The sequence below is a fragment of the Rosa chinensis genome, chromosome 7 (assembly GCF_002994745.2).
Source record: "Rosa chinensis cultivar Old Blush chromosome 7, RchiOBHm-V2, whole genome shotgun sequence".
In the NCBI taxonomy this organism is placed as follows: domain Eukaryota; kingdom Viridiplantae; phylum Streptophyta; class Magnoliopsida; order Rosales; family Rosaceae; genus Rosa; species Rosa chinensis.
Window position 1 is genome coordinate 18,911,177 of NC_037094.1, and position 60,948 is coordinate 18,972,124.

The 60,948-nt window shown below is 37.2% G+C and overlaps 4 protein-coding genes and 1 non-coding gene across 20 annotated transcripts; all 5 read left to right on the plus strand.

The window, feature by feature from the left end:
• Window positions 1-16,818: 16,818 nt before the first annotated feature.
• Window positions 16,819-20,247, plus strand: LOC112180715 (methylsterol monooxygenase 1-1). The gene is made up of 5 exons (XM_024319276.2): window positions 16,819-17,422; window positions 17,758-18,080; window positions 19,209-19,356; window positions 19,445-19,477; window positions 19,851-20,247. The coding sequence occupies exons 1-5, from the start codon at window positions 17,093-17,095 to the stop codon at window positions 19,923-19,925; spliced, it is 909 nt and encodes a 302-aa protein (XP_024175044.1). The 5' UTR covers window positions 16,819-17,092; the 3' UTR covers window positions 19,926-20,247.
• Window positions 20,248-20,995: 748 nt separating this feature from the next.
• On the plus strand, window positions 20,996-21,068 carry TRNAK-CUU. The gene has a single exon. It is a non-coding gene; the product is annotated as a tRNA-Lys (tRNA).
• Window positions 21,069-31,859: 10,791 nt separating this feature from the next.
• LOC112178722 lies at window positions 31,860-36,757 on the plus strand. 3 transcript variants are annotated; one of them, XM_024316917.2, is made up of 3 exons: window positions 31,861-34,666; window positions 35,284-35,339; window positions 35,974-36,757. In XM_024316917.2, the coding sequence occupies exons 1-2, from the start codon at window positions 32,371-32,373 to the stop codon at window positions 35,292-35,294; spliced, it is 2,307 nt and encodes a 768-aa protein (XP_024172685.1). In that variant the 5' UTR covers window positions 31,861-32,370; the 3' UTR covers window positions 35,295-35,339; window positions 35,974-36,757. The 3 variants fall into 3 exon arrangements, with proteins under 3 accessions (XP_024172684.1, XP_024172685.1, XP_024172686.1); XM_024316918.2 differs by having other exon boundaries at window positions 35,977-36,757; XM_024316916.2 differs by lacking the exons at window positions 35,284-35,339; window positions 35,974-36,757 and having other exon boundaries at window positions 31,860-35,084.
• Window positions 36,758-41,363: 4,606 nt separating this feature from the next.
• On the plus strand, window positions 41,364-48,140 carry LOC112178999 (deoxyribodipyrimidine photo-lyase). 14 transcript variants are annotated; one of them, XM_040511249.1, is made up of 18 exons: window positions 41,364-41,814; window positions 41,970-42,310; window positions 42,391-42,631; window positions 42,824-42,981; window positions 43,074-43,110; window positions 43,234-43,292; window positions 43,581-43,662; window positions 43,750-43,821; window positions 44,007-44,815; window positions 44,918-45,155; window positions 45,267-45,374; window positions 45,454-45,651; window positions 45,762-45,866; window positions 46,412-46,472; window positions 46,549-46,739; window positions 46,831-46,902; window positions 47,670-47,807; window positions 47,939-48,140. In XM_040511249.1, exons 1-9 carry the CDS (start codon window positions 41,503-41,505, stop codon window positions 44,148-44,150), a joined length of 1,446 nt encoding a protein of 481 aa, XP_040367183.1. In that variant the 5' UTR covers window positions 41,364-41,502; the 3' UTR covers window positions 44,151-44,815; window positions 44,918-45,155; window positions 45,267-45,374; window positions 45,454-45,651; window positions 45,762-45,866; window positions 46,412-46,472; window positions 46,549-46,739; window positions 46,831-46,902; window positions 47,670-47,807; window positions 47,939-48,140. The 14 variants fall into 14 exon arrangements, with proteins under 14 accessions (XP_040367183.1, XP_040367177.1, XP_040367180.1 ...); XM_040511243.1 differs by having other exon boundaries at window positions 45,281-45,374; XM_040511246.1 differs by having other exon boundaries at window positions 45,281-45,374; window positions 45,481-45,651.
• A 2,386-nt stretch (window positions 48,141-50,526) lies between these two features.
• Window positions 50,527-55,510, plus strand: LOC112176178. The gene is made up of 3 exons (XM_024313995.2): window positions 50,527-51,855; window positions 52,012-52,118; window positions 52,412-55,510. Exon 3 carries the CDS (start codon window positions 52,415-52,417, stop codon window positions 53,738-53,740), a length of 1,326 nt encoding a protein of 441 aa, XP_024169763.1. The 5' UTR covers window positions 50,527-51,855; window positions 52,012-52,118; window positions 52,412-52,414; the 3' UTR covers window positions 53,741-55,510.
• Window positions 55,511-60,948: the final 5,438 nt, after the last annotated feature.

Genomic DNA, 60,948 nt, shown 5'->3' on the forward strand with positions numbered 1-60,948 from the left:
ATATGCTGCATCTCCATCTTCTACCATATTTACAGTGGCTTCAGATACCTCTTCATTAGCATTCACCGTTGCCCTAGATGGTTCCCCGTGCCATACCCAATCTTTGTAACTCTCATCTATACCATTAAAATGTAGATGATCTTTTATGACCCTAGCCGAAAACATCCCATCTATGCTCCCACATTTTTCACAGGGACAACTGATATTATTTACATCAGTAGCATTCTCTATAGCAAACCTAAGAAATTCCTCAACACCTAGCTGATATGCGTGTGATTTTCTATCAGCATGCATCCAAGATTTATCCATTCTAAAAACAAAACATATTCAAGTTCAAACATCTTAGAAAAGCATTTTCCTATGTATCAACACAATGCAACTACTTTAAAAGAAGGAAGCCAATTCAAATCAGATGTAACAGCTTCTAAGTATGTTTTTATATTCCAGAAAAACATAAAGAACTTGCATTAATTAGCAGAATAAAACATATTATCTCCCACTGTCCAAATGTAAACCATTTATAGAATTAACATCCCTAAGCATTAATGTGTGGCATATATACATCACATAACTCAAAAGCACAACCAGCAAACCACAAGGCATATATACATCACATAACTCACAAACACAAGCAGCAAACTACAAGGCATGAGTCTAATTTACAAGGTCATGTTCAAAGAAGAAACAAAGAGACATACCTTAAGGAAAGCAAGCTTAATTCAGCCCAGCAACACCAGCTGACCTTTTTCAACCCTAATATCTTTATATACCAACCAACCTTCCCTATCAAGAGCAATAGATGAACTATTAAAAAACAGCTCTAGCATGAGTGGGATATGAGAATATTAAAATCTCATGCCAAACGTAATATACATAATCACAGACACAACAACATGTATTTATTTATTTATTTATTTATTTATTTATTTGTTTTTTATTCTTTTGCAAAACTACTTGGTTGCATTATGAACACCAGTGTAAAAGCAAACTTGCAATTTCAATTTGCTATAGAAAAGGCCAAACTAAACTTTATAACCAATACATAACATATCATCCTTAACATACTACACCCAAGGGACCAAGTGTAAATTCTAGGTCCCTAACAAAATAGATGCTAGATACCAAAGCACACAAACCAGAGGAAGGAAAAGCTACCAAAGCTTTAGAAAGAGAACTAGAAATATTGTTTGCCATGTTAGCCTGTAACTTGCTGTTTTCACTAGTCTCTTTCTCTCATGTTACCACTTTAGGCTAAATTGATAATAGTAAATATCTAAATTACTGAATATCCAATATTAAACTAATGAGTGACTAAACTATGAAACTAGTACATTTGGACTGTAAATCACAAAGGCTACAAGCTTAGGATCAAAGATTTTGTGTTATGTTGTCAGGAAATTATAAATGTTGTAGCAACCTTAATTCTAAAAATGAGTCCACACAAAAGCCTTGGGTCCAGTAAGAATTAAGTTCAAATACAATTATCATGGCCTTGACATACCCACGTATTACAATTATGCAACTGTATTATAGAACTAAAGAAAATAAATTCAAGATAAAATGTGGAAAGTTTGTTTGCAATCAAATAATAAGCTCAATTATCCCATCATGATCTTCAATTTTCAACTCCAGGTCCCAATTTATGCCTCAAACCACACAAAGTTATAATCTTTCTAACTACCCACATCTCAGAATTAACTCAAACAGAGACTGGAATGCTCAAAATCAAATAAACAAACTCTCAATTAGATTAGGACAGCACCAAGTATCATACCTGCCCACAGTAATTTCTGGAGTTTACATCAATTCCATTCTCCAAAAGCAATGAAATAATCTGAATCAAAGCCAGAAAAGAACCAAAATCAGAAAAACCAAACGGTTATCAATTTCAAATGGGAAGCAAACCCAGAAAAAGGAAAAAAAGAAAACCCAAAACGACCTTGTTGTGGCCTTTAGCTGCAACAAAATGGAGAGGAGAGTTATGCCCACCAAATTGCACTTAATCGTATCGTCGTCTCCAGAAGCAATGAACAGAACTGCAATTAGGTTTTCAATAACAATCAAATCGTGAAACCCAATTGGAAATTTCAGAAATTGGATAATTAAAGCGTTGAAATTGGACCTTGATTTGTGCCTTTGATAGCTTTCTCGAACTCCAGTTGCTCCTATGTCACATGCACTAGAGTCTTCTCTCTGCTTTAATCGTTGCCTGAGTGGGTCTGCAATTAGTTTGCCAATCTCTTCCTTCTTCGTTTCTCTCCTTCATTCTACAAATTATATGCTGGGCCTTGTTGTATCAGAGCGAGGTTGAGAGGGTGAGGGGGATTAAGGGTGAAAGCGACGGTGAGGGGGATTGAGGGTGAACGCGATACTGAGTCAGAGGGAGGCCGAGAGCAATTTGGGAGGGAGAGTGACCTAAATTTTTAGCTAAGGGAGGGAAACACGGGTTTTTCACTAAGGCAACTGCTAGGTTTTGAGTGTTTTGAGTGGGAAAAAAATAAATATAAATTAATGATTGTTTGTTTTTTTTCGTTTTTCAGACAACATATATTCTTGTTAGTGTTGTCTGAAATCTCTCAAATTTACCAAAGGATCATGTGTTGGATGAGTAGAGATGAGACGACAGGTTTAAAAAATCTGTCGTCTGACTAACTCAGACAACAGCAAAAACTCATGTGTCGTCTGATGGCTGTCGTGTGATTAAGTTATTCTAGTAGTGCTCTCTCTTTTCATCTATTTTAATGGAAATTATTCTATGCACCGACGGTGTAAGTGACCCAACCTTATAAAATAATCTCAACCCTTGATATTTATTATCAACTTTATTTTTAATAAACAAAAAGTGTATTTAATGCAATCTAACCATTCATTTATGTTGGTGCGAGTGCACGGTGTGCTCTGAATAATCTCTCCTATTTTAATTGTACATGGTTTTGATGTTAAATATTGTTTTAATTATGAGTGAGTAGTTCAATTTTGGGAGTTAGGGTTGTGAAGCCCTAACTCATTTTGTATAAATATTGATGCTTTAAATGAAATAAATGCAATTTCCATTGTGTATGCTTTAAATCCGAATTTATTAGTATTTAGAAGCATGTTTCTAGGCTCTATCACTCTTTGAAATTAGAGAAAAATTCAGTCACCGTCCCCAAACTATGCTGCCAAGGCCAATTTTATACCCGAACTCTCAAAAGTATCAATGTGATACCCAAAGACCTATTTTGATATCAAGTGATACTTCCGTCCAAAATCCATAACGGCTCCGTCTATTTGCTGATGTGGCAAGGGTAAAATTGTCTTTCTCAACTAATTAATTATAAAAAAATATTTATTTAAAAAAAAATGAGATCGACCTCTCTCTCTCTCTCTTCCTTTGCCAATCTAATCCTCTCTCCTTTCTATCACAATTGGTTATTTTTCTGGGAATGGATTTGTGGGTTTACAAAGAGCAGCCGAAATGGAGAAAAAAAATTTTAATCGAAAGCGTTTGTGACTTATGAAGAACAGTCGGAGCAGCGGGGATCGATTGTCGCCAGTGTCGGCAACAAGGAGGAGGCTCTGATGTCCGGCTCAACCAACTGGGAGACCGGTTCGCAACTCCATCTCCACCTCCGTCATCGTCCCCACCAAGCTCAGCCACCTCTTCTCCTCCTTATCCTCCTCCACCACTCCCACCAGTAAGCCCCGCCATAGCTGCAGCTTCCCAACCCCAAACGGCGCCATCGGCTGCCGCTGCTCGACCTGGAGCTTCTCTCCCTCAAGAGCTCCGAGTCCTACACCTCCCTCAAGGACCTCCTCCCCTCCTCCTCAATCCATTTTCAAAGATTTGTATTATTTTCCTCATTCGATTTTGTTTACCTTTCTGGACTTCATTTCAATCTCGTTTCAATTTGCTTGATCCTTGAATTTGTTTTTCTAAATTTTTTTTTTACAGAACTAGAATTTTTGGTTTCCAGGACAGGTGATTATTATGGAATTTGAAATTATAGTGCTGATTTAGTGATTTTTTTTTCACCATTGGCATCATTGTTGTATGTGATGTTGGAGATGATTTCCTATATGAGTATATGATAGTTATGGTCAAATTGATGATTGGGAGAATTAGGTGCAGGTCGGTCTTCGGTTGCTACTCTGTCCTCTTGGTTCTAACATTGTTATTCGAACAGCGTGGTGAGACCTGATTAATGTTCCTTCCATCAATGTTGAACTTCAGAAGTGGTTATATTATGGATTGGCTTCTGATTGATGTTGAGGCTTGCTTTGGTACAGTTGTTCTGTGGGGATTGTTGTACCAGTATACTGTACATGCAAGGCAATTTAGAGGAAAGATGAAACTGCACAACAGAAGTGGCTTCTTTATTAGGTGGGTTGGGATTTGTATTTTTTATTTTTGTTTTCCTTTCATCTAGAACAGAAGCAGCCTTGATGGTGGCGGTGGCGGTGCGTTCATCGACGGCTTGGGTAAAGATTAGATTTTTTTGTTTTTTTTTTTGTGGTAAATTCTGGGTGTGTGATATTGAGGATGGTTGATGTTATGGTTATTGGGTTTGTGATTGTGATTGGGTGTGTTCACATTTATTTTTGTTTATGTTGTTTGTCTGGAAATTGAATTGCAAAGGTTATGGGGTGTGGCAAGAGGCTGCGGTGGCATACGGTGCTCTTTGTGCTGTGGTTTGTTCAATTCGTATAACTTCAAATGGAAGACAGAACCATGTTATGCTTGGGAGCTTGGTTTACCGGTTCGTTGGTTGGGCACTGTCGTTGCTTAGCAATTTCACCGTGATTAGATTGATCGAGCTATCGAATTGTATTGCCTTGTATTGTACTATTGATGATTAAAATCATTAAATTGGGGTGGGTGGCTGGTGGCTGATGACGATTTTAGGTAAGTAAGGAAATGTGGTGGCGGAGCTTGCGGCAGAAGTTGCAGCGATTTGGCTAGAGGAAAATCCCAAAAGAAGAAGAAGAAGAGAAAGAACAAAAAGAAATGAAAAGGAAAAAAAATGAATTAAAAAAGGGTAAATTGGTCATTTACATTTTTTTGGGAACCCACGTACTTGCCATGTCAGCAAATAGACGGCCCCATTGGGAATTTTTGACAGAAGTATCACGTTGATGTCAAAATACATGTTTGGGTATGACATTGATACTTTTGAGAGTTCGGGTATCAAATTGGCCTTGGCAGCATAGTTTGGGGACGGTGACTGAATTTTTCTCTTGAAATTATGTTGTGGGCAATTGTGATGAATAGATTGATAAATTGACAACTTATTAATCTTGTGGCATCTAGGATTTAAGTGTAGTAACCATTAGCTAGCTTAATTGTAGCTAAGCTTGCTTGAGTCTCTATTATCTTGCTCTCTAGGCCTCTAATTTTGGATATTGTGGCCTTAACCGGCGTAATGACCAAATTAGAGAGTTGATTGTGGCCTTAGCCGGCATAGTCAAAACAACAAAAGGATAATTTGTTTAGTAGCCTTAACCGGTACTAGATATGGGACTCGACACATATAGGAAATGCATGCATCTGTGAAATTGATATCGATATTTACAAGATAGTTAGTGTGAATCACCCGACACTCCCATGTTTCCATTAATTTGAAAATCCAAATTTAATTTCTTGCTTGATAATTAGTTGTTTGTTTTTATTTTAGTTTGCATTTAATTTAGTTAATTCTCAATTTAAAACTCCCAAACAAAATTCTACGTACCTTCCATTGTGCATAACTCATTTGGGTTACAAATTAGTGGCTTTGATTAGGCTTAGTGTGAGCTAAGCCGAGCATTGCTGAGGCTTGGTGCCTTATGAATATTATTTTACTTTATTTTATTTTTATTTTTCATTGTATGCTTTTGAGTTATTCTAGCGCCAATTATCTCAGTTAGGTTCAACACCTAATCCCCGAGGTACAATACGATAATCAATGTTTTAATACTTCCCTTACTTGACAACAATTCGTACGCTTGCGAAAATTTATGAATCAAGTCAATTGCGTCGACTAAAAGTAATTACATCTTCGACGATGGAAATTAGACAATATATTACTTAAATTACACAAGGGAGAACTTCATTACACCAATGAAAACATACATGCTTTTAGTCAAAATATAATAGTTTACCTACATGATAACACATTATGGTAATATTTTTAAATTAGTCCAAAAAACAGTAATAACAAGTTGTATTTGAAGTAGTTACTACATCTAAAACAAAGATTATCTATTTTCACATTAATTGTTGTGGTTGTGGTCAAATGCCTGTAAAAAGAATTATATTTGGTTAAGGAAACTACTAATGCTATAATTAATTAGTAATAAAGACTATTTAATTAATACTAATTCTGTGAGCCTAGATTATAAGTTTTTTTTATTTTTCATAAGGAAAAAATGTAATTGTCAATAGTGTAATTGTTAGTTGATAGTCAAACATTAATTGGCTAATGATAAAATTAATTAATAATAAATACTATCACGAAATGCACTTTTTGGTACATACAAATTTTTAGGGAGTCTAGTGGTACCTGTATTATCCATCCGTTAGCTATTTTAGTACTTTCGTTAATTATTCCGTTAAAGTATGGGTAAAATCGTAAAACATCTATTTTTCATATTTCTTTTACAAATTTTTTATTAAACTAAATTAAAATAATTAAAATAAATTAGACTAGGTTAAAAGAAAGATCTAGAATTGAATTTAGTGAATATCTAGATTTACCTACCGTTTCTATTGATTAATCCTATTAATTGTTCGAGAAAAAAGTTATGTCTAAATTAATATCTATTAAATTTTCATAAAATAAAAAAAACTAAACAAAAATAAAAGTACTTAATTTAATTTACTCAAGTATCCAGATGATAATAGTGAAGAATAAATTGTGTATTATTTATTTTATTTTTTTATGTGTCAAAATGTTTTTTAGTTATAGATATTCAATATATTAAATTCTATAATTCTAAATATGAATGAAAATATTATTTTACCCTTGCTATTTTTACTCACATGACCACCACGTAAGTATTTTTAATGGAATAATGGACAGAGGTACTATAAGGGCTAACGAAGGGATAGTACATGTACCACTGGACTCCCTGAAAATTTATAGGTACCAAAAAGTACATTTCGTGATAATTCGGGTACTATATGAGGATTTTACCCTTCACTAATAATAATTAGCTAAAGACTAAACAGGTTACCAAATTTTAAATATTTTGGACCATTGGATAAATTAATAATCCAATTGTCCAAAATATTTAACAAAATAAGTGTATGGCAAACACTTGAGTACTAAGAAAATTCCGTCAATCTATGTATAATTTTTTAAACATTATATCACTTTCACTCGGCAAGAATACTCTTATTCTATCATTGTGTTTTTTTTTTTCATTAACCGAAGGTTGGTTATAGTTGGACCTCCAAATTTGATATCTGGACCTCCAACTTTTTTCAATTATTAATAGACTTTGTCAAGTCATATGAAAAGACAAATAAGAACAAAGTGAGAAAAATTATTTAAAAAAAAAAAACAAATTACTCTTCTTACCTTCCCAAATATAACATTCAATTAAATTGTTTTTTTCTTTTTCCGGAATTTCCTTATAATGTCATATAGTTTAATAATTTACCTAAAACAATTAAGTAAAAATAATAATTTCTATACGGCCCATCATTTTTGTATTAAATTCAAAACAATCTGATTTGAAATTTTCTTAAACTAAATTAATTGAATATTATGAAATAATTATTACTCAATCTTCCAACCCAAAACCCTTGAAATCCTTGTTTTAGCAAATTCAAAGGGATTCTAGCAATATATCAAGATCAAGAACCAATTCTCTAATTAATTTGGTGGAGGAGAGACATACTCATAAGGGAACAATATCATGTGATTTTGATTCATTCTTCTTCTCGTGGTTGAAGATAGAGATAAAAAGTAGAGTAACAGATTATTTTATCTCATATTCAAGGGTGTTTTGGTAAAAATAAGGAGATCTACTTAGCTTTTCAAATATTCTAAAAAGTAAATTAGAGGTGTACTAAGTATAAGAGGTCTAAATAGCAAATTTAGAGGCCCAACTAGAACCACCATTAACCGAAAGAAAACAAGAAAGCAAACTACAACAGAAAACCTCTACAAACACCCCTTCCCAGCTGATCCAAATGGAACGCTGGAAACACAAAAAGGAAAGACAATTATGCCAAATAGCAGAATCCCCATCTCTAAAATCAAAAGAAGCTAGTTTGTCAGCATTCTATCATTGTGTTTGAACACAAAATGCAAGAGATCGAAATAAATAAAAGCTAATATCCGACATTACACTTCCATGCATAATTGCATAACTATCAATTCCATGTAATGGTAGATCAATTCTATGCATCTAGAAAAAAACTGATCTGTTACTAGTTTATTATTGCATGCAACTAATAAGCTGTTACAATAAGTCGATATCTACATTTGAGACCTTTAGAATATATATGATTACTCACTATTACAAAAGTTTTTCATAGGTGTCCAAATTTGACCAAGTGTCACTCATGAATCACGCGCGTCCCAGTAAATTCAAGAACACAAGGGTCATCTACGTACATCTCTCAATTGGGTCAAAAATCATCACAATGATTCCCAAGTTGATGATGATGATGATATATAAAATGTACCCTCTGAAGATTAGATGGTTGTTCCATCAAATTTAATTAATTACTAGAATGAGTGACTGAATGGACTCAATTAGTTAGCTAGCATCCTAGTCTAAAACCTCTTTTGGGAAAAGCATGTTTCATGAATAGAATTAGGATTTTGCAATCCCCTCTCTATTCTGATGAATATATGCATGCTAGTCAGCTGGACAGAGCATAAGAAAGAGAGGTCGACTTTTTTCAGCAGAAAAAGAAAAAGAGGCCGACTGACTACTTTTCCATGCTAAGAGTCCACGCACCGAATCATTTGATCACATCACATCTTCATCACCACACCAAAGGACAGTGATACTGATCTAACACTGGTGCCAGGCCAGTCTGTGGACTAATATAATCATCACCACAATGCGAACCTTTGCCCAGCAAATGATCATTCAACTGATACGGATCACTTTTTACACTATCTCTGTCTTTGGGGATATTTCAAAATTGATTTTACTGGATATACAGATGGAGACTGCACTATCAGCTAGGTGACTAGCTATGACAGTATCATATCACCAATATGTCGGGAAGCTTGTTGCAGCATGCAGCTGGATATTGAAGACGAGAATGAACAAAAGAATTGGATGGGTTAAGGAACCATATCTCATAGTTAATTCTTTTTTTAGCTCAATCACTTTGAGACAGTAACACGAACGAACGTACATTTCGTAACCTTTTGCTTCGATCTTTCATGCATTTTATCTTTCCCTCACTCTTAAGAAAAAAAAAATTTAACGCGAAAACAAACATTGAGGACTCGTGGTTGCAAAACTGAAATGCTTTATTTGGTTGTAAACCCTAAACATGTTGTCATCGGTTTGGGACGTATGTAGTTTCGCAGATCTCAGGTTTAGAAAGCTCGATCATTTGGGTATTATTCTTCTTGCAGATATTTATTGAATATTGAGTACGTACGTTGTGTATCAGTAAGCTGTGCAAACCAAAATTCTTGTGCGGGACAAGCTATGGTACTAATGTACTATAATGTTTATCATACACTCATTTTACAACTACTTGAATAAAAATTACAATTGATATGAATCAAAATTACAACATTAAGACCAAAGTTACCATATTCATTTACACTATTTACACATAATTAAAACAAAATTACAACATTGACAATGAATTTATTCAAAAACTTGTAACAAGGTTGTAGGTGGTGTAATTACTATTAATAGAACTAAGATTACACAAAACAGAACTCAGGTTACCACTTTGACAACAAATTGTTGTTAAATTTGTAAATGTATATATGACATACGGGTAACCAGGAAGTATGAACCGCTGTGTTGGTCAAAAGTTTTGAGACTTGCGCTAGAGTTGTAATTCTAGAAAGGACAAATATTTGAATGATGGACTTGTAGTCATGCTCATCAGCTAGCTCATGCTTCATCAATATGAATCACATTTTGTCAATTTCAATTCAGCATCAGGAAATAATGACTCTTGAACTAAAGGCAAAGTTGATGGGTGAAAGTAAGATCCATCATGAATGCTATTTCATTCAGATGAGCATTAAGGTTTTCTACTTTTAAACCTTTTCATCATCAGCCGTCTTCTTAATTTCGTTCTTTTATTAATCTCTTCTTGTTGGCAAGCTAGAGTTCTAGTTTTTTTTTTTTTTTTGATAAGAGAAAAAGAAAATTATAATATAAAGCCCTTATAGCAATATAAATTGTTGATCCAGTGTAAAATCATGTGCTTTTAATCTTGTATGATCTTAATTAGCAATCGAGCTCGTATTAGAAAATTACTCTCTGTTTATAGACAACTATTAGTCTAATACAACATGAAGTTAGTCATATATATATATATATATATATATATATTTGATGATTGTACGATATAAAATTTATTCAATACTTTGGCCGGTCTTCTATATGTGATAATATTGATGGTGTAACGTGATAATCAAAATCTTGTTTCGAAAAATTGTGTTTATAGATGACTATGAGTGGCAGTCGAAGTTTGTGTTGAATTCAAAACTATCATTCATGAGTAGCTTCAGCGTGGTCAAAATGCTGACGAAAAAAGTTAGATATGCTGAGGAATTTTTTATTTTTTATGAGAAGAGGATATGGCAGTGTGGATTTACTTTATTGATCAGCAAAAATCTGTTATCATTAGTCTGATCGAGGAGAGAAAATTGAAAAGAATCTAAGTAAAGTTGTGTAGGTTATTTGATTCATTAAGCTTTCTTAATTAGGAGATTTCGATCCATTAATCTGTCGTTTTTCTTCTTCTTTGGTTTGATCTATTAATCTGTCGTATGTTGTCCTGGTTAACTACTGGTTCTTACTTCTTGCTAGCTACAGCTAGATGTTAAGAAAAAGCAAAAGTACCATATACCAAGTTAATTTCCACCTCATGATGATTGCAAAATTCCAATGACATACTCACATACATACATAAAGCGATTAATCAACATTAGGAAAATGATTTGTGGCCTCAATGAGGCCTAAGATTTGTGGCCTCAATCTTAGGTGTCATGCCATGTCATCTACATAAATCATCTATTTGTCAAATCATGCCACGTAATTCTTAAGAAAAATACCATCTTATCCTTCCAAAATCTAATGACTCTAAATTATTTTGGTTTTCTACCTCAAAAATTATTTTGGCTTTCTTCTAAAAAAAAAATGGCTTTCTTTCATTTCTTTTTCATTACACTCATGCTTAGATTTAAATAACAATTTTTTTTTCTTCAATCAAGAGTAGAAAAAATTTCATGAAATTTAGTCAATAGATTTGCACGTACATTCGATTAATAGATTTGTATAACACATGTATATGAATTCAACCTTTGTTGGGTTCCTGCAAATTTTGAAAATATAATGTGAAAAATATATATTCATATAATTGTATTTATTCTTTTGTTCATTGTTTTCTCTTTATGTAGCTAGGGTTTAAAAGTTAGATTTGAATTTATTATTTTTTGTTTGTCTTTCCCTTATATTTAGATTGTAGATGTTAATTAATGGTTGCTAACGTGTAATTTTTTCTTACCTCTTAATTTAGACATAAGTATTTCCCAAATTCAATTTACTAATGCTATATTTTTGTGGATGGAATTAATCAATATTTGAAAAGAAAAGTTAACGTCTATTTCTTGACACATAATTCAATATATTAATGCCATTTGGGAAGAAAAATTAAAGGAAAAAATTTAATTAAATGAAGAAAAATATTAATCAAAGAATCTCTACACATATCCCTTAAATTAATACATAATTAATAGCTGATATTTTTTGTTCACCTAATTAAATTCATTAATGTAATTGATTCACCTCCTAACATCTAAAAGGAAATGTAAAAGGATAAAGTTGGTGTTGAAATAGTATGATGTGGCAAGATATATTATATGGAATTGAAAATAAATTTTTATTTACTTACATGGCATGACACCTAGGATTTGAGGCCACAAATCTTAGGCCTCATTGAGGCCCTATATCATTGCCCTCAACATTATCATGCTTTTTATGGTTTGCATTTACATAAAGGGCAATGATATAGGGCCTCAATGAGGCCTAAGATTTGTGGCCTCAATCCTAGGTGTCAAGCCATGTCACCTATATACCTCACTAATTTGTCAAATCATGTCATGTCATTCTTGAATAAAAATACTATCTTATCCTTTCAAAATCTAATGGCTCTAAATTATTTTAGCTTTCTTCTAGAAAAGATACATTTTTTTATTATTATATACATATAATTCGTCTAAAAAAATTATATTTATATATTTTTGTGAATATATATATATATATATATATATTTATCTATAATTCGTCAAATATATATATATATATATATATATGTATGTGTGTGTGTTGTTGAATATATAACGGCTCTAAATTATTTTGACTTTCTTCTAAAAAAAATATTGTTTGGTTTTTTTCCTTTCTTTCCTTTTCATTATTTTGGATTTTTTTTCATTATACATATTCAAAAAAAAGTATGGGTATATATATATATATATATATATATAATTCGTCCAAAAAATTTATATATTTTCGATGGAGAATTAATGTGGTGTGTATATATATATATTAATATCGTAATTATAATCCATAAAATCTGGTAAATTGAAGTAATATTTAAATCTTTTAATAAATAAATTTAATAAAATTAATGGAAGATTAGTTACCTTACATTAACAAGTTAACTTGAAAAGTCAAAAATTAAATTGGATTCACAAAAATGGAAAGAAAATGTATTTAAATCGTAATTTTAACTCATAAAATCTTGTGATTGCAAACCTAGATATCTAAATTGATTGGGAAGTTGATATCTGAAAAGAAATTGCTTAATATGGAATACAATATATTGCACATGAGAAAATTAATTTTTGAAAGTATACTTGTTTTGTTGATCCCAAATTTTTCAATAGACAATAATGATTTTTAAATGTGAATGATAGCTTCTATTTTAGTGTAAATATGTCATTAGAAAAAAGTTCCCAGTGAACTCTACTTTTTTTTTTTTTTTTTAAAAACCCCACCCCATTCCCACTCTTGATGGGGCTCAAACTCCTGACCTCTTATATATGAGACCAAAGCCTTACCACCCCACCAAACACACACACCCCCCAGTGAACTCTACTTGTTCATTATTATCTACTTAGTACTTTTTTGTTCGTATAAGACATGTTAGTACTTAACTGACTTTCATTTTCAACGTGAATGATATATGGCTTCAATTTTAGTGTGAATATGTTATTAGGGAAAGATTCCCCGTTGAACTTTACTATTGGCTACTTAGTACGTACTTACTTGTTCGTGCAAGACACACTAGCTTATTTTAAGTTTCAATGGATGATAGCTTCTATTTTAGTGTGAATATGCCATTCGGGAAAGGTCTCCAGTAAACTTTACTGGCTCATTATTAGCTACTTAGTACTTATTGTTCGTGTAAGACATGCTAGCTAACTTTAAATTTCAGTATGGATGATGACTTCTATTTTAGTGTAATTATGTCATTAGGAAAAGGTCCCCAGTGAACTTTACTACCTCATTATTGGCTACTTAGTACTTATTTGTTACTGTAAGACATTGTGGAAGATGACTTCTATTTTAGTGTAATTATGCCATTAGAAAAAGATCCTCTATAAACTTGACCAGCTCATCATTGAATACTTAATACTTACTTGTTCGTGCAAGACATGTTAGCTCTTTCAATTTCAGTAGATGATGACTTCTATTTAAGTATGAATATGCCATTAGGTAAAGGTCTCCGGTGAACTCTACTGGCTCATCATTGGCTACTTAATACTTATTTGTTACTGTAAGATATGTTAGCTGACTTTAAATTTCAGTATGGATGATGATTTCTATTTCAGTGTAAATATGTCATTAGGGAAAAGTCTCCAGTAAACTTTACTGCCTCATTTTTAGCTACTTATTACTTATTTGTTCGTGTAAGACATGTTAGCTGACTTTAATGTTAATGTGGACGATGACTTCTATTTTACACCTTCCTTAATTGCACTTTTTCTTTTATTATTACTGTGTTATACACCTATAATTTCTACATAGTATTAATAACATTATGAATGTTTTTTAATGTAAAAATAAACGAACAGTTGTATTAATGAAGTCTCACTTGACCTTTAAGGAACACTTCCTAGTGTTGCGTTTGGATGCGACAATATTAAATTATTGAGAAATTTTGAAATGATACCATCAATTCAATTTATTAATGATATTTTCTTACCTCTTCAATTACCAGATTTCATAGGTTTTAATTACGATTTCAATACATTTTCTTTCCATTTTTGTGGATCCAATTTAATTTTTGACTTTTCTAATTAACTTGTTAGTGTAAAGTAAACTAATCTTCCATTAATTTTATTAAATTCATTTATTACAAGAGTTGAATATTACTTCAATTTACCAAATTTGATGGGTTATAATTAAGATATTAATATATTTTCTTTCCATTTTTGTGGAATCAATTTTAAATTTGACTTTTTTTCTAATCAAAATTTTTTTTTTAAATTTTGTGATTTAGAATTATGACATTAATATATATATATATATATATACCATATTAATTCTACATCGAATATACATTTATAAATTTCTGTATGAATTATATATATACATATATAATATAAATATATATATATATATATATATTTATACACACAAACACATATTTGTATATAAATTTTTTTTGACGAATTATATATATATATATATTTGTGTATATATATATATATATATATAATTATATATATAACGAAAAAAAGAAAAAGAAAAAAAAACTAAAATAATATATTTTATGTTTAGATGAAAACCAAAATAATTTAGAGCCATTAGATTTTGGAATGATAAGATAGTCTTTTTACTCAAGAATTACATGGCATGATTTGACAGATAGGTGATGTGTGTAGGTGATATGGCATGACACCTAGGATTGAGGCCACAAATCTTAGGCCTCATTGAGGCCACAAATCATTTTCCTTACATAAAATATAGACTAATAAACACATAATTTGAGATATCACCAACGATTAATTAGTAAATAGTCTGAATGATGCTCTCTTGTTAGACATATTTAAACTATAAATTATGTTAAGCGACATCAACCGAGTTATGACTAAAGAAGATTTATTCCACTAATAAACGTCTCCACCAGTAGAAAATTTTTCATACAACCAGACCTGCTTGATAGTAACATTTGACGTACTTTTCATGCGACGACGCTAGCTATTCTGTTTGGAAAGTTCAACATTAGTTGCTCATATAACCAAAATCCGTTTGGCATGGAGGTTCGAGTTTAAAATAACTAGAACGATCGACAGTTAGCCAAATTTAATAACCCATCAAAGTACAATGAGAGATTATTTAGAGTACCGCCGTGCACTTGCACCAACATAAATGAATAGTTAGATTACATTAAATACACTTTTTGTTTATTAAAAATAAAGTTGATAATAAATATCAAGGATTGAGATTATTTTATAAGGATTTGGTCACTTACACTGTCGGTGCATAAAGTAATTTCCATGTTTGCATATATAAGAACAAGATCTGGTTTCGTTACCACTTGTTGCTCTCCGATATGGAGATTTGGGCAGCAGGAAAATATCATATGCTATTCATATATTGCTATAATGCAGTATCAGTCTTTCTTTAATCAGATACACGCACACACACCTCTGCAGTTACTACGTACTAATAAAGAAATATATAAATCTGCATTATTGGCTCATTTATTGCATGCATTTACAAAAATAATGAATGCATGATGCGTATCAATCTTTCTCGCCCCATACCATACATTATTGCAGAGATCGAGGCTACCAAATTACGTTCCAAACTAGTTAACTAGATGTCACCAACTATCTGGCGACGTGGGCAACGAAGAAGTAAGAACGTACACCACTTGGTAAATTGGATCCTCTAATAATTTGGTTCAGAACTGCTACTACTGTCTACTGCTATATATATTATCGATCTGATCGAACTCTGGAGGTGCTGTAAGTTGAGGCTCCATCAGTCGATCTGGTCTATCTATTTCCAACACTACTGGTACTGACATAGTCGTCTGCGGCTCCCCCCCCCCCCCCCCCCCCCAAAATGAGAATCCGAGCATAAAGATGAGAAACGCAAGAAATACATATATAATGGGAATGCCTATTTCACAACCCATGAGACTATGCGATAAATTAAAAAGCATAATTTTGACACTCTTTAATTATGCAACTAACACTCTGGTTAGGCAATTACGATCCATCAATCAAGTAGAGCAATATGTCAAAGAGTGTTATCTCAATTGCTAAGTGGATTAAAAACGTACTCAATAATGTTTCATTTATAATGTTTGACAAATGTGCAAACGTGTTGTCTCTTTTCTAAAAAAAAAGAAAAAAAAAACTACAATGAAAAATATAAGCATCGAAAGTTTGAAACCTCTCTCATTGAGATCACTTATTCCTTCTCTAATTTCAGCATTCTCCACACTGTCATGACATAGACCAATTTGTATTTCTGTTATGCCAAGTACTTTCATTTCTAATATAAACTTTCTGGCCGTCTTTTATTTTTCTATGGTTTAGAACGGCTGCCTCAAAAGTACGTGACGAACGATCTATACGTATCTGATTTGTCTTCCTCTATCACTCACCTCGCACCCTTTTTATTTCTTCCTTTTCTTTTCTATATTAAAATCACATGGAGGTTTCAGATTTTTTTCTTTTTCTTTCCTAGAAGTAGTTTCAGAAATTTATATAAGTAACAGAGGGGCCTCTGTCTCCATGTGTGCGATTCTCGATGCCTTTCCCATCGCCGTTTAAATATTCCCGCATATTTTAACCAACTTAACCCCCCCAGAGTCCAGACTGTGTGCCTAACTCTCTGTCTCTCTGTCTCTCTGTCTCTCTCCACCGCTCAGTTCATCTCTGATCGAATGCTGCCGTACCAGACCATCTCGGAGGCGGCCTCCGCCCTCGGCCGGAACCTCACCTTCGCCGAGACCCTCTGGTTCAACTACTCCGCCTCCAAGTCCGACTACATCCTCTACTGCCACAACATTCTCTTCCTCTTCCTCATCTTCTCCGTCGTCCCTCTCCCCCTCGTCTTCGTCGAGGTCCTCCGATGGGCCGGGTTCGACCGCTACAAGATCCAGCCCAAGGTCCGATTGACCCTCCATGACATGCTCAAGTGCTACAAGGACGTCATGTGGATGTTCTTCTCCATCGTCGGCCCTCTCCAGCTCGTCTCTTACCCTTCTATTCAGGTCTCTTCCAATTTGATTTCACTACAAAATTGCAACTTTGATCCTCCCTCTATTTAATTGTGCAATTGGGTTTTGTCCGGGGTTTTTGTGTTGGGATTTGTAGGGGTTTTGCATTATGCTTAAACTTGAAGCAATCGTGGGTTTAAGTAAAATTTAGTTCTTTGATTTTTCTACTAACATAACATTATGCCAAAATTATGAAGAATTGTAGAGACGGTTATTGAATGTGTATCTTTACAAACGTCATCATCTAATGGGGATAATGAAGATTGTTACTTTACTTTCTGAAATTGCTGTAATAATCATGGATTTAACTCGATTCTGGTTGTGAACAGCTGATAGGGATTCGAACAGGATTGCCATTGCCTTCTGGGTGGGAGATGGTTTCCCAATTGTTAGTGTATTTCTTGGTTGAAGATTACACCAACTACTGGATCCACAGATTTCTGCATAACAAATGGGGGTATGACAAGATCCATCGTGTCCATCACGAATACACTGCTCCGATTGGATTTGCGGCGCCATATGCGCACTGGGCTGAGATTTTGATTCTCGGGATCCCATCTTTTCTCGGGCCAGCCATAGCGCCTGGCCACATGATCACATTCTGGTCGTGGATAGCATTGAGGCAGGTTGAGGCCATTGAAACACACAGCGGGTACGCATGCTGCATTTTGCTTTTCTATGCTTTTTTTTTTTTTTTGGTCTGATACTTGTGGTCGTTCACTTCTCTAGATTCTGACTTAATAATGATGGCAACTTTGGAGTTCCTTTCATTCTTGTTTTTTTACTTTTCTAATGGAATTCTAAGCAAGTACCTCAGATTTGAAAGATCTTAGATAGTGCCTTAACTTTTAATGATGGGGCCAACAATCGCTACAATGCCTCTCTCTTCTAACTTTTTTTCAGGATTTAGTTTCTTAATTATTACTTTTTGTATGCCGAGTGAGTGGTTACCAGCAGAATTTTAACTTCTTTTTTTTTTAAGTGCTTCACTCTTGTTCTGGATTTCTTGCCAATATTGGAATCCGAAGAGGGGAGAATCGATGAGTGCAACCACATGAACTTCATGATCTTCCAGATCCAATTGTCATTCTTAAATGCTGATCACTGAATTCTTATGACAGAACGTGTATTTGGGGTTTGAGTCAGTTTGTTTGTGCATTAAGGTTCTTATGATTGATGTGTTCAACCATTATTGTCAAATTGTCTGCATAAAAATTGAGATATAATTAGTCCTGCATACCACCATATTAGCACTTCAAGGAAGAACGATGCAAAGAAAAAAAAAAGCCTTCATTGAAAGTGAGTGTCTTATTTGTATCTGATCATCGCTGCATGTGTTGTTGCCTATAGAGTTTCGTGAGTTTAGTGTAATTTGGACTGTAGGAGGTCCATACAGAACTAAAATACAAGTTTCTTTGGAAGAAGTAGACCTTTTGGTGAAGGGCCATGAATTTTGCCTGCATACTTTTAGTTTTAGGATAGAGAGTTGCTGAAATGCGGCTTTTGCTTTATATGTGAGGTGTTTGTTGATGAACAGTGAGTTTGGTAACATAATATCATTCCCTTGGGGAATTGTCTGAGGAGAAAAGTCAGTTAGCTGCATGGATGGCACGTCTTAGTGTACTATTTATATAAATTTTCCTGCAGTGAGTTATTCCACGTCCATTTTTATGTTTTGCAGCAACATAAGAATCATGTGGTTTCTTCTCATTATCTGCACCGAGGTTTTGACTACTATGTTTCATGAGGACCAAATTTTAATCCATGTCTTATTGTGCAGGTATGACTTCCCCTGGACTCCCACAAAATATATTCCATTTTATGGTGGTGCTGAGTATCATGATTACCATCATTATGTTGGAGGACTAAGCCAGAGCAATTTTGCTTCAGTTTTCACCTACTGCGATTACATTTATGGGACTGACAAGGTAAAATACCATCTCTTTGTACCAGTATACTTATGTTTCATCTGATGAAATGGTTTGGCAATCATTAACTCTTGATCAATTTTAACAGGGATATCGTTACCAGAAGAAGATCCTTAAAAAGGTAATCATCCTGTCTTTATTTTCCCCTTACAATATCAAAACATACAATAGGCTCTTGTTTGTTTGACATATGGAGAATCATGTCTCACGATTGATATAGTTCAACATGTACCTGATCAATTGATCAACTAATTTCTTTTATTGTCTGAAATCTATAAGTGGGTATAGTTTACCAAGAGTTTTAGTATACCCTCCTAGGTAGAATATTTTAACTGGTTGCTTATAGGATTACTTCTATCTTTCATGCTTGCCTTGTGCTTTCTTGGGCAACCATGCATGATCTGTCATTTTAATTATTGCATTCTCTGTTAATCTATTTTGCATTTGGCATTATTAGTTCCCTCAATCTAATAATTTCTGTAATTGTATTTCAGTTGAAAGAGGATACTAATGGTGTGCAAAATGGAGGGTCGTACAACACCTCAACTGTAGACCTTAAAACTGATTAGCTTCGAGACTGCGTAGCTCTGTATTTCAGAAATGCCCTTTCAGTATAGCTCTCAGTGGTGACAACTCTCGGAAACCTCTGATTTCAATTTGACATCAGTTTGCTAGGGTGGTAAATAGAAGTGTAGTGGCTCAGGTGCAGATTAACTGTGGTTTTCAGGGTTCGTGATTTTGAGTAGCCTGGAGGGGGTTAAAAAAATCAGTAGATTGTAAGGTTCAGAGTTCAGCTTGTGTTTTTGACTTAATGTTCAAAACTATAATTGGATGAACTCGTTCGTTGTTTGTGATTTTGGAATTTAAATGCTAAAATGTTCTTTAGCTTGAGTTTCTTGAGTTTGGCATCAAGTTTATAAAATTCTCCACCTGGGTGATATAACAATCTGGAGGATTGTGTCCAGATTGTTCCACTTTATTCCCAGCATATGCAGCTGGGACTTGGGCTCAGATGCTTATGTCGAAGGGTGGACCAAATAGTTTATTCACGCTGGTGAAAGTGAAACATTCTGTAGACAAGTAGATTAGTCATGTGATCTTTGCACGTGAATATAGTGCAGGCTTGCTGATTTGCACTTGATTCCCTAAACTATTCTAGATGAAATCTCAATTCCATGTGCTATATTCCGAGCATCAAATCCAGAACACTGCTTGCTGCCCATGGATATCTATGGATTCAGATCAGAGCCAGTCAGCCAGAGTTGGTATCTTGGTTTTTATGCGAGTATGCCTGGATCCAGCTGGGTTGTACAATACAATCTGAGTCCAAAACGTCAAACCATGTTAACTTTCCAAGTCCAAAAAGGACAATAATGGAGCTATTAGTATGCCTCGAAACTAGAAAGATAGTTGTGCTGAAGATAGAGACACTCCAAATCAGACTAAAATCACTAAATGCCAAGTCACGATTTCCGAACGATGTAACTTGAAGATGACTATTTATTGCGTGAATGCCAAGACAATAAATGGCTGCTAAACTCATGTGAAGAAATCTCCTTCAATCATGTTTTCTGTGAGGCAAATATATATGTGATAACAATGATACAATATTTACTTTTCAGATTCATTACCAACGACAGCCCGTCTAGCTCAGTTGGTAGAGCGCAAGGCTCTTAACCTTGTGGTCGTGGGTTCGAGCCCCACGGTGGGCGACTTTTGTTTTTTTAACATAAACTTGCTTCGATGCACATTAATGAAGTTTTGTTTGCAGCCCAAGTTTGGACAAATTTGATGGGCCTCGATGAAACTGAACAAGGACTAAGAGATGAGCCCATTTAGTTCTTTAATTCTATGGTGATCTTCAAGTGATCAACTGGAAAGTACTAGAGCTTATTACTACATGGAATTGGAACGGACAGGGGGTCCTTAGCAATGATGTGCTTGACCCAGCCAGCTGTGTTCTGAATTCTGATTGCTATAACACACAAGTTTTAGCTTTCAATGTTTGTAGCTAGATATAGATAGGCCTCCCTTGCTGCAGTTGCCTGCTTTTCCCCACTTGTCATAAAGGAATTAGGGGAAGTTACAGATCATCATTTCCTTCACTTTTTATGGCTTTCTTTCATGCAGAATCATTAGGAGGGTGGAATGTCAGCTTCTTAATCCTTGCCATACACATGGCTCTGGATCCCTCAGCTAATCATATGGAATCCCAAGTACACAACATACCCATTTGAAAGCAAGTACCTTTGCCCTCTGCCCTGCTGGAAACCCATATGACAATTTTAGTTCCAACAAGCTCCCAGGTAGTTAATAAAAAAAAATTAAAAAATAGCTCCACCAAAGATGGGTAGTTAATAGCACTGGGCAAGCTCATGGATCTGGGAAATGTTCAATTACTCCCACCAAAGATACTAGTCCAAATTTATTCAAGAAAAAAAAAGATATTAGTCCAAATTGAAAAGAGAATATTTACATTTATCGTCTAATAATACAACGTGCCTTGTTATAAAATAAGAATAGTGCCTTTTTTGTCATTTTGGTCGACAAATAGCTTGTTTGTATTAACTTAATTGCAATTATGATCCTCTAAATATTTTAAGTTCCAATACTTGTTTTTAAACTTTCTATCTATAGCCATAACATTTCTCCATTATGTCCTTTTTGTGATAGCTCTTTTGAGACCATTGACCATTTATTTATGCGTTGTTTTTTTGCGGTTCAGGTTTGGTACTCAGCTCATACTTTAAATCTTTTGTATTAGAATTGATCTTTTTTAGATTGGCTTGATCATATTGGGAATAATTCTGCTTTGTCCTCATATCATTTTGCTTCCAGTCTCTACACTGCTTGGGCCATGTGGTATAGCAGAAATAATCTAGTTTTTCATAATATTAATTTGTCTCCTGCCTCGTGTGTGTTTCAAGCTTATGCTTTGAGCTCTAATTAGTTGAAAGTCAATCCCAAGTTCTCTCTCCCAAAGATTTCGAAATACTTTCATATTAAGTGGCAACCCCCTAATGCTAATCAAGTGAAGTTGAACTTTGACGGTTCTGTCAGTAATGGTTTGGCTACTCTTGGGTTTGTTATTCGCAATGAGGATGGTAACCCTCTTTTTGTAGCTAATAGAAAAATTGGCAATGCGTCAGTGCTGGTAGCAGAAGCCACGGCTCTACGAGATGGACTCCATACAGCTTTACTTCAACATCATTCTGACATCATTGTGGAAGGCAATTCAAAATTATTAATAGACTGTGTTCAAGGTTGTTGTCAGCTTCCGTAGTGCATTAAAACATTATTACATGATATTAAGGAGCTTACTCTACAGTTTCGTTCAATTATCTTCAGACATGTGTATCGAGAGGCTAATTTTGTTGCGGACCATCTAGCATCGGCAACGCATTCTTCTTAGAATCCATCCGTCTGTCGGGTTTTTTTATTTGCCCCTTTCTATGTCCCCAGCGTTCCAGTTGGATCAGCTGGGAGGGGGTGTGGTGCGTGGGTTTGTTTTCTAGTTTCTGTTTTGTTTTTCAATCATCAAAAAAAAACTTTTAGAACTTTGCTCTTGTAGTTTATGAACAAACAAAAAGATTGTTATTTCTCTCCAATAAACTAAATACAAAAGAAAGACCGCAATCTATCCTCAGGTTCCCTTAGTCGCCACTTCAGTCGTGTCCAAAGAGAAGATGGATTTGCACTAGTTCTTTTCAGGGAGCACTTTTATATTTATATGTTGGAAAATGTTTTTGACATTCGTGAAATATTCATTTACACCCCTCTTGGTTTAATTCTGTCAATTTGTTTGAAAGAATGAACTTGCTTATGTGCAATTCCGTCTTCTTGGGTAGTTTATAGTTTCCATCTATGCTTTTATACTCTAGCATTGGTTACTTGCTTGCTCATCTCATCCAATAAATTGGCAAAAATAAACGATTGTTTTATCTCTCGTAAATCATGTGTCAAAATTGCAAATTTGAAATTACATGGACGAAAATAACCATATTTCATGGATGACAACTCATAATTCGGGTCCAGGGCCAAGTAAAACAATATCGAAGTTCTACACAAAGCCACAAGTCAGTAGTACTTGGCTACTTGCTAGTTGCTAGAAACTGTATTTAGAGAGAGACGAGCTTCTTGGAGTTGGGAGCGAAGAGGCAAAAGCTGTTTATTGAAGAAACTCTGAATTTGACATTTGACTTGGTTTACACTTTACATGTGAGCTTTGAATGAAAAAGAAAAAGTGGGCAAGGAAAAGTACCAGTCATGAAGTTTTGAAAATGACTAGCTCATGAGTAATTTTCTTTTTCAATTGCTTAATTTAGTATCATTTGCTATTATGTCGTGGAACAAGAGGGTAGACAACTAATATTTCCTCGACACCAATATAAGAGGCACTAAATTACTCCAAACCCAAAAAAACAAGCCATTCAATTGGGATTTAATCAATGCCTCTCTTGTTAAGCTATTCTTGGAATTTAATTGTGGACAAAGCCAACTACTAATTTGGAGAGGAGCAAAGGAATCACACCCTTTTTGTGGGTTCAGTAATTGTTTACATCACAATGTGGATGACAGTTGGGTATGTGGTTATTGACTCATTGGAATTGACTCCTAGGTCAATTTTATTGACAACTTCACTTCTTGATTGATGAGAGATTCTTAGGTAGGGTTGGGGCACTGCGTGACGATACGTCCAGCCAATCATTGTTTTGAGTATTTCATTATAATTAAACATATGTTGTTTTGGAAACAACTAAAAAATAGATAGACGTAATTGGATGGTGTACCACGTTACTGATACGTTTACCCTACCTAAAAATTTATCGATTGATTAATACTTAATCAGCTTATTATACCTACTTTAGTTGCTAATGAATTTCTTAATTAATCCCCCTCCAATGAACTCATGTTCTATAATTGGTTATTAGGACTATGCCTAAAGAGAATTCAAAACCAGAGGTGAGAGGATCTGTCAATATACCGCCCTTCCCAAATATCACAAGGACACTACCATTATGGATTCTCTTAATTATGGAAGATTTATGATTTGATAATCCTATGATAACATATATATATAGAGTGTTTCAGGTTTAGAATGCCTGCTCACCTAAGTGATAGTTTTTAAGGGACTGTGAGAGACAAGTGAATCTGACGGCTGAAAATAAATACACAGTTTTAAATAGTTATAATTTCTGCTTTTATATTTAATACATGTGGTTGAGATGCATTTGTCCCTCACAGTCTCTTAAAAATGTCCTTTAGGTAAGCAAATCTATCAGGTTTAGATAATTCTTAAGTTCACCTATGCAACAAACCTTGTGGTTTATTCCCAAAGAAACTCACTCCACTTGTGATATAATGTTAACACTTATCGCTCGGCCACTTGTATGCATGAAATGCTTATGTTTTACATTTGTTTGAGACGATTTGATAGTTAAACAATTTTTAACTTGATTGGTTGTTTGTAATAATCGAGTGATTAGTAAAATGAATGATTTTTTTTTTTTTTTTAAATGGGTTTGGAACCAAGCCAAGCTGGGAGGCTCAGCCCCACGCCTAGTTCCATTTATTATATTAATATCACAATTTTGCAACCGGGTGGGGGGGAGGGACATAAAACCTGAACCCCGTGCTACAGAAGAACTATGACAATTATCCTCGTAGAGTACATCATGAAAAATAGCAGGAATTTCATCTAACCAATCAACACTAGTAAAGTGAGCAAGCCTATATGCAACACAATTTGCTTCACGGTATGAAAGAGTAAGATGAAGATTTTTTTTTTTTTGAACAATGGGGTTTGTAACCTAATCAAGCTGGAGGGTTCATCCCCACGCCATATTATTATTTAAAATGAATGAGTCTGATTATGAAAGGGTAAGATGAAGATTTTTTAATCACAAGATTCATAATCGGGGCAAACTAACAAATTCACCACAATTGTACTCCACACAAACACACACAAAGGCTAAATAAATACACACTTTAAAGGCATAATTGTCAATTTGCACCCTACCATGTGTCAATTTGCTACCCTAAATTTTATTTATGTCAATTTGTTACCCTAGGATTTCATAATTAGCCAATTTACTACCCTAAGTTTTATTTCAGACAACTTACTACCCTTCCGTCAATTTTCCTAATCTAGAATTTCAAAATCAGCCAATTTGCTTATCTAATTTTTCAAAATTAGTCAATTATTATCCTATTCAAAATTAATCAATGTTTGGATAGATGAATGGAAGAATTAAAACAAGTTAATTTGACAAAATGGTAGGGTAGTAAATACATTTACATTTATAGGGTTGGGACCGAGATTACCGGAGCTCCTAGGTTTCCTCTGAAACTTTGAGTTTTCTCGGTTTTGGCTGCGCGGTCTCGTTCGGAGGCGCCCCGGCTTTGACGCATGCCTCTGGCTTCGCTAGTGTTTGGTGGTCGTTGTCGGATGGGTTTTCGGTGTGTTTGTGGGGGTGGTGGCGAAATCATTGCAAGCAACAGTTCTCTGTCTTGGTTGATGTCGGCGGTTTATCTAATGGTGGTTTCAATCTGGTCAAGGGTGAGGCGCGATAGTGGCTGCGATTCCATGGTCGAGTCGCGCAGACTTTTGTCCAGAACTGGAGCGCTCGGAGTTGGGTGGGTAGGCGAGGTTGGTTTGCGTCTCTGTTAGGTTTGGTTTGCTGTGTTAGAGGTCGACGGGAGGAGGCAGGGCATATGGGTTCTCGGAGGAGGCTTTTCATGGCCGCTTTGTTTTGTTGGCATGGAGGATGGCTATGGTGGCTGCGCTTTGATGTTTGGGGCGTACCACAGAACAGATTTGCAGCAGGGTGGAGCAATGACGCCAGCATCAAACCAGCGACGACGGCTGCCATTGATGTTCCGGTGACTGTAGCTTGGTAGCGGAGTGTGGGTTGCAATGTTTTCCTTTTGGTTTTTGTTAGGGTTTTGTTTTTTCAGTTAGTTTTTTTGTTAGGGTTAATAAGTCCTTACTCCTTGGAGTTAGGGTTGGGTTCCTACTCTTTTGAGCTAGGCTTAGGTCTAAGTGTTATGCCATGTAAATGGTGTCATTCCCGAGGACAATCTGGTTCAACTTTGGTTTACTATGGTGGTTGATTTGCTGACAATCGATCCTTTACACGTGGTCTAGTACTTTTTGGACACGGTGTTGATGAGGACGCAGTCCTTTTGCTGTTGACCATGATGTACTACTGGGACTTTCGAGATCATTGGTTCAAAGTAGCCTTGGAAAGAGGCGTTTTGTGGTTAGAATTTGGGCCCATTGGCTGATGGTCTCTATAACCGCGGTTCTTGGGGTTTCGGTCTATGTCCCCCCCCCCCCCCCCCCAATGTTTGCTTTTCATTGGATTGAATGAATATTCTATCTTTCCCTAAAAAAAAATGGTAGGGTAGTAAATTGGTTTATGAAAAGTTGACTGAAATAAAACTTAGGGTAGTGAATCGGCTAATTATGAAATTTAAGGTTGCAAATTAACATAAATAAGACATAGGGTAGCAAATTGACACTATGATAAAACCTAAGGTAGCAAATTGGCTATTAAGCCTAGATTAAAAATCACGGTGACCACATAAGAACAGTACCAAGACATGACGTATATTAGAGCCTAAACCATGTAACAACAACTTCCTTGCCTAGTTGACCTAGTAAGGACTAATCTCGAGCAAATAACACCCAATACAGTATAAATTGCACTTACATTATTGAAAAAAAAATTCTAACGAAACAATCCTACACTACCCCTTTCATACCCACATAGCTCGCGTCAAAGTATGCAATTATGATACAAAGGCTAAAAAGCCTAGACAACTGCTATTTTTTTTTTTTTCCAGAAAGAGACGGAAAATTGTATTCAAAATAAAGCATATGTTCGGTTACACTCCTCATGAAGGATATCAACCAAATATGACTAAACAAATGACACGTTTACTTGAAATGAAAAATAATCATGAATCAGAGACAAGTGGAATGGGAGAAGAAATGAATCGGTATTGATTCCGGATGATTAATTCCTAAACTCATCTCCCCCATTCATAATCAAATTCCTGAGTATTCAGGAATCGATTCCTGATAAGGAAGTGGGACCTGCATCCATTCCGATTCTTTCATGTGTTAGAAACGCATGAATTTTTTTACCCAGAATCATTATGATTCTTTTATGTGTTAGTAAATGCAGGAATGTTAATCATTCTAAATTTTTTCTGTACAATTTGTAAAAGTCCTCACCTGGGATGAAGTTCTAGCTCCGTCACTCGTTGATACTTTTAAGTGATGTAGAGAACTCTTGTAAAATAGAAAAGCATAGCTGCAATATGTATCGTCTCTTAACTTAATCACAAATTTCTTGTTATTTTCTAAGATTTTTTATGTTTTGATATATTTTTTTTGTTTCTTTTTGTGCCCCAGTAATCCTAAGTTTTTGGCTCCGCCACTGCTGGGAGGCTCCGCCCCACGCCCGGTTCCATTTATTATATTAATATCATAATTTTGCAACCGGGGGGGGGACATAAAACCTGAACCCCGTGCTACAGAAGAACTATGACAATAATCCTCGTAGAGTATATCTTGAATAATAGCAAGAGTCTCATCTAACCAATCAACACTAGCAAGGTGAGCAAGCCTATATGCAACACCATTTGCTTCACGGTATGAAAGAGTAAGATGAAGATTTTTTTTTTTTTTTTTTTAACAATGGGGTTTGGAACCTAATCAAGCTAGAGGGTTCATCCCCACGCCATATTGTTATTTAAAATGAATGAGTCTGATTATGAAAGGGTAAGATGAAGATTTTTTAATCACAAGATTCATAATCAGGGCAAACTAACAAATTCACCGCAATTGTACTCCACACACACACACAAAGGCTAAATAAATACATACTTTAAAGGCATAATTGTTAGTTTGTTCCCTAGGTTTGACCATGTGTCAATTTGCTACCCTAAATTTTATTTATGTCAATTTGTTACCCTAGGGTTTCATAATTAGCCAATTTACTACCCTCAATTTTATTTCAACCAACTTACTACCCTTCCGTCAAATTTCCTAATCTAGGATTTCAACATTAACCAATTTGCTTATCTAAATTTTCAAAATTAGTCATTTATCATCCTATGAGAGTTTCTATTGAGACCTCCAAATTTGCTCACTTGACTTCACTCTATTATGAATTATTAAATGACATATATAACCTACTATAAAATGACTATTAAGGACAATAATTATACCAAAAAAATTGTTATATTTATTTTCTCTAGACTTTCCAATTCAATAATATTAGATTGCATTCTTTATTATTTTCCCTATCTATTTTCATTTTCCAATTTTACTACATACTCATTAAAGCATTATATATATATATATATATATATATATAATAAGAAATAAAACTATGATTAAGATAAAATGTATGATATGCATATTGAACGCATATTGGTCAGGGAGAACAAATGAAATTGTATTATGACCTAAATCTAAATCTATCCATTATATTTGCAAAAAGAAGAAGAAGAGAAAAAAAAACAGAGCTAGCAAATAAATAAAAAAAAATTTAAATAATTAATCATGAGGTACAGAAAATAGAGAAACATTAAGAAAAAATGATTAATTTTTTTTTTTGCACAGCTAAAAAAGAAAAAATAAATTTTAAAAAATCACATAATAGTTCAAGTTATTTTATTTTTATTAATTTTTAAAACTCAATACCTTGTGTTTGATTTTTTTTATTAGATAAGAGATTTATGTTATCTGATTAAGGAATGGAGATGTAATTAAGATTTATAGAGTAATTAAATCATTAAAATGACTAAGTTTTTTTATTATAAAGATCTTAGTTTGTTTGTAAATTATATGAGTGAGGTTATTTGAGGAACTTTAGTGAGGTTTAATGAGTAAATTTAGTATTTGAAAATTTGATAGGAGGTGTAAAAAGCATAGAGGTCAAGTGAGTAAATTTGGATGTTCTAATAGAAAAACTCTTATCCTATTCAAAATTAATCAATGTTTGGATATATGAATGGAAGAATTAAAAAAAGTTAATTTGACAAAATGGTAGCGTAGTAAATTAGTTTATGAAAATTTGACTGAAATAAAACTTAGGGTAGTGAATCGACTAATTATGAAATTTAAGGTTGCAAATTAATATGAATAAGACATAGGGTAGCAAATTGACATTATCATAAAACCTAAGGTAGCAAATTGACTATTAAGCCTAGATTAAAAAATCACGGTGACCACACAAGAACAGTACCAAGAAATGACGTATATTAGAGCCTAAACCACGTAACAACAAGTCAACAATTGCCTTGCCTGCTTGACCTAGTAAGGAGTAATCTCGAGCAAATAACACCCAATACAATATAAATTGCACTTAGGGCCGGACCTAAGATTTGGAGGCTTCAGGCGAAAAAATAAAAATGGGCCTACACCTTTTATAGAGAAGAGAAAAAAAATAGCCAAAAAAAAAGTACACAAACAGAAAGGGGATTCAAACCTAGGTTAGGAATGTAAGAATAAGGAACTGAACCAACCTTTTTCCATAGAGAAAGACTTACATTTTATGTCATTAATATATTTGTTACATACTCTAAAAGAGAGAAATTAGGCTCGAGAAGACACTAGGCTTGAGACGGTCGCCTCACGGGCCTCATGTAAGGTCCGGCTCTGATTAAACAAATGACACGTTTACTTACTTGGAATGAAAAATAATCATGAATCGGAGACAAGTGGAATGAGAGAAGAAATGAATCGGTATTGATTCCTAAACTCATCTCCCCCCTTCGTAATCAAATATACTTAGGAATCGATTCCTGATAAGGAGGTGGAATCTACACCAATTTCGATTCATTCATGCATTAATTCTTTTACCTGGAATCTGATTCCTTTATGTGTTAATAAACGCATGAATATTTTTACCCCGTAATCGTTTCCTTATATTTCAAATAAGTAAACGTGCCAAAAGATCTTGGAAGCTATGTAATAAAGTAAAGATTGAATGGATATGTAAAACACATTTAGCTCACCGGTAAGCCACTTCATTAATCTCCCTACAAATATGATGGAACAAGGATCTTAGAAGCACTTGGAAGTGTCAGCCAATGTCCTCATCGATGGAGTGTAAACGTCACTTATGTGAATCAGTGGAAGATAGAACCCGTACCAAATGTTCAAATCGGACAACCTTAAGACCATGCTCAATAGCGAATTGACTAGCCGATTTCCCTGCTATAGATTCTACGGTTCTACTTGACCAGGTTCGTAAACATGCTGGACAATAAAGGAACATCCCATAAGGAAGGACCCTCATGATATCTAGTTAACACACCAATCCCCCCAAATCTAGCAACCTCATAAAACACCGTCCAAAGTAATGTTGCACCAGGCCACAGCAGGGCAAACCCATCGTTGTACTATGTCTAACCCTTCTAGGGGATTGAGCATTGGCCTCCTCTTTCATTTGAAAAATGTTTGATTCAGTATTTTATTACAAAATTATTTATTCTATAGGTAATCCAAATACATCTATAGATACATAATTTGTAAAAATGAACCGAATCGTAATTATTTAAATATAATTAAATAATAAAAAATTCACCAAAGAAAATTAGAAATAAGTCGCTAATACATCAACTCATTATGATTGATACTCTAATAATTTAAATGACAAATTTGTTGGCAAAGAAATATTTAATCATCCAATAACATAAGAAATAAGTAACCGATTTGGTTAAACACTCTCATCTCAAGTTACCTATCTTCACCCGGTAAGAAAACAATTAACCATCCAATGGAATAATAAAAATCAGTAAAGAAATGAGTAGAAATTTTGTCAAGATGAGCACTCTCATACTTGGGCAAAGAATGACAGCTACCTACCAACTCTACTCCCTCTACAAATTACACAAAGTTGTAAAATTTTCTAGGGAAAAAAATAAAACAATTAATTTTTAATGGAAATAAAGTATGACTATATTGCCTATCACAGCCTATGTAATAATAATAATAAAAAAGACTCATTAGATTCATAATTCGGGCTTGGATTGCAGAGCAGAGGTGCATTTGGTGGTGAACTTTTTCAAGCCAATTCTCTTTCCTTGTCTTGGTCAACACTCGGCCCCCCCCCCACACCAAAAAGAATTCATTGAATTCCTAGGTTGCCCTTTTATGTCCCCATCCCCCTCCATAAATACCCACATGAACAACAAGACACAAATGCAAGCCCTAGCACCAAAAAAAAATCTTCCCCCATTTTGAATAATTAATTTCAAAAGTAAATAATAAAATATTGAAAAATGTACGAAATCAGTGCATAAAGAAAAGAAAAAGAGGGAAGCAGACAAACCAAGCCCTTCCCCACAACACATAAAAGAAAAGTGTGGAAAAAAAAAAAAAATTTAGAAAAGCACCAAAACCCCCTCCCTCGTCACCTTTAAAGGCACGTGCGCCTCACGCTCCAATGAGGAGCGGGTGATGAGCGATGTCAGGAGGAACTGTTTCCGTCCGTGCGAGACTGTTGAGTAGTGGCATTATTAAATATTACCTCACGGTCACCACCAACGGTCGTAGTTTCCAATTCCATCAACAAAACCAGGCCGTGTCTCCTCACTCGCTGAACGGTGGCGCGTGCAGGTGCGTGGACTACTACTGACTCCCACTGAAAGACCTACAACCTACATAACCATCTTTCTCTCTCCCTCTCTCACTTCTGTCCCTATTTTTTTTCTCTGAAAAAACAAACCAGACTCTCATAGCCAACACAGCTCTACTCAGAAACCCGAGCCGCCAGTCTCAGTCCACCAAAGAAGAAGACGAAGAAGAAGCTAGAGTGTTCAGATCGCCGGGTCGGGTAATGGAGACCGGCCCAAGACCAAGCCCAAGCCCAAGCACGCGGCTTTCTCCGGCCGAATGCCACCAATACGCCGTCGTATTGCCTTATTGAAATCCCCGGAAAGCTCCACAATTTCGCCAACGTGACCGCTTCTTCTTTTGTTTTAGCTCCGAGAATGGCGGCTACTAACACCACCACGCAGACGGTGGCCGCGGGGATGGAACTCGCGGTGGACACGTCGTCGGCGTCGCCGGACGACGCGGCGGCGAAGGCCGTGACGAAACGCTACGAGGGGCTGGTGATGGTGAGGAACAAGGCCATAAAGGGCAAAGGGGCTTGGTACTGGGCCCACCTAGAGCCCATTCTGGTTCACAACACCGACACCGGGCTACCCAAGGCCGTGAAGCTCCGCTGCGCTCTCTGCGAGGCCATTTTCTCGGCGTCGAACCCGTCGCGCACGGCGTCGGAGCACCTAAAGCGCGGGACTTGCCCCAATTTCAGCTCCGCATCCAAACCCATTTCGTCTCCGTCGCCAATATCGACTTCTTTGCCCAACTCCGCTCCGCCGCCGCCGCCGTCCCACCACAACCCCCGGAAGCGGAGCTCCTCCTCGGCGGCGGCGGCCTCCGGGAGCGCCCCGACGCCGTCGTACAGCGTTCCGCCGCAGGGGATAGTCGATCCGACACGGTTCTGCGGCGGCGAGCTGACGTACGCGTCGGCGGTGACGACGACGGTGCTGACTCAGCAGCCGCATTTGATGTTGTCCGGGGGTAAAGACGATTTGGGAGCTCTGGCGATGCTGGAGGACAGTGTGAAGAAGCTCAAGAGTCCCAAAACCTCACCTGGCCCAACGCTGTGTAAGAGCCAAGTCGATTGTGCGCTTGATTTTCTTGCTGATTGGGTCTACGAGTCTTGTGGGTCGGTCTCATTTTCGAGCCTGGAGCACCCCAAGTTCCGAGCTTTTCTTAACCAGGTGGGCTTGCCGGCGATTTCCCGGAGGGAGTTCACCGGGTCGAGGTTGGATGCTAAGTTTGAGGAAGCAAAGGCCGAGTCGGAGGCCAGAATTAGAGACGCTATGTTCTTCCAGATTGCCTCTGATGGATGGAAGTCCAAGAATGCTGGGGGTTTAGGTGAGGATAGTCTTGTCAATTTGACTGTGAATCTTCCCAATGGGACTAGTGTGTACCGGAGGGCGGTGTTTGTTGGCGGCTCTGTGCCGTGGAAGTACGCCGAGGAGGTTCTGTGGGAGACGATTACGAGCATTTGTGGGAATGCTGTGCAACAATGTGTAGGAATAGTAGCGGACAGGTTTAGGATCAAAGCATTGAGGAATTTAGAGAGTCAGAATCACTGGATGGTTAATCTAGCTTGTCAGTTTCAGGGTTTTACTAGTTTGATTAAGGATTTCAGTAAGGAGCTTCGATTGTTCAGGGCTGTTACTGAAAACTGTTACAAGCTCGCGAGTTTTGTGAATAACAAGTCCCAGGTTAGGAGTAGCTATCAGAGGTATCAGTCCCAGGAGGGCGGTTATGCTGGTCTATTACGAGTGCCATCAATGCACGATTATGAAACGCTCAACTTTGGTCCAGTGTATGTAATGGTTGAGGATATTCTTAGCTCCGCGCGAGCACTTCAGTTGGTCGTGCTAGATGAATCTTATAAAGGGGTATCAATGGAGGACCAAACGGCAAGAGAAGTTGCTGACATGATTCAGGACGTGGCGTTTTGGAATGAATTGGAGGCGGTGCATTCTTTGGTTAAACTTATCAAGGACATGGCTCAAGAGATTGAGATAGAGAGGCCACTGGTTGGGAAATGCCTCCCACTTTGGGATGAATTAAGAGCAAAAGTGAAGGATTGGTGTTCAAGTTTCCACATTGATGAAGGTCCCGTGGAGAAGGTAATCCAAAAGCGGTTTAAGAAGAATTACCATCCAGCTTGGGCTGCTGCATTTATACTCGATCCAGTTTATTTGATTAAGGACATAAGTGGAAAGTATCTTCCACCATTCAAATTGTTGACGCCAGAGCAAGAGAAGGATGTGGACAAGCTCATAACCCGGCTTGTATCGAGGGAGGAGGCTCACATCGCACTAATGGAACTCATGAAGTGGAGAACAGAAGGGCTTGATCCCGTATATGCTCGCGCTGTACAAATGAAGGAGAAGGATCCCGTTTCAGGCAAGATGAGAATTGCTAACCCACAAAGCAGTAGACTTGTGTGGGAAACATACCTCACTGAATTTAAGTCACTAGGGAAAGTTGCAGTTAGGCTCATTTTCCTTCATGCAACTTCATGTGGGTTCAAATCCAGTTGGTCTTTAATGAGGTGGGTGTCTGCAAATGGGCACTCAAGGGTGAGCATGGACAAGGCACAGAAGTTGATCTTCATTGCAGCTCATTCCAAGCTTGAAAGACGGGATTTTTCCTGTGATGAAGATAAGGATGCAGAGCTACTTGCCCTAGTAAACGGTGAGGATGATGTGTTAAATGATGTTCTTGATACATCCTCAGTGTAACAAATATTTTTTTCTCAAGTAGAAATTTAAATTTGTAGGATTTATTGAATTCTTTCTTATTTTTTGTTGTTGTATCTGTTTAGTTACTCTAGAAGATTTTAGGGCAGTAAGGTTGGGGGAGTAGGAATTGAATCTGTATTTCTAGCACTGTACAGCTTCATTTGATTTTAGTCACTGCCCTATTTCACCCTAGCAATGATTTTGAAGTTTTTGGGTTTGCAGAAAAAGATATTCTTCTTGTGTGTGAAGATAGAGGGTGCTGTGCAAAGTACAGGAAGAATGTTGTACAATTTTTGTACCTAAGTACTTTGACATAAATAATATTAGTGAAGGGGAAAATTTTATTATTTCTCCTTTGTTTTATTATCAAATCTGTAATCTCACCTTTTCTCTTTTACCTCCTTTTGCTTTGAAGTAGAGTTCTGGCTAATTAACCAATTAACTATAATCTCATGAACATATTGGTAATGATCTGCGCCACAGATGGAGCATGTAGGTTATCTTTGTTTGGTTTGTAAATTGCATAAAGCAATTCTGTGATGTTTTCCATTTTCTGTTCTTTCTGAACAGGGTTTGACTGACTGCAGCACTTGCTTTTGAACTGGAGGAGCCATTTTTTGCACCAGGTGCTTTGTTCTGTAATTCTCTTGTCATAATAACATATCCATGTTGGCATTATTGTTGAAGTAGTAGCTCTACAAAGGGAATTGACTTTCTGTCTGAAAAAGTTGCACCGTTTATTTTCAAAATGATGCCAAGGTCTAACTGAAATTTTAGATTCAAGTGTACAGTCAGACCCTTTTTCTTTTATCTGTGGATGAATCATTAAATCATGGGAAGGGTTTAACTCAAAATCTCTGAGATGATATATCTCTTGCGGTCCTTATTTGCTCATCTACAGGTCTTATTCAATCAACATCCTCGTACTGAGGCAATAAAATGAGTGAATGACCTTGTTGCTTATTTAATATCTCTGTTTTTCACTCGGAATTCCTTGCACCAGAGGATATAGAATTCAGTACTTCCTCTTCTACTGTTGATTTTTAGTGCTTTTCTTTATTTTTTATTTCAAGCTTCCTGAAAGACATAACTTTAATTATTGTTGCTGTGTGTTTTGGAATATCAAATATGCCAAAAGAGAATAGTTTTGTGTGTTGACATCTTTTGTTTAGATGTGAAATCACTAACTTGGATGTTTCAACTGCATAATTAGTTCCATATGATTAAACTAAACTTCCACTCTATTTCTCTCTTTTTCAGCAGAAGAGTTCGACAAAGATATGGTTGGACTGGAGAGGCCACCTTAAAATGGTTGGTGGTTGGCATAACCCTTGGGATCATGACAGAGGAAGAGTTTGCCGAAAGGATCCAAAGACTGATATGAATTATGACCTGAAATTTTTTGGAAACGACCTGTCTTTTGCATATACAGGGCTTTGGTTCTTCTAATGGCAAGCCAGAGTTTCACAAATGCAAGGCTTTAGAGCTGGAGAAGCACTTTTGTTTCAGCTAAGCCCCCACCATGAGAGAAGTGGAAGTCGTTTTCTAAGCTTTGGTTTTTTTGGTCATGGATCTGATGGGAATGGGATAAGATTATCAGGGTTTTTTTTTTATTAATTTTTTTTTCCTTTTCCCATCAAATCAGCAAGTTTGGTTCAATTGGGTAACTTGTGTTTTAAACATTCCAAAGGCTTTTGATGAAAGTTTCATGCAGAGTTATTGGGTTGATGCTTGCTCCCCATGATTGAGGGAAAGAAAGGTTTCGAAAAAGAAATAAGAACCCAGTTCCTAAGGAAGGCTGTCGGGATGAAGCAGCACACAAGATGCTTGAGAACGATCCCCCTATCAAAATTAGCCTTATTTTCCCGCTGCTTGTTTAGGCTTCACTGGAGCTACAATTTTAAGTTTCTAACATGTAGTGGTATTGGAATTGGTGTACCTAACATCATGTCTTTGTATGTATTGTGTAAACCACTTGTTCACAACCACATGGTCACTACGTATTCAAACTCATTGAAACCCTATTATTTAGTTCGTCCTTCATTGCTAAAGCTTATTGCAGATATCTGATTACTTATCTAACATTTTTTATGATACGTAATAATCGGTATGTGAAATTCAATTTATACTCCAAAGAAAAAAAGGAGTGCCTGAGGATTCAAATGTTAAAATCTGGTATGCCCAATTTACCAACTTCTGGAGAAATGACTTGAGCTATAATGACCAAACCAAACCTATGAACTTTTATGTTCTACTAAAATTATGGTCAGAATGGGGTAATGATCATATGGGACTGGTGAAATATTAGTAGCGAGTTAATTGACAAAATAGCTAGTCACCAACTCTTTTAATTTCAAGCTAGTAAAGTAGTTTACCAATTATGGAAAGCCATGAACAGATTTTTCCGGCATCTTTTGGGTACATGCAAGGTCACTCATTCTGCAGATTATTCAAGGTAGCCACCCAACTAGCCTCTGTATGATGCATTTGATTTCATTATACAAACCCCTTGAAGCAGCGGATTCAAATTTGAACTCTCTGTCTCACTCTCTCTCTTTCAGCAGTCTCTTTCTGTTGGATTAACAGCCACTCATTCACTCACACCCACCTCACCCAATCAAGTACTCAACTATTCAAGAGCTGTGGGTCTCTGTCTTTCTGCACTTTTTGTTGAGTGAAGTGAAGTGAGTAAGGGAAAAGTAGAAAGAATTATTATTAGGGTATTCTATTGCCACCATTGGGTCTATCGCCTCCTAATTATTTATTTAGTGGAGGATACAGAAACTGTTGTCGGTAAAGCTCACCAAGTACACTGACTGCTCACCAACTAATCTCTCTCTCTCTCTCTCTTTTTTTCTGGTTCTTAGCTTAAGCTTTTCTTCAGCAGTGTATGTATTCACTCCACTCATTTTTCTGGAGTACAGGGAAAGGAAATATAATGATTAGTATTGGAAGGAAGACAGTACTAACTAGTCTCTCTTTAATTATACCAGAATCTTTCCCTCTTCCAATGCTTGCTCATCATTTGTCTTTTTCTCCAGTTATTCTTGCTTACAATGGTGATTTAGTTGGAGCTTTAGAATATTTTGTGCTCTGTATAGTTAATAATGAAGGTTACAGGAAATTTATGACTAGTGTTGTTGTAATCATTACCGCGAACTCAAGTGCCTAACTTAATTATTAACCCAATGAACTTGATGAGGGAGTTTTATCCGAGAATATTTCTATGTTAGTATAATCCGTAGTAGAGACGAATTCAGAATTTTCTTTTTGTTAGAGCTAAACTGACCTATCTCGATTTCTCTATGAAACATTTTATTGAACGCTTACTTCATTGTTCATTTCTAGTATAGCCTAGTAAACTGCAATAACCTAACTAGCTAGTTAGCGTTTCATTGTTTCTTCTTCTCAATTTCTCCAACAACCAAGCCATGCCAGCCCCGTCTCTGCTGGAGTTTTGTAAGGTTGTGGTCCTTGTGGACTGTGTAGTCAATTTCTTCTAGTACCAAAGACAATTAGTATTCCCCTATATGTTTTATCTTTGCTTGAACAAAATCAGCACCATATATATATATATATATATATATTTTTTTTTTTTGGGGTACATAAATCAGCACCATATATATAGATCCCATCAAAAGAATTAATCCCAATTCTAATTACTCATATATATATATTCTAATGATAACGGAGTAATGTTTTCATGGTCATGGGTAGATTAAGAAATTTATAATCGCCTACAATGCGTTTTCCGGAAGATCAATGGAGTAATGTTTTAAATAAATTGTCATCGAAATAGACTGAAAATCAATTTATGCATTGTTGAGACCCCATAAGTATTTTGAGATTTTGAGTCTAGGAAAAAACTAATCGCGCAAATCTTCTTACCCTGTAAGTGTAGGCTTTAAAATATATTCCTAAGTAGAAATATAAACAAACTGGAAGAAAAAAACATCTGTAGCTAGTGTGATAACTGTATACAGAAAATCACATAATAATACCCCTCTTTGTGAATACTGAGTGGTCTATATATTTGCTGTATCTTTATGCAGGAATGGTTGGACAGACCACTAATTCAGCTTCTCGAGATGCTGCTGCTTAATTTTAAAGAACATACTTAATCTTCTTTTACTGTTATTTCACATGCAGCTAATTGTATATGTAGCAAATCAAGACGACCTTATATACCCTAGCTATGTTTTCTTTATTTAATTTTTCTTCGGCTGGAGAGGAAAAAAAAAAAAAACTGAATTAACCGGAGGAGAGAGGTACGTAGAGTGTTGAGCAAATCCCTAACGTACATGGTAATTATAAATTTATAACGTGCATTTATCTCACTAGAGTCTCACAACTAGTTTCACAGAGGCTGAGAGAACTAGTTTTAGGATGATCAACTGGAACAAACCCAGAACGTATACGTATTACAGCTCCAAACAGACTCATCGAGACCATATATAGCTAGTTAACTAATAGCACTGTTTCTGACTTTCTGGTGATAAAGTGGTCCGGCTTAGTTTGGTATTTGGTTTCAATCGGAATAAAATGATTGTGAATCCTGGGATCTATATGTAGGACCTGGAGAAAGCTCTGAAAACTAAACATATATATACCATTTCTAATTATTAGCACCTGAATGAAGGTAATCAAAGTATGACCCTAGCTGAATAGACCTTCTTATCAGTTTAGTGCTCAAACTTTTATTGCGTTTTAGTTAGTTAAAACTTGGCTTTCACAAACAAAGACCTAGCAGAATCATTGTATTCAACAAAATCGATCATTATCCTAACTAGCGGACATAATGTATCACTCGATCAGCTCGATCAAATAATTGCACTTAATCAGTTTCTTAATCTTCTGCTCGTGATCCGTAATGTATGCAGGTTTCTGTACGCCTTCTAATCTTCTGAGGTTATCAAACAAATTAAAAAGGAGAGAGCTAGACAGCTCTGGTTCAATGGATTTGGATCACAGTTACAGTCCCTTAGCATTCAAGAAACACTAACAACTAGATAAACGCGGTGCCTAATTATATTATGGATATTTGATTAATGTATTAGGCTGAAAAAATTAGCTTGCTTTTGGTGATATTGTCGTTGTCGGGCATATACCATAATTAGATTGAAACACCCTTTATTGTATTTTTCTCTTTTCAACTTTTCCAGTAGTCAATTGTGCTTTCATTTGATTATGTATTCTCTAGCTTCCTATTATAACATCACAATTAAGTGTGTATATGTAAGTGCATGTGCTTCATTTGGTATAAGAAAAACTAAGTATCAGCTTTAGTTGGCTCACTACTCCATTACTGATTGTGTAAGATCTTGGAAAGGAGATTTGGTAGGTGTATGTATTCCCAACTCATTGGATTGCTTGGCACAAAAGATATTTAGTGGAACGTACTCTGCCAATTAATTGTTTAAGAATGGCATTAGCTTTTAGATTATTATACCCAAAATTGGTTGAATACATATATATCCTATATAAACTCTAATGATTAACACATACTATTGCCATCGAAATAGTAAGCAAGCATGCGCTAATTGAGGCACCAAGAATTGGAATCTAATTAGAGTGTAGGGGTTTTAAAGCTATGTATTTGGGGAACCAAAAGTACAGTTAGTCCTGGACATATTATAATGCTTTCTGAGCAATAATAGGAAAAGAAAGTGAAGGAAAGACACTTTTGGTAAACACTAGATGATGACTCTATTTTGGTAATGAGTTGCTGGGGTTGACATTACAAGAAAATTTGTATTTTGATTTTTTTTTTGGGCAATTGTATTTTGGAATTAAGATGCTCAACAAGCTACTATTGAAGGATAATAGACCATATATATATATTTGTTTCCTCACATTTTTTTCAGAAAACTTTCTTCTATACCATAAGCTCACCATTTGTACAGCATAATTTTAAGAGTTTGTTTCATTGATGGAACACCAAACCTTGGCTGAATTTTTATTTTATGAAGTTTATGGCTTTTGACTTTTAAAAATCGTAGACAAAATTGTGTCATGATTTTTGAGTTTTGTCATTTCAAAAAGTGTTCAAAAATCATTATTTGAGGGTTGAAAACTTTTCATAAGAAAACAAGAACATGAGATGTTGACAAAAATCCGTGTACTATATTCCAAATTTTTGGATAAAAACCATAATATTGGATTTTTTTATAAAAAGTTATTGTTATAGTTTTGAACTTTTTTATTTTTTTCTTCACATTTTTTAATTTTGAACAAAAAAATAATTCATTGAAACAAACACCAAACAAAAACACAAACAGAGCTAAAACCCCCTGCCCAAAACACAGAAGAAAAAGGGGAGTCGAGAAAGAAAACAAACCAAGTCGGATCATGTCCGGCATCGCGACAACATACAAGAGAATATGAGAAAGGAAGGAAGGTAATGTGGTCTGCCGCCTAATTAGCCATTCTTCACAAGCCCCTTGATCCCGGAAACAATAGGAGAGCTTATCTTGGGCCCCCTTCAAATCTTACAACACTCCCTTCACTTTGGGTCGAGAACTTATTTTGGGCCTGATCCACCAAATGATAACCCAACTACATTAACGACCTAACTCTTCGCTCTAATCAACCCACGTATCTGCATTCAAAACCATACCTTTAACCGTTTGGTTTCCCTCCTTTTTTTTCCTTCCTCATTTTCACCTTCTCTGACTCTCTCTCTCTCTCTCTCTCTCTCTCTCTCTCTTTCTCTCTCCCACCCTGGCCCACATTCTCCGTGCACCGTCGGCGCAAATTAGCAACCGCATTCTGCTTCCCTTCTACTCCTCCATGGCCGCAAACACCGCCTCCGTCCAACCGGGTCGCTTTCGGGTCCTAAAGCAAGGGGCCAAACCGGTCGATCCGAATCCGGGTCCGGTGGTTTACTGGATGTTCAGAGACCAACGGGTCAAAGACAACTGGGCGTTGATCCACGCCGTTGAAGAGGCCAACAAGGCCCATGTCCCCGTCGCCGTGGCCTTCAATTTGTTTGATCAGTTTCTTGGCGCCAAAGCCCGCCATTTAGGGTTTATGCTGAGGGGCTTGCGACAATTGCATCCTGATCTTCAAGAAGCGCATCAGATTCCATTTTTTCTTGTCCGGGTAAGTTAAAAGATTGAATTTTTAGATACCAATTTGGTTCAGTTGACATTTATGCTTTAGAAATTTTGGAAATTGTTTGCTTGTGTTTATTGGAAAAATTGGGGCTTTTTTGTGTGTATAGACTATAGAGGTTTATTGGTGGGTTTTAATTACAGGGAGAAGCGGAGGAGACTATACCCAATTTTATGAGGGAGTGTGGGGCTTCACTTTTGGTAACAGACTTCTCACCTTTAAGGGAGGTGCAGAAATGTAAAGAGGAAATACGCAAGAGGGTTAGTGATTTTGTGACCATACATGAAGTTGATGCCCACAATGTGGTGCCCGTTTGGGCGGCATCGGAGAAGTTGGAGTATAGTGCTAGGACTATAAGGAGTAAGATCAATAAAAGGCTGCCTGAGTACCTTATTGAGTTTCCTACATTGCAGCCACCGATTGCAAAATGGGTGGGTACAAGTCCGGCGATTGATTGGGATGGTCTTATTGATGAAGTTTTAAGGTTAGGTGTCGTTTACATTTTGTTGACATGATTGGGGAATTTTGGGGTTTCTGTTGTTGATGTTGTTCTTGTGTGACTAGGAAAGGAGCAGAAGTTCCTGAAGTTGACTGGTGCGAACCAGGAGAAAAGGCAGCAATGGAAGTTTTGAAGGGTAGCAAAAATGGATTCTTGACAAAAAGGCTGAAGGGTTATTCATCGGACCGGAATAACCCTTTGAAACCAAGAGGGGTGTCTGGTCTTTCTCCATATTTGCATTTTGGGCAAATATCTGCTCAGAGGTGTGCCTTGGAGGCACGCAGTGTCCGAAAACTCAGTCCCCTGGTTTGTGATTTTCAATTCATATTGAACATTTGTTTTGGCTTTTACATTTTCCTTATCTGTTCTGACTTTGCTGTGTCCAGAATTATCTGCAATTTGGTGCCGTCTTTCTATAATTCTACTCTTGCTTCATGTGAAGTGGTTTATTGTATATGATATGTTGCTTATTTTCCTACTTTTACTTGCTATTATAAGGCAGTGGATGCATTTTTAGAGGAGTTGATTGTGCGCAGAGAACTTGCTGACAACTACTGCTTTTACCAGCCTCAATATGATTCATTGCAAGGGGCATGGGAATGGGCACGTAAGACCTTAATGGACCATGCTTCGGATAAGCGAGAACATATTTACACGTCAGTATATTAGTTGTCCTTTGTTGCTATATGTTGATTGTTGTTTCTGAAGCGATAATGGTTATGAAGTGTGTAAAATTTCTAAATTGCAGGAGGGAGCAATTGGAGAAGGCACAAACTGCTGATCCTGTAAGTTAACTGAGCTTCTACTTCATAAAGCTTATGTATTTGCGTGTCTCCTCTGTTGTATATCAGGTTGTCTGCTGTATCATTTTCTTATCACCTTCTGTTTCTTCTTCTCCTGCTTTTCAGCTCTGGAATGCCTCCCAATGTGAGATGGTTCATTACGGGAAGATGCATGGTTTTCTGCGGTAAGGAACTATTCTCTGTCAGGTTAAATGGTTTACTACTCTGATCAGAGTTTTCTTGTTTCTAATATTTAAAATCTCATAGAATATCCTTTGAGTATTATGGTCCCAGTTAAGCAGTTCTTCTATTTGCTGAGCATGGCATCACATAGTGCTTGCATTGATGACTAGAGTTTCATTAAGATCTAATCAGTATGTATGTTGCTTGTTTCACATAACAATGTCATGCTGTTGGTTCTGTTTAGTATTTAATGTCAGGAGAGCAAGTTTAAGTTATTGTTTCATCTGCAGGATGTATTGGGCAAAAAAGATCCTTGAGTGGACAAGAGGACCCGAAGAAGCCCTTGAAATATCCATATATTTAAATAACAAGGTATGCAAGCACAATTCTATTACGCTTATATGGAGGCTGTTGCCAAATTTTCACCTAGACCTCTTTGGCTGATAAAACTTCTTGCAGTATGAAATGGATGGAAGGGATCCCAATGGATATGTTGGTTGCATGTGGTCAATATGTGGTGTTCACGACCAGGTTTATGTCCATCATTTTATATTTTGATCTCTGTATTTTATTCCAACTTTCTACTCATTATAAAACCAGTGATTATGAGTGATTGGTTCTTTCTTAGACAACTGGAAGTGATATAAATGAGAATGAAAGATGAGAATCATTTTCAGTGAGATTCGCTGATCAACTAATTTGATATGGAATTTCAGGGTTGGAAGGAACGACCAATTTTTGGGAAAATACGTTACATGAACTATGCAGGCTGCAAAAGGAAATTTGACGTGGATGGATACGTTGCCTATGTGCAGAGGCTTGGTGCAACCAAGAAGAGAAAACTCCTACTCAGTGAATAGGTCAAGGAACTCTGCAGTTGGTACTTGGGGATCTTCAAGTGAATATGGTAATATGCAGAATCATTGATTATTGCACTGAATTCCTCTGAAGATAAAGATTTGGAGGTCTTTCTGACACATGATGTAGTGTGTCACCGGCAACTATCTGAGTCGAGCCCCGTTCTATTCCGATTTAAATTCTCAAGTCAGAAGACATAGATGTCATGTTCTTTCCCCTAACTTGCAACCTTGTGGCTGCTCATGAAGTCCTATATCTGTAATTTTTCTTTGATTCTCTGAAATGATAATAGGAGTTAAGTTCTCAAGTGGCAGAGCATGTAGGAAATCAAATTAATCTCTATCTCCAATGTCAGAGACTCACATAGAATCCATAGATGATGTGGATCGAGGATGTTTGATTGTATATGAATTCTTCGTTTTCGTGGAGATAATGAAAATAAATTGTATGGAAGATTTCTTTAACCAAATCTAAAATTACCACATCACAGTTGAATCAAACACAAGCAATGGTGGCTGGAACATCTGCATTTTACGTCATAAAGCATTAAGGCGTCGAGCCTGACGACGTTTAAGACTGAGAAATATCTGGGCTATAGGCCTATAGCTTCCGGTGACGATGCAGCGACATTTGAAGATAATGTGGGCTATATTGAATCTTATTCTCCGTAAGTCTTCTATATACTAAAGCTCAGTTGTCCGGTTTCCTGTTCATCACTGTTCACAAAGTGGGGTGACGCTTTTGCCCTTTCTACTTTCCTTGATTACAGTTTGCCATTCTTCTATAACCTTCTGATCTACACATCCGTTGAGAACAGAGAGAGAGAGAGTGATCTGGGTAGAAGAAGAAGAAGAAGGGATTTCGAATCGCAAACAAATCTTCTCCATAACTCCTTCCACAAATCGCTTCCGGGGTTGAAGATGGAACAGTTCCATTGCATGATGTTGAAGTGAGTAGCGGTAATTTTTTAGTTTGCAGAGAATCCATTGAAAATAGCCAACAGAGATGTAAGCCCCTCTTTTATCTCTCTCTCGATTTCCGAATTTCTTTACTTGCTAGCTATCTACCACAATCAATCTTTTACCGGTGTTCATGGAGATTCAAGGTCGCATGATCAGTCTGTTTTCTGTAGGGAATTGGTAGGCTATCTTTGGTTGCTGCATATGCAGCTCAATCATCTGCAACTGTGGTTCAGGCAGGCACAAACAAAAGAGCTCACCTTTAAGGTACTTTTTTTTTTTTTTTTTTTTTTTGGTTACAAAAAGTTTAGGTGAGAGTTTGGTTACGCTACACCACCATCGCCAGGGCACGCCTACAACCTCAACTCTGCAGGACTTACGGTGACACCTAACTGTCACACAGCCCACAGGTATGGATTTCCGCAGGTACTTACAGATCGCGAACCAACGAGGCCTGCTGGCAGCGGGGATCGAACTCGGGTGGGGGTTCCAGCACGAGGCCGCCCATGCCAACTGAGCCAAACCTCGTTGGCTCACCTTTAAGGTACTTCACTACCAAATGCCTTGATATTTTGCTATATTTCTGTATTCATCTTACATTAAAATTAAAACCAAGTGCCTGCTTGGTAACATTGGTAATCATTTCAAATTAAGGATAGAGAAGGAAGATGAGTGCATGGAGACCAAAGATGTCAGAGAAGGAGAAAAAGATGCGCACAGACTGATTCATTAAAATAGCAATAAATTAACCAATAACAGGTCTAATATTTTTTATCCCATCTCATCTACGTTCCCTCTGTCACATATTTCCAAAATATTATCCAACTATCCATATAGCTAAAAGAAATAATCTGAATACCAAAAACTTTTTGTGTGCGTGTGTGTGAATTGTGCCCTAATCACACAACAAAGAAGCTAAAAGAATTACAACAATAGTGGTCTGAGTTTATGCAAAAGGCTTGGTGTTCAGAAGATGCTCTGTAACCACTGCAGAAAGGAAAATGTAGTTAACCCAGCTAAATACTGAGATTGATTTATATATGTTATTAAAAGAAGTAGTTTTTGCACTATGTCCCATGCCTTCTACATTCTATCATCTGTGTTTCCTACCCTTTCAAACATGCATAGCACACAACGGTCGGAAAAGTAAGGTTAGCATAATGTACCTCTCATTTACTGAATACTATATTCACTTACCGAAAGTACCAAGTGCACTTCTCCTATGCATTTGCATAGCATGCTATACCTTATTAATCTTGCGTAAGAGTCGCTTCACATTATTGTCTATGATTTGATCTGTGTAGGTTGTTAATGGGTGGCTATGGATTGTATCTTGGATACTGAAAATGATATTCTGATTATGTGGTATGAAAACCGCAGCATAGAAATAGTTACTGAAACAAGATTGTGTTGTGTTCATGATATGTTGTGATGATTTCAGGAGGAGAAGGCCAAGGTGAAAGACTTGCACCCCGAGCTTCTAGCTGGGATGTTCTTTTTTTTTTTTTGCTGGAGCAACTGTTGGAGTAACAGTTCTTCTGACTTCTCACAAACCCAATCTGGGAAGCAGCTTCATGTCAATGATTTCTATCAATCTCTATTGCTCCACTGTGGTAGACGAAGTAACTACAGGTAATTGTTTAGTTTCTGCAATTTTTATTTTTTATTTTTTTATTTTTTTGGTCTGGTTGCTAATTGTTGTGATTTAATCCCACATATGAAGACAGCGGGGAGGTATCAAGTTGGGAGTAGATTGATTATAGTTTTTACTACTGCAGCAGACTGATTATGCATGGTAGGATACTTCTTACTTCTTTTTCTGAACTGCATTTTGTAGCCGAGACAAGGTTCATCAAATTTTTGATTATTCTATCGAAAGGTCTTTGTGGATATTGTTGTGTAATATGGAAAGTCTTTTGTAGTGATAAAAGTGGGAAAATAAAGGGCTTGGAATAAGGATCTCAGTTCGTCTCATTAATGATATGGTAGAGTTGATGGAGTCTATAGTTATTTTTGCAAGAAGGGCTTGGTCATTTGAGCAGCAGTTTTGTACAACCATTCCATTCCAGTGTTCAGTTTCTAAAATTTGAATTTTGTTTTTCATTTCCTGTTGGTATCCAGTTGTCCTGATGTGGAGATATTTGATTTCTTGGACATGTCAATTTCCAACTGATATCTGTAATTTAACATCCAAAACAACATGCAAATTTCATTTAAATTGTACCTTTTCAAATTGTGCAGAGGCCCAGCTGCTTTAGCTTATTTGGGTGAGGCTGAAAAGCTGAACCATGAATTTGTCTGAAGAACTGGTCTTTAGATGAATGAGCTGAAACAAAAGCTCAGCTTCTGTTACCCTTTTCAGGCATGGTGGCATTGGTCTTGGGCTGTGCATTGTGTGTGTTAAGTATATAGATGCATCTGGAATGTCAGTGCATATGATGCATAATCACATCCACGCGCACCTACAAAGATAATCCGAATTTTAACATTTGAATGATCACAATAAGCTGCATGTTTAAAAAACATGTGAAATGTTAATAACGATTATACTGGTGATGACAGGTTATCAAGATGGGTGGAGAAATCAGGGTTGTAAAGAAGGATGGTCAGGAACTTCAATGCAATTGTACTTGGTTCTGGATACAGCTGCAGATGGCACTAAACAATATTGTCAAGAAGATTTTGCAAAGCAGTGTAGTGGTAAGTAAATTTGTTTATTTCGAGTTTCCAGGTATTACAAAGTAGAAACTTAACCAAATCCTGACTTATCTGGACAGTCATGAACAATTATATTTTAGATACTTAGATCGCGTTGCTGAATATGAATGTAGGTGCTGCTTGCACTACATGGCAACATGGGTAGATTGATTATGCCCCAGTTTTATGTAAAAATGTTCTCATTGGCAGCGTCTGAGTTGAATAAGCTGACGTAAGTTCTTAGGGAACTCTTTAAAGGCAGAAATTCAGCTCGAATTGCGCAAAAGTTCAGCTAATGGACGAAGTTTTTTGGAGTCATCTAAAATTGCTCTTGATGGTGGAGGCAAAAATGGAGAGCCCAAACAGGTAACCATTCTGGAAATTTCTGTTTTGGATTTGTCTCTCACTTCAGAGTTTACTTCTTCAATGATCTGAAAGATTAAAATATATGATTCCTAATCCGATTTTTGAGATCTAGATGTTTCTAGCTGATCAAGATTCATTTTTCTCTGCTAAGAAGCTGATTTTTTTGGGGTTCTTTTGCCTTGCAGATCATTGGTTGTATGAAAGAGCGAGTTGTGGAAATTGGATCATTTGGAATTGTTTTTAGGGAAAATGATCATTTACCTAATTTTAGGCTAAAAATTGCCCACTTGCTCCACCAACTGTTTTTTAACCTCATTTACCCAAAACACTCTAAGGGATTATTTCCCATTTACCCAATTAATTCTTTTTCTTTTTTTTTTGAGACTTTTTTGCCCTCTCCTTCTTTCTCACTTAGAGAGAGAAGTCATCCTCCACCTTGATGTGCTCCGGTGACAAGTGGCCGGCGCGGTCTCCGGCGACCGGCGACCGGACTCTGGCGAACGGTGACCGGGTTCCGGCGACCGGTGACCGGAATCCGGCTATTATTGCCCCCCAGTAATCATATTACTGCCCCCCAGTAATTATATTATTGCCTCCCAAAAATCATATTATTGCCGTCCAGTGAATTGTATGAACTCCAAAAACCAAAATGAATACACTACAGGAACAATTGATCAATTTGTAATCATATTACTGCCCTCCAGTAATCATATTACTGCCTCCCAATACAAAGTCCAATGTCTCTACTGCCTCCCAATAGACCACAAAAAATGCACATTTTTGTAGGATTCACAGATAATTTGACTTTAATACACAGAAAACAACATGTAACTTATCAAAACACCACACTATAGTGATCCCTGTCCCGCGTATCAAAGTCTACTGGGGGCCAATAATGTGTCTACTGCCCCCCAGTAGACCATCAAAATTAAAAAAAAAAAAAAAAAAATTCCCGACGTCCTACCCACCAGATCGTCCTTCGTCTCCGCCAACCCATAAGTAACTGCAGCACCGCCTCCCCTTCACCGGAGTCATCTGCAGCACCGATCCCAACCGCCTGCATTCCGGCTTCCGATCCAGCCTCCTCACCGGAGCCTCCCAGACTTTGATCTAGCTTCTAAGACCTTGGCGCTGACGTGGCGGGCGAGGTCGCGGATCTTGGAGGGTGAAGGTGAATCGGAGGATGGAGATGGTGAATCGGAATCTGGCTGGGGAGAACGAGTTGGTGAAGAGGAAGAAGCAGTGAGTTGGAGTAGGAGGAAGGCGAGGAAGAAGAAGCGGAGGTCGCAGACTCAGAGATCGCCGACGACAGTGGCCGGTGGGTTCGATTCGAATTCCGACGAGGGCTTTCCAGAAGCAAGGGGAGGAGAGAGGTTGATGGGAGTCGAGAGAGAGAGAGAGAGTATGAGGGCAATATTGTCCATAGATGCTAGATTGGGTAAATGGGGTTAAATAACTCTTGGTGGAGTAAGTGGGCAATTTTTTGTCTAAAATTGGGTAAGTGGTCACGGCCCCTTGTTTTTAAGGTTCGTTGAGTGATTGTCTTCCCAGCTATTATGCTGGTGCGATTTTGTTTTTGATATACAGTGGTGACTGATGATCATTTTCTCTTGGGCAAAATGCTTGGAGACTGGTGAGACTATGGCTATAAAGAAGGTTTTGCAAGACAGAAGAGAAAAGAACAAGGAACGTCAATTGATGCGTGTGATTGATATGTTAACACACCCACTTCAGAACTCTCTAATGCTATGAATCATCAAACATGAAAGATTAACATGCTCCTAGATTTTACTAAGATGTATCATATGCTTACAAAGCTGGAAGTCTCATAATAAGTTGATGATGATTGTGAATTCCTTTTGTAAACCTAAAATGTTCGCAAACCAGAAATCCTAGCAACACTAGAACACTTTATAATAGACTGGAAATAGTTTTTTTCCCTGAGCACAAAATCAATCGTAGTCATACTTAAGCAGGAGTCTATAATTTTATCAAATTTATATATTTTGTCACTAAACTTTGCATACAAAATGATTAACAATAATAAATTCCCGCGGCATAGCGCGGGTAATATATCTAGTCTTCTTCTATAATTGAGACGGCATTACTTTTTTTCTTTTTTGGTTTTGCATTTAACGTCACACGAATGATTCATATGCTCTAGGGAGTGAAATTTGCACACCCACTTTTACGATCTGCACTCCCTTAGTACTGATTTTACAAAACTGCCCTTATACTTTACTCTCTCCAACATCGATTTTCTGATTCTCTCTTCTCTCTCTCTCTCTCTCTCTCTCTCTCTCTCTCATCATCTAGTTATCTTCCTATCAATTGAATTTTTGCTTCTTCCGTATCTCATCTAAATCTCCATGTAAAAGACAAAGCTAGAGCAAAAGTTTTACACTTACTTTCCCAAAACACAGACGACAGTGTTTCCTGGGTCTCCGAACTTTTGCAAAACCTTCTTTACAAACCCATCTTCATCATCCTCTGAAAATTGAACCTGCATAGTATCCTTATTCACAATCTTCAAGTTGGGAGACCTCAAATACTTCAAACTCTTCTCGTCCCTAATATCCAATAGCTGAGCAGTGGGGTCCTCTTTGAGTTTTCGGAATGCATTAAGAACAGAGATGAACTTATATTTTCTAAGTACTCTTGAACTACAGATACACCAACCAACCAAATGAACGTACAACCGGCAACGAAATATGGGTACTTGTTGAAAAACTCATCAATTGAGACCAGGATTGACTCCAAGTTTATTTTGTCTGAAACTTGATCGGAAGCTGCGGCTTCGGAAGCAAAAGAAGGGAAAGTAATGGCGGTGGTTGCGATGAGCTCAGTGAGGAGAAAGGAGAGATGGGTTTTGGGTTGGTTGTGAAAGAGGTTTTTGATGGAGGGAAATTGAAGGGGGTGGGAGTTGAATGATTGAGAGGTGAGAATGGAGGTTTTGGGAAAAGAGATCGGTAGTGAAGTGATTCAAGGTGTAAGCTTCAAGGCGTCGATTCGTCCTTCTCCGGCCAAGATGCCGTGATCTACCACCACCGCGTGTGCAGCAGGAAGAGGCGGTCATAAAATGACCGGTGGAACGCCGTCACGTGGCCGGAAGGCGGAGTTATGCCGGAAAAACCAAAGAACCCAAAGAGAGAGAACGCGGGAGAGGGGGGAGAGAGAGAGAGTGGAGGGTAGTTATGGAAGAGAATTAACAGCACTAAACAAAATAATATTAAACAATTCAAAGGGAGTGCAGATTGTGAAAGTGGGTGTGCAAATTTCACTCCCCTATGCTTTTTATCATCTGTATACAATTATTACTATTTGGTAACGTGCTCACAGGGCCAATTAGTTGATGATGATGAAAAAGAAAGATTCTCAGGTAATGAGAACCCAATGAATATCATTCAATCTGTGAATGTTGTACCGTCAATCAACAAAAAAAAAAAAAATTCACCATGAATGTTCAATGTTGAATGCAAAAGCACAATACACATGACGTGAATACTTTTCACTTTCAAGAGAGGATGTAAGGTAACCCACGCTTTAGCATAAGAGGTGACGTTTGAGTTCCTTTAGAGCTGTAAAGGAACTCAAACGTCGGCAAAAAAAACCACTAAAATGAAACTGATCGGTTACTCTTGCATTCTTATGTCTGAAAGATTAAAGCTTCACTGCCCTGAAAGAGGTTTTGCAACTTACTTCGCTTTTAAGTTTTCATTTGTATTCTGATTTGATCTCTCTGCACAATTGCATATTTAGATTCCGCCTGGTGTTGATTTGATTATGATTATATCTTTTGATTTCATTTTCCGGTCCTTTTAATTTGCCGCTGTTCTTCAAGTTCATTAATTGCGAGACGGAATACATTCGTACTGTGGTGTTCTACGCGAAGGAAACTGAGGACCGACCAGATTCTTTTCCAAGTAACCAAAAGATTGTGGCATACTGGTATGTCGTTCAATTTCTCTCTCCTTTGTGCATCAATTTCCTTCTTCGTGTATGTTCTTCATTAACTTTCATGTGAAGGAAAATGCTAAATAAGACGTATGATTTGAGGCCTTACACATACGTGGAATGTCTATGAATAAAATCAATATTTGAACTACAATAAATAAAATAAAATAGATTGATATCGATTTGGCCTATTATCAGTGATCAATCCTTTTTTGGATATATGAAGTGAGGTTTTACCAAGTTGATTTTGAGGAACATATAACAATCTCTTTTGATCTTTGTTGCAGAATATGGCAGATATCAGGCCAGAGGACTATGTAAAGGTATTTGCAGCATCAGGACAATGCACACATGTTGACTACGATTATAAGACAGTATTTGCTACACCAATATATAAAGTAGGGAACATGGATGCTGTGGCCATAAATAATGCGTTTAATACAATTATGGGAAAGGACAAGATTACAGAAGTAGAGTTCTTTAATTTCATTTGTGCTGGGCTAAACATCAGAAGTGTTGTAGATCCCAACAAACCATTATTGGTCTTTGCCAAGACAGATGGGATGTGTTCAGACTATGATACAGCGGTTCCATCAAGTGCAATTAGTGTCAATATGGATCAGAGCATAGCAGCAGGTACAAAACGTGTACCAGTGTCAGTGCCCAACCCAGCATCATCAGGACAGAGCTCTGCAACAGAGAGTGCAACAGACCAAGCATTAGCTCATGCATTCATCTGTGCTTGGTTAACCAGGTTTTGCATCAAGGAAGCAGGTGACCAACTCAAAAACCAGCTAGCATCTCTACAGAAAACATACCTGATGTTTTACAAGAGGAGCTCCACAGTTTTTGACACATTCAGACCCACAAAAGAATGGGTTAACAGCTTAAGGTTGGCCTTCTCTTCTTTCACCAGATGCAGGCATACTCTGGCACTTCACATGGGGGTAGGAGAGACATACCACAAAGTTAACATGTCCAGGAATTATAATCTGCTCAGATTCTGTTACTTCCAAAATCTCGAGTTCATGGGCATGCATTCGTATGCTCTTCTAGTAGAGATCATGAATAAGCTATCTCTAGCTCCTGCTCTTGTTCTGACATGGCTAAGAATGGATGGTGTTACAGCTGCAATAGATGAAATAGCCCATATTCTGCAGCATTATGATAACGGGATGATCCCTGATGGACTCTCGAAAGAAAGGGTGTGGAAGTATGCTAGACTAATAAATGAACGGTATTTCAACAGAATGCAAACTTCTTACAACCCTGAACTTGTTGCTATGCTCAGCTACATAAAGATCTTCCTAGGGCTTGCAGATGAAATAGGGTACAGATCCCCTCTTAACATTGCTGCTATCAAAGGGAATAACCTTCTAAAAGCATCAGCTAAGAGAAAAGCCACCATATTTATAGAATGCAAAGAACAGCTGCACAGTGTGGCCGCCGATGCCTCCATCATAGAAAAAATATATGCCAAACGAAAGACGGCTGATCTCCCCAACTTCACAACAATACAAACTATGGAAGGAGGACCTAGTGAGACTTTCACAGGTGGGGGACAAAATAAGAGAGGAAACAGTGATGTGGACCAAGCATCCAAGAAGTCCAGATGATCAGCAGGGCTACCTATCCCGTCTGGAAGAGGGAGGACAACAATGGGAGTACCACCAAGCCTTTAATTGGCGACCAAGAAACATGAATAATGGTTCATTAATTGTAGACATGTAGTATAGTAAATAATATTATCTTTCTCTTTTGAACAAGGCTGCAGCCATGGCGCACAAGGTGTAAAATATTATTATTTGAGATGTATTATACCAAGGAGGCCTCTGATATTCTTGGAGCGATCTCGGAGTATGAAACCTAGGTTTCGTGTTGCTGGCAGCGGTGTAGCTTCGCTCTCCAGACCAGGCAAGGCTGCGGCGCGCTCTTGGGTGCGACGACAGTGTGGCGGCGGTGCGGACTTTGGTATGGATCGTGGTGGGTTTGGCGGTGGTGGATTAGCTTCTGGGTTGGTATAGATCTGGATCTGCAGGCGATCGAGGTGGGTCCGGTGTAGGGCTGCAGTCTCGGCATAGTACCGTGACAGAGAATTCCTGAGTGGGAGAAAGGTGGCGGTGACACTTCCAGAGCGGGAGACAATCGGCGAGTCAGGTCGGGATACCGGCTTCCATTGGGTATTGCAGGGGATCGGATCCTCTCTGACTGGGTTTGATTGTCGGCGTGTAGCAGAGAGGCAGCGGACCCGGGGACGGTGATGCAGTGCTGGAAAGGCCGGCCGCTGGAGAGATTGGTGACGGCGGTGATGGGGCGGCAGCAGAATTGGGTTGCTGCTCACTTTACTCAGAGTTGGGTTTGGGTCTTTGGGCCTGGGCTCAAGTTTGAGTTGTTGGGTTTTCTGTTATGGGCCAGTAGGGAGGGTGTTTTACCACCCTCATTTGTCACTTAGAGATGAAGGTGGGCCTTGTAATAACCCGAAAATTAGTGCCAACTATAGAACACTATATTATTAACTATATTTGAAAAATCTTTGTTATTGAGCTCAAGACTCTCATCTATGTTATTTTTGTGATGCATGTCATTTTAGTACTAATTATTGTAATTTTTTTTTTACCTTAAGAAAGCACTAAAATTCTTTACTTATTAATTGGGTAAATGTGTATCTATATGTATATATGTGTGTGTACATACATACATACATATATATATGGGGTAATTCCCTTTTGCCCAAAAATCTCATGTATTATTCCCAAATGCACAAAACTTTTCGTATCTTACTATTTGCTTAGGAAAAGACTAAAAAGGGGTAGTTCCTATGTGTTATCTGAGTTTTTAGAACTTTTGTCTACCTTAGAAACTTTATTTTAAAGCAAGTTTGAAAACAAGACTAGCCTTCAACATACCCAAGTTTTTCTCCTAACGGCTTCCTGCCTAGCGGATACTTTAACAGGTGGAATCACTGCTGCTTGTCTTAATCTTGATTTTAAAACTGGTTTTTTCTGGTACACAAAGCTTTTCAAATTTCAGATGCATATAGGAAGTGGATGATGATGGATGGAAGACAGGTTTGAATGCAAACTTATAATGTAAACGAGATATTGATAGATAAAGTTAATTAATGACAAACATGGGTGGGTATTCCTTTATTTATTCAACAGAAATACATGCTAGGAATCCAGAGCCTCATCCTCGGGTAAACAGCAAAAGCTGTTTAGTTACCCATGAGAATGAGAACGAAAACTTACTTGTAATGAAAGCACACTACTGCACACTGAATAGGTAGGAAAAGCACACTGCTGACTATGGCTTTCTTACTTCTTGAGAGAAGACTCTTCTACTCAATTTTCTGATGCCTTACAAATGTAACCTAAAGCTCTTTTTATAGAGAGCGGAACTCAAACTGGAATTCAAAACATAAAATATACAGGATAGCTCCGTGAACTTTTGCTTTTCTGAGTGCTCCTGCTGGTGGAGGTCGGATGGAGAAAAACAAAAGTAGGTAGGTGAAGCATTTCTTCTGGTAGGTGACATATCTCCATCTCTTCTTCTTTTTGAAAGAAAAAGCAACCTTTAACTTTTAAAAGTCAAAAGTATTACAGTTTTTTGTTTGGATAGTTCACCTGTATCTTCACCCGTGATGCTACATATTTTCGTCTGTTTCTGAATGGTGGCCAAAGACAAAGGAGCTGTTGTCTGCCTGGGCCATTCTAACAGTAGTAGCATTATCTTCAACATCAGTATCGACATACATCTTATAGTGGTTGTCAGTTTCAAGCTTTTCCACCCATCGCATGCATGCCATAGTTGAATCTATCTCTTTTCTGGTGAGAGATAGGAATAGGTCACTGCTGACTACGTCAGGATGATCGTATGCAGTGATGATTATTTTTTCTCCTGCTGCCAGGAAGGTATTACTGATGTCTTCAGAGATGATCTTCTTCATATATTCCAGAGCCATAGCTTTCATCCAAGGAATGCTTGAATTTGGTTGACCATTGTATGCTACACAGGCTGGTTGAAGATATTTCCTTTGTATGATCCTGACATAATGATATGGAGGAATATATTCAATTTCTCCGTTTGCCTTCTGACTCCATTCTGGGGGAGTAGATCTGAACTTCAGACGAAGTGTACAGTCATTTCTCCTGATGTTTTTGACTGTGTTGACAATAATGGGAGGCAAACCTTTGAGATCATCATTAGTTTTAGTCCACAGATTATGGACAAAACCATTCTCAACAAGCCAAAGCATGTGTTCTTGGGGATGTTCACTCTGAACATTTACCAGGTATCTTCCAACATATGGTCCAGCGACAATGAAGAGTGTTGGAGGAACTAGGTCTTCTGGGTTGTGTCTTCCTATCAGATTGTGGAAATCATGCCAATCTGATTCATTGAGTGCCATGATAGGGACTTTAGCACTTTCTGGACTTTCAAGGAAGGAAATTTTTTCTTTTCTTACAGCACTCTGCTGTGTATGGATTTCTTCAGTTTGTGGTCTGGCATTTTCATAGAGTTCTTCAGCTAGAGCAAAGAGTGCCGGGAACATTAGACCACTGCTTCTTTCTTGAAAGGCAAATAAAAGATTATCCAGGATTGCCTTCTGGTGATAAGCTAGTCTCCTGCCAGTTCTGAACACAGGAGTATCAAAAGTTCTTAATTCATAATTAAAAACATTTAGAACTCCAGTAGGAGTTGGTCTGCTTTTTGGCAAAGCAGCAGCTATCAACGGTCTTGATGAGCCTTTACCGTCTGCCGTTTGAGACGGGCTAGCCAATCCTTTACCTTGGGATTGATCAGTTGTAGCCAAGCCTTTTGGACTTAGCAGAAACCTTTTAAGAATTTTTTCTTTGGTTTCTTTAGGATCCTCTTCAGGTTCCTGTTCTTTCCCAGTCCTTCTGCTTCTGGGATTACGACCTTCGTCGTCTTCTCTTTGGCTGGACATTGCCATTTCTCTGGTCAATGCGTCTGGAAGATAGTTCTTGTTTCCTGCAATTAATTAAACAGTATAATCATATTGGTTAAGAAACAATTGCCAGTTTGCTAATCTTCCTCTGTCAGCAGCTTTATCAAGTTTAAAATTTTTGAAATTCTTTACTCTGGCACAATCGGTGCGCACAATAAAGGGTTTTCCAAGAAAAGCTGGAGAATTTAAAATTGTTTTCTTGACAGCCAAAATTTCTTTTTCCCCTGTGGGATAATTCAGTTCTGCAGGGCTGAACTTGCCACTACAAAATTTGCAAATTTTTTCAATGTTGGTTCCAGGCGCTTTCGCCAAAACAACACCGGACCAGTAATTATCACTCGCATCAGTCTGGAGGATAATCTCATCATTCTCTTCTGGTTGTTGAAGATGAGGGAGGTTTTTGCAGAGATTTTTTATCTGCTTCACGATCTTTTCATCATCTTCTGTAAAGCTCCATTTTCTTTTGGAACTAGTCTTGGGAGATAACATTGCTGTTAATCCTGAGATTTTAGGGATGAAATCTCTCCCATAATTTATGACACCAAGGAATCTCTCTAGACTCTTAGCATCAGGAATTCTGTCTGGGAACTTCCAGATCTTTTCAAGAATATGGGGTTGAAGTTTTATGACTCCATTCTTGATATTTATTCCTACGAAATCAACTTCATCAAGGATAAAGAAGATTTTCTTCTCACCTAGGATAATTCCATGCTGAACTATCAGCTTTACTACCTCATGGAGGTGTTTCATATGTTCTTCTCTGTTTTTGGAGAAGACCAGGATGTCATCTATGTAGACGACGCAGAACTCCGCTACATGCTTGAAGATGTTGTCCATCTTTCTTTGGAAGATTGAGGGAGCTTGCTTCAGGCCAAAAGGCATTACCAGCCACTCGTAATGACCTTGTGGTGTTCCAAATGCAGTGAGAGGTACACTCTCAGGATGCATCTTGACCTGCCAGAAACCCGACTTTGCATCGAATTTCGAAAAGACTTTGGCTCCTCTGAGCTGGTTGATCAGCACTCTGACTTGAGCGATTTGATATCCGTCTTTGACAGTCTTCTTGTTGACATCTCTATAGTCAATAACCATTCTAGCTTTTCCTCGTAGATTTTCTGCATGATTTCTCACGTAGAATGCTGGAGCATGATGAGGGCTAGTGGAAGGTTGGATTAATCTCTTTTTCAGGAGATCTTCAATATCACTTCTGAATTCTTTTTTATCTTCCTCTTTGTATTGAGGAATGACTTTGACATGACAAATGGCATTCATGTCATGCAATCTCAATTCACAGACCACTGGGTCTTTTTCCCAATACTTCTGAGGATTGGTATCCACATTCTGCTCGAGTAGTTTCTTGATTTTTTCAAGAGTGGGAATTTGCTGAGATTCAAGCTTGTTCTGAAAGTGCTTGAGGTTATGTTCATAGATGAAACTAGCTTCTTCATCTTCACTAGCTTCTTCTTCTTCTTCTTCTGAAGATTCTTCAACAAGCAATTCTTCTTGTTGTTTAATTTGGAGTATGGGCTCAAATTTGGGTTTGTAGGGGGTAAGATCACCACTATTCTGGTGCGATCTCTGATAGTGAGTAGTAAAACCGGGACCTACGACACTGAATGCATGTGTGAGTCGGTCTGCCCAGAACACCCGTTCTCCTTTCCTGAAGCCGATTGCTTCTTCATCCTGAATGAATCGTTGTTGGAGAATAAAATCATTTCCCAACAAGAAATCAGATCCTTGGCCTTCAGATTGCCAAACATTCTAGATGATAAATGTTCCTCCACCGATGGTGATATGAACATTTTTTGGTACTTTCTTCATGGTGAGATGGCTTCCATCAAATGTAACACCAGTAGCTGACTTCTTTTTATCTTCTTTCCAGAGTTCATCTGGAATTGCAAATCTCTTTGCAACAGTAAATCCCGATCCATTATCTACAAAAGCATGTAGATGATATTTTCTGTGATCAGGGAATTTTAGTCCAATCTCTATGTAGTTGCTGTATCTGCTTGTAGAGACGGCCTTTGATTGCTGGGGCTCATTTTTCTGAGCCTGTTCCTTCGGAATGAACGGTTTACATTCTTCTGGAACATTTTCATGAGTGGGAGATTCAACAGAACTTGCTGATTTTGTATCATCCCAGTCTGTAGGAATCACCTCTTTGTTGTCTGGCTTATTGTACCAGGCAGGAGGATCATATCTGACTTTGTAGTCAAACTTGCCCGAAGGTTGGCCAAGTAGATCCCACGTGCCAGTAGTCTCTCGTCGTTCTAAGAGATGAACAGTTTCTGGTAGTTTTACCAGTTCAGCAGTTTCTGGTTTTTCAACCAGTTCAATATCTTCATCGATTTTTTCTTCATCGATGATTTCTTCCTTTTTCGGGGAAGAAGGTTGTTCCATGGTTTCCCGGAACAGAGTTTCTACTTCTTTTGCCTTTTGTTCGGCAAAATATTCTTCATATTCTTGTTCAACCAGCTGGCTAACAAGACCCTTCTTGGTTTTTCTTCTTGCTTCAGCTATGAAGCATTCTTTATGATAAGTCTTCTTAGACTCTTCACAGAACATAGGGAGACCATTCTTTTCGTGACAAAAGCAGTAGTCACAAACGAATGAACCAGGGTTCACCTGATAAGAAGACATGAAGGATTCTGTCTTGCTTTCTTCCCAGTTTTTGATTTTCAAAACATTCATTTGTCTGGATTCGAGGTACTCTACTTCAGAATCAGACTCTTCAGACCAGGCAGAATAAACTGACCTGTCGTCTTCTTCATCATCGGAATAGGCTATTTCGTAGCCTTTCATATTTGCTACTTCTACTATTTGCTCATATTCTTCAAAGAGAGCTTTAGTAGATTTTTTACCCTTTTCTGGGCATTCATTTGCATAGTGTCCTTCAGCTTTACACAACCAACATCTGCAAGCTTTCTTGCTAGGTTGTTTATGCTGAGAAGTATTCTTTTTTTTCTTGAAGAATTTCTTTTCTGGACCTTCTTTTTGTTGCTTCTTGTAATTGGAACTTCTCTTAAACTTCCAATTCTTATGATAATTACTCTTTTTGAATTTTTTAGAGTAATATTTTTCTTTTTTCTTTTTCCTATGGAATTTGGATTCATGACATCCCCAGTTTGTGGGCATATCTAGTATTCCATAGCAGAAATTTTCAACTCCTTTGAGTTGTTTCTTGGCCATCTTAGCTCTAAGATTGGCTTTGCATTGCTCCTTCAGTAGTTGCCTGATTCTGTCGGCAATTCCTCCAACTGAAAATCTTTCAATTGGTTTTTCAGCTATGCTTTCTCTCACAGCTGTTCTCCATGGTTCTGGGAGCTTTCTGTGCAACAGGTTGACTAGATCAGTATTCTCTAGTTCACCAATGGTACCGTAATATTCCTGAAAATCATTCAGGTATTCTTCAAAATATCTCATGTCACAGATTTTGAGAGCATAGATATTTGATTTTGCCGTTTCTTTGGCTTTTTCACTCAGATTTGAGAGATCTCCACAGAATTGATCTTACAGGGGTACTGCAAAATCATACGGAGACTTTGAATTTTTGATTTCTTCAAGCCAGTCTCTTCCTCTGGCAGTTTCTTTGAAAGATAGGTAGTACTTTTTTGCCACTCCAGTAAGAGTAGTTTCATAGTACACCTGCAAATCTGGTGCTTCAAATTTGCCAAGGGTAAGTGCAGAAGCCATCATCAGGCTATCTACCCATTGGTCGATAGTTTTTCTTTTGTCTAGACTCTTGTCTAGATTCAACCAGATTTCGTAGTTGGTGATAGGAACTCTGGGCAGATTGTCTTCTAGGACAAATCTTTGAGAATTTCTTTCTCCTTTTTTACCCGTGGGGGCTTTTTG

Excerpts from the sequence above, each read along its gene's own strand:
- LOC112180715 (XM_024319276.2), top strand. The coding sequence starts at position 17,093 with ATGCTGCCGTACCAGACCATCTCGGAGGCGGCCTCCGCCCTCGGCCGG. Across the intron at positions 19,357-19,444 it reads ACATTTATGGGACTGACAAG|GGATATCGTTACCAGAAGAA; the intron begins GTAAAATACCAT and ends CAATTTTAACAG. Across the intron at positions 19,478-19,850 it reads AGAAGAAGATCCTTAAAAAG|TTGAAAGAGGATACTAATGG; the intron begins GTAATCATCCTG and ends ATTGTATTTCAG.
- LOC112178722 (XM_024316916.2), top strand. The coding sequence starts at position 32,371 with ATGGCGGCTACTAACACCACCACGCAGACGGTGGCCGCGGGGATGGAA.
- LOC112178999 (XM_040511244.1), top strand. The coding sequence starts at position 41,503 with ATGGCCGCAAACACCGCCTCCGTCCAACCGGGTCGCTTTCGGGTCCTA. Across the intron at positions 42,982-43,073 it reads AAGCGAGAACATATTTACAC|GAGGGAGCAATTGGAGAAGG; the intron begins GTCAGTATATTA and ends TCTAAATTGCAG. Across the intron at positions 43,822-44,006 it reads TATGTGGTGTTCACGACCAG|GGTTGGAAGGAACGACCAAT; the intron begins GTTTATGTCCAT and ends ATGGAATTTCAG.
- LOC112176178 (XM_024313995.2), top strand. The coding sequence starts at position 52,415 with ATGGCAGATATCAGGCCAGAGGACTATGTAAAGGTATTTGCAGCATCA.